At 36.7% G+C, this 72,089-nt stretch overlaps 2 protein-coding genes and 1 non-coding gene across 5 annotated transcripts; 1 reads left to right on the plus strand and 2 right to left on the minus strand.

The window, feature by feature from the left end:
- The first annotated feature begins 5,636 nt into the window (after positions 1-5,636).
- On the plus strand, positions 5,637-27,557 carry LOC147509332 (P-loop containing nucleoside triphosphate hydrolases superfamily protein). 2 transcript variants are annotated; one of them, XM_086601665.1, is made up of 22 exons: positions 5,637-5,901; positions 7,885-8,269; positions 10,435-10,551; positions 10,652-10,734; positions 11,678-11,824; positions 11,917-12,065; positions 12,158-12,288; positions 12,788-12,910; positions 13,124-13,197; positions 14,545-15,123; positions 15,261-15,372; positions 15,570-15,707; positions 15,864-16,184; positions 17,428-17,689; positions 17,851-19,145; positions 19,489-19,891; positions 19,997-20,919; positions 21,026-21,091; positions 21,230-21,355; positions 24,901-25,145; positions 25,251-26,443; positions 27,033-27,557. In XM_086601665.1, the coding sequence occupies exons 1-22, from the start codon at positions 5,777-5,779 to the stop codon at positions 27,113-27,115; spliced, it is 7,080 nt and encodes a 2,359-aa protein (XP_086457791.1). In that variant the 5' UTR covers positions 5,637-5,776; the 3' UTR covers positions 27,116-27,557. The 2 variants fall into 2 exon arrangements, with proteins under 2 accessions (XP_086457791.1, XP_086457792.1); XM_086601666.1 differs by lacking the exons at positions 5,637-5,901; positions 7,885-8,269; positions 10,435-10,551; ... (1 more) ...; positions 11,678-11,824; positions 11,917-12,065 and having other exon boundaries at positions 12,158-12,217.
- Positions 27,558-27,984: 427 nt separating this feature from the next.
- HKT1 (high-affinity K+ transporter 1) lies at positions 27,985-33,762 on the minus strand. 2 transcript variants are annotated; one of them, XM_086601667.1, is made up of 3 exons: positions 32,559-33,761; positions 31,564-31,788; positions 27,985-28,361 (listed from the first exon to the last, which is right to left on the minus strand). In XM_086601667.1, exons 1-3 carry the CDS (start codon positions 33,662-33,664, stop codon positions 28,163-28,165), a joined length of 1,530 nt encoding a protein of 509 aa, XP_086457793.1. In that variant the 5' UTR covers positions 33,665-33,761; the 3' UTR covers positions 27,985-28,162. The 2 variants fall into 2 exon arrangements, with proteins under 2 accessions (XP_086457793.1, XP_086457794.1); XM_086601668.1 differs by lacking the exon at positions 27,985-28,361 and adding an exon at positions 30,481-30,687 and having other exon boundaries at positions 32,559-33,762.
- Positions 33,763-56,180: 22,418 nt separating this feature from the next.
- On the minus strand, positions 56,181-56,284 carry LOC147509334 (small nucleolar RNA R71). The gene has a single exon (XR_015219674.1). It is a non-coding gene; the product is annotated as a small nucleolar RNA R71 (small nucleolar RNA).
- Between the last annotated feature and the right edge of the window lie 15,805 nt (positions 56,285-72,089).

Consider the following 72,089-nt stretch of genomic DNA (forward strand, 5'->3'; position numbering starts at 1 on the left):
CGAATGTGAGTGGATCAAAGCTGTGTGGTTTGCATCCATTGTTTCTCTCAGAGTAGCATATCACATATACAATGACTGTAGGCAATGGATAGAACTCTTTATTAGTTTGATGAAAATTGATTGTGAGGATCTCAATAGAAGGGGACTGTTCTGTCTTTGCTTTCTATATAAGATATGGAAACACAAAAACTATGTGAAATTTGAGAGGGGAGTTTTTAACACGAGAACTATCTGGCACAACTCAAATTCCTCCTGGAACACTAATCTGGAGGCTTTTAGAAGTGATGACGCGACAATTATTACTTATGCTTCCCAGCACAACAATTTATTTACTCATACTTGTCCACATATCTTTTATGATGCTGCTTATGATAGGGTGTCATGTAAAGGAACTGCTGGAGCTTTGTGGAAGGATGAGCAAGGAGCATTATTGGGAGCTAGTTTTACAAAGTTCAAAGCAAATAATGCTATGGAGCTGAGTATATAGCTGCAGAGTTGTTTTGCAAGATGCTGTAACAATTAGTTTTGTCCCCGTAAGCAATTTTCATATATGGAGATAATAAGACTGTTGCAGAAACCTTAGAAAAGGACCTGCCACCTACTGACTGGAAATGTATTCCCATTTTGCAAAACATTAGTGTTTTAAAATCTGAATTTGATTTCCATGTAGTTTTCAAGTGTATTAGTAGAAACTTGAATGGGGAGGCCCACTCGATAGCTAAATGGGCTATGAGTTTTTCAGGAATGGAGCCTCCACCATCTTGTTTGTTATATGAACCTATGTATCTTGAAGTTTAAGTTTATAATAGATCAGTGATTATCAAGAAAAAAAAAAGTTCCTGTCACAGTGCAAATTTGCAAGTTGATGCGGTCGTAGTCTTCCTTTAGAACTATGTTTGGGCTTAATTCTTGAAAAAAAATGGGAATCACACTGGACCTGTACGTGGGCAAACCAAACAGACCGAACCTTAATAAAAAATTCATAAAACAAGCCCGTAGGACAAAATTGCGTTTTAATTTCGTTTCCAGTTTGCTTCCGCAAATAATTAAGGCTCTAAGACAAACCGGGTTGACCACTACTGAAGGACGATATTACCCTTATTTAAGTTTTTATCATTTAAATCAAAATCAAAATGTTGTGGCTATTGGAGAAAACTCCCTCGTGACTTTAGTCTAAAATTATCAGATACATCTCAACTTTTTCTCCCATTGGGTAAGACAATGCAGAGTTTATTTCCGCTAGACGAAGATTTTTTTTTGTGTAATAACCCTTCCCAATTGTTATCTCTATCACTAACCATAATCTCAAAAAATCCTATGAAGGAAAAACCTCTTCTTTTCCACATCTTCTCCTAACCTTTTTTATATAAGGAACAAGTGACAATCTTGGTGATTTACGTTTCTTGAGTGATTGAGGCAACATACATCTTATTACAGGAACCTTCGTCTATTTTACTTTTAATCTTTATTGTTTTCTAGGCTAACTCCTTAAATTTATAACTTTCAAGTAACTATGTTGTCAAACTTATTTTTTGCATTTTCACTTGTGTTTTAAGTATAAGCCAGTTGGAGTTAGAAAGATAGGGCTACAGGTAAAGTAATATAAAGATTATTATAAAATTGAGGCAAAAATGAAAGTAGAAAATGGGCAAACAAGTGTATACCTTGACAATCTTATATATCTCATCCATAACGAGATACAATCCTGCTCCGCCTACAGGAAACACATGACGATGACGATGTACTAGTCCTCCATTTTTTTTTGCTTAATCTCAAAATAAATAAAAATAAAATAACGGGATTTATTAAAGTCTAATGAAGGAAGGTGAGATATTGCCCTGGCTAATAATAAGAGTATGGACTCAAGCCCAAAAATCTAATAATTTTGACACAAATTTAGGCCCAAAACACCTAAATTGACCAATTTCAGTTTTAGGACATTTTTAAGCTAACGTTTATTTTTGTTTAATACCAATTATGATTTTCTTCTCCATATAGTAAAAAAAAAAAACTCCAACTTGTAAAATACTTTTGAGATTTAGTTGTTTCCATATTTGAGCTATCTGATTTGTGTGGTGTGAACTTGTGATTTGTGATTTAAAATATGAGAAAACATTTATCTTCTTCTCCATCTAAAAAAAAAAAAAAAAAAAAAAACTCTAACTAAAAACTTGTAAATGTTTTTAAGATCTAATTGTTTATATATTTGAGTTAATTGATTTGTGTGTTGTGATTAGTGATTTAAGCTATAAGAAAACATCTTATTCTCTTAATTATGACAAACACTCTTCTCACTTTGTAATATACTTTTTTACTTTTCAATTATAGATTATTGATAATTGAAGAATAATTTGGTCGATTTCGACACTAGTTCAACAATAAATTGAATTTCTTTTTCAAATCCTCAAAATTTATGTTAATCAATTGTGTGATTTATATATCTCGATTTCAATATTGTTGTCGTGGATTATGTTGTTGTCTCCGTTTCATTTCTCTTTCCAAGTGACCATGTAGTAGTCTCTTCAGACTCGTCAATTTTTTTGCCTAATCTAAAAAAAAATAAAAAATAAAATAAGTGTGTGTAAATAACAGGATTTAAGAGAGAAAAAAAAACATGTGAGTAAGGAATAATGAAATGTTTTTACTTATCTTAAAGTCAAATAAAGACGACTGGAGCAACAACAACAACAACTTTGAAGGAAGGTGAGATTGAGAAAATACCTAAATGTTTTGAATGTGCGCTAATAATAAGAGTATAGACTGGGCGAATGGGCCCAAACCCAAAAGTCTAATAATTTTGAAAGTATTAAGTTACCCTTTCTCTTTCTTCAGACGAGAAACAACGAAACCAAGAGAAAGAAAAATAGCGCGAAATACTTCGTTCACTACTTCCCATTCCCACTCCGTCATCGTCCCACCACCATCATTTTCACCTTCACATTCCTACTCCCATAAGATCATCGACGAGAAACCCTAAACCGAATACCTTTACAAGAACAACTACTTCAAAAAATTGTACATTAAACTTAAAAGTGAAATGTAAAGTCGACGAGCATGAACTAGTGGAGGAAGAGGAAACAAACTTGGAGCAAACGAACAAGAAGGACATTCCGCCTATTTTATTCACACCATGTTTGCAGGTGAAAATTTAATCTTAAATTTTATAAAATTAAATTAATTGGTTCAAATTAATAATTAGTTTATTTTTGTTTTAAATGTTCTCAAGATAGTTGTCATGGCTAAAAGCGTTTTTGAAATAATTAAAGATATATGTAAAATGAAGGCATTGTAGTGGACAAATATGTGTAAGGTAACATCTATTTTCCTCGTGCGGGTAAAAAATTGCGAGGTTTAATTCGCTTTACGGAATTGCTTGGCGTTATGAAATGAATAATCCAGGACTTTTGGTTTAGTTGAGATTAATTAGTCGTATAGTTTGTAAGTTGGGTTGTCTCTAACTGCCAAATCTCAGTTTACTATGACTACTAAGTCCCATCGATTTTCATTCTTTAAAGAGTGATGCGTTAAATTCATTTATGTCATTGGAAAATAGGTGTCACATGACATTATTTAGTGTGGCCCCTGACATTTTGATGGCTTAAAACAAGACAATAGAATGTGGCCTTATATGCGTTAATGTTATCATTTTTTTTTTACTTGTGTTATTCAATATAATCCAAGAGAGAGCAAGTGACGTGATTTTGTTATTTAACAAAAGAGTTTTATTTGTTTTTTTAGATATAGATAAACGTTTGAGTTTTTTAATTGTGAGTTGGTTTAATATTTTTTGTTTTTTTAAATTGTTTGTAACGAGTGGAATAAGTATTGCCAATTGAAAGATTAATTGAAATTACGTGTTTATTTTTTCTCTTAAATATGATTGTTTATTTTTTGTCCTAAATAAGTGGGTAACTAACTGAACCCCTCTTTATTATAAAGTTTACTGTTTAATCTGTGCTGATAATAGTGTGGCCCCTATTTTAAACAATCGCTTGGGTCGCATTTTACTGTTTTAATTTGTGTCGATAATAGTGTAGCCCCTATTTTAAACAATCGCTTGGGTCGCTTTGCCTAACGCTAACACTGACATTATTGTATACATGCAGCTCGTGTGTGGCATGGTATGACCACTAGCAAAATGGTTTTTCCATAGACCATAGCTATGTAGCATTGATTTTATTTTATTGGATCATCTTATACAGTATACTAGTTACTAATTAAGAGAACAGGCCTATAGGACAGAATTGGGGATTAATTTAGTTTCTAGTTTGGGTTGACAAATAATAATGGTTTAAGAACAAACCGGGTTGACCACTATAGAAAAACGATATTACCTTTATTTAAGTTTTTATCAGTTAAATCAAAATCAAAATGTTGTGGCTAATACGGAAAACTCCCACGTGACTTTTCAAGCACACTCACATTTTATGTTATGACTAACATGAAAATTTTAATTTATTTCATGTTGTATACATACATAGTGGTGTTTGCATGTTTGTTGAACGCATACATATTGGTGTGTGCATGTGTGGTAGTAATGTTTGCATGTTTATTACAGACATGCATAAATGGTGTGTGCATGTGTGGTATACACATGCATAGTAGTGTTTGCATATTTGTTATGCACATGTATACACATATATAGTGTTTGCATTTGTGTTATACACATGCATAATAATGTTTGTATATGTGTTATACACATGCATAATGATGTATGCATGTTGGTATCACATGCATACATCATTACATGCATAATGATCTGTGCATGTGTGTTGTACACATGCATAGTGGTATTTGCATGTGTATCGGATTACTACTCCAAACTTAAAAATATCATCGACGATAACAATATCGAAATTGAGATAAATCACGCAATTGATTAACGTAAGATTCGAGGATTTGAAAAAATAATTTCAATTGTTGTTCAATTGTTTGTCGAACTGGTACTGAAATCGACCCATTTAATTTTCAATTAACAATAATCTATAATTGAGAAATGAGAAGAGTGTTTGTCATAAGAGAATAAAGTGTTTTCTTATAGCTTAAATCACTAATCACAACACATAAATCAACTAACTCAAAGATGAAAACAACTAGATCTCAAATTTTTTTGCAAGTTTATAGTTGGAGTTTTTTTTTGCTAGATGGAGAAGAAAATAAATGTTTTATCATATCTTAAATCACTAATCACAAGTTCACAACATTCAAATCAACTAGCTCAAAGATGGAAACAATTAGATCTCAAAAATATTTTACAAGTTTATAGTTTGAGTTTTTTCTTGCTAGATGGAGAAGAAAGTCGTATTAATAAAAAATAACTTGATGACGTCAGTCCGAAAATGTCCTTATAGTGAAATTATTAGTGATATATGCTGATGTCAGCACGTTTTTGTCCTAAAACCGTAATTATTGATGAACCATGCCTAAAACCAAAATTAGGTCAATTTGTGGAGAAAATTTTATAGCCAAAAATGACAACTGTTCATTTTTAGCATTAATATTTCCCGCTTCTTCCAACAATCCCATTTTGCAATTTATAGAAATTCAAACTCGTAAATAAACCCAACCACCCAAGGTCAAATTCGTCATTGTATATCATTTCATCCCACATATAAAAACTCCGCTCATTCTTTCTTCATTCATTTTGTTCTCTCCTCCAAAAAAGAAAAAAGAAAAAAGAAAAAGGAAAACCCTAAACAATATCATCGCTGTAATAAAATTTTCATGCATGGCCTAAAATCACTTTAAAATAAATTTTTTTCTTCAGTTTTAAATAATGACGAAGAAGATTTGTAGTAGAAGAGAGTTATTAGATCGATGGAGAGGAATTGAAGATGAGGACGATAATGACGATAATGATTCTTTTAAACAGAGACAAATCCGTCATTTGAAAGAAGAATGGTTCGTTCGTGTGTGCCTCTACTAATTTATATTGTCCTTTTTAAAGTGTATTTGAGGTTATTGATAGTTTGAATTTGATGTCAATTTTGTAGTTGGTTTTTAATCATGTGTTTAAATTGGATGATTGAAGTGGGTTGCGTTTTATGTAGTTCGTGAGTGATTCATTTCAGTTATTTATAAATCAAGAAATGAAGAAATGAAACAATTTATAATTTTATATTATAATAATGATGATTAAGTAATAGAGGGACAATGCTTTGTTGGGAAATAATTTAGTGCTTTTTGATAGTAATTTAGTTCTAGGATTAAGGAAGGAAGTTGTCTACTCAAAATATGACAATGTAGTATGTAATTGTGACCTCAGATCAGATTTAAGTAGTGGCCTTAGCTTCTGATTCACATAATTTTTTGTGTTGGAGTTACGAGAAGCTTTGTAGCTGATACTGGACCATAAATCTTTGATGTTTAACCAATTATTGGAAGAGCAGACTATATTGTCGCCAATCCACTATGCTTGGTACTTTAGATAAGATTGGTAATGTGGTGGGGATGGATAAATAGTAACAGATATGGGGCGAGGATGGAATCTTTTTGTTGAATCCTCTATCATCACTTGACTTCACATACTTCAATCACGATTTTATTTTCTATTTTTTGATCATTGAAGTGAACATTTTCATTCAAATAAATAGTAGGTTGAGATAACCTACGAGTTGCGTCAGTAAATTACAGTACGTTAGAATCACCTCCATTGCTCTTCAACTTAATGAGAGTCAAGTGTTTGAAGGGAAGCCACCATGGCTGCTAAGATGGGAGGCTCTCCCTATGAAGTCTTCTTAAGATTTGCTTGATTGTCATGTTGGAATTAGACTATCACTTTAGGTGATGTTCTTGTGTCCATTTACCTTTGAACTGAACAGGCATGCATGTTTGACCTGTTCACACAACTTTTGTAACTCTTCGTAAATTTTAATATACTATTCCTCTTACCAAGCAAAAAAAAAAAAAAGAAAAAAAAAGAGATAACCTACAAGTAGAAGAAAAAAAGGAAAAACAAATTTACAAGAACATCATTAATGACACATGACATCAAGGATCTTATACATAATCTCCCCATCTTTACTATTGGAGTAATGTGTTGTGGATTTTTGAAGTTTTCATTTTGAGTCTTTTGTTGTGAGATGGGGGGATGTTAGTCCCGATCTTCTAACAAGTGATAACATATGAAGGCAGTGGGACATGGGTATTTAGTATTTATCTAGAATACAAATGTTGTTTACTTGTATGAATTGTTATAAAAGTATTGTTCCCAACCTACTTTTTAACAGTTGACGGTGGCAGCAGACTTGTTATTATACTTAGTTGCTGTCCTTGTGATTGCTACTTTACTGCTACTTGGAGTAACGAGTCCAACTTGGCATCCTATGGCCTTTGTTAATAGATGGGCATACTATGTTATACCAGAGAAAGCCCTGTTCTTAATCAAGATCAGGATACGATTGGACCAAGATGTTCAAATAGTCATTAGTTTGCCACTTTAATTTCTTTAGTTGAGGGGCTAGTGTGATTCATGGATTTTGGAAGAGAGCCTCAGTGCACTTGTTTCATGGGCCGTTGCAGTTGTGTATGACTGAACAGGAATTAATTTGATATGCCCAAGTAATTGATTTGGCATACAAAACACAGTGCATCAAATAAATCATCTATTTATTATGAATGGACTAGAGGCTTCTAATGTGTAGTCCTGTTTGGAAAAATTTCAATATTAGCATCTAAGATTTGTCATATCTTAAAATCATGTATAAGTTAACCCTACGACTTTTCATAAGTTTTTTCTCTTTGGTTCTGATTTCATTTGGAATTCTTTCTAGAGTACTTATTTGCGTTTCATCTTGGAATTTTGCGCTCTTATTCTTGAATTTGTACTGTATTATTAGAAAGGGAATGGATTTAGTTGATGATATATTTGAATTTGGGGTGCAGGTTTTCAGATACCTTCAATTTTTTGATTTGTTTGCAAAAGGACACACATATCTGGTGTCGCTCATGGGATTTGATGGGACCTCTTTTAGAAACCTTTTACAATTATTTCAAGGATGAGCGCGATGATTCTCCTCTCAAAATTCTGTGGAGGAGAATCTCTCAGGAAATGCGGCACTGCACTCAATGCATTTGCCAATACCATCAAGCTCAGGAAATGTACAATGTGGAATATGAGTCTAGCTGTGTTGGTCCCCTTCTTACTGTATTACGAAGTCTTGACGAGGAAAGGGTGTCTCAACACCTTAGAGAAATAAATGCAAAGATCACTCACGGAGAAATGGATTCTGAACTTTACAATGCTGAAGTTGTTAGTGTCATGTTCGAGGTACGGTATTCCTGTGTATCTGGCTTCTTTATGTCTGGCTGCAACTCTATTTATCTTATTATCTTGTCCTGACTGTTTGTATCTCCTGCAATTGCTGGTAACATGGAATATTTTTTTAGATGATTTTTTATGAAGTAGGCCTAAGGCGAGAATAATGGTCAACTTGGAATATGTGCCTCTTGTGTTACCTTTTATGTACCCCCATTCTTTCCTATTTTTAGTATTCGTTTGGAGTCCTTTTTATCCTTTTATGGGCCTTTTCCTTTTTTTTTTTTTTTTTTTTTTTTTTGCATTTCATATTTGGAGTTCTTTTTATATTCTTATTGATAATGATTGGAGCTCAAATCTTATATCACTGTATACATGAGAGATAAATTAGATTTCTCACTGTACTTCCCATTTTATTTTTCTTGTTGATAATTGTAATATAGTTTAAAGACAGGATATTTGGACTAGCATCTATATGACTGAAGATTTTTTTTTAGGTTGGGACCCCTTAGGCCCTTTTCATGTGCTTCCTCTCCCGAGAATTGTTGGTGGGTCTTAAAGCCTCACTTGAAAAGAACAAGGCAAAAAGACAATCAAGTAGCACAAACAGCCCTTGGAATCTACTAGTCTTTTTATTAAAATGGGAAATTTCAGTAGCACAAACGTTCCTTGGAAGCCAAACAGATGCCCACCACAATAGCTGGTTGTCCTCTGAATATAATAATTTCATTATGAGCCTTTTAAATAGTTCATTATACCTCAGAACGTATTTTGTCCATATAGCCGCACCAACATACTCTGTGGAGATGCATCAGGCTATTCTCTGAACCAGTCAACCGTTGGATGACACTTGATAAAAACGTTTGGAGGATAAAGACAGTTTATGGATGAGAATTAATGGTAGAGGGCTATAGAAAAGATGTTGAGGTTTTACAATTATAGCGTGATCATGGATTGTGTGTATGGATTTTTTTCTCCATGACCGAATTAAATTAAGTATTGTTGGCAAATAGCTACCTGGAATGCAACTTATCTCTACTAACAACAAATGTGTTTTAAAAAAACACGAACACACACAGACGCATATCTCTCTCTGTCCTTAAAAAAACACACACACAACTGCTTCCATCTTGATGTTGCTTTATTCCAGTCCTTACGAGATTTTTTAAGTCTCTTTAGTTTCTGTATCACAAGCCTGATTGGATCTCAGTCCCCATGGTATCTTCTGTCTCTCTCGAAAGCAGCAATTTGACTGCGATAGAGTCAGTTTGAATCCACAGTTGTACCCCTCCCTGTTGTGCTGCAGTTTCAGCTGCAAGCACCATGGGTAGTAATAATGTTGGTCTTGATTGACAATGTAGAAACAGTTACTTTTTTATGCTTATAGCGAGTTTGTTTGGATGAGATTCTCAAAGAGAAGAGAATTACCAATATAGATTCTTCTTTATTTTAACTATTTTCTACCTGATTAGTATTTCAACCAGTCAGGCTTTCTCTTAAACGGACATGTTTGTGGGACAGCTTTTATATTGTCTTGAACAGGTTTTTAATTTACGCTTATTAACTTGTTCGTGGGCAGCTTATATACGACACTATATGAGCTGTGCAAGACACTAAATAAGCTGCTCAAGACACTATATAACATGTCCATTAACGGACAGTCCGTTTAAGAGAAAGCCTGTTCAATCAGTTAGAATAAGTCAAAGTTTTTCCAACTTTTGGTCAGTGATCATGGCGCCTTTAATATATACACCGTAGTTTTCTCCATGTGCTCCTTTCAACTAGCGTTATATATCAACTTAACCTATATGGGAGCTACATGCTTAACAAATGCAGCTCTTTTCACCATTCTAATCTTTAATTTGAATTTGAGTTGAATACCTACTCATATCTGATGATACCATTTTGTAAGCCTGCCTTTTGTGTCCAAACACTCAAGATTTTGTATTCATTTTGATGTGTCGTAATAACCCTCCCTCCTTAAACTCTTAAAAATATCAAAATTCAGCAGTCTTTGTTACAATGTACTGGTCATATTGAATCCCTGCTGCTCTACATGTTAGTGGCTTTCTCGTTAGGTGTGCTTCACTTGTTTGGATCGATTGGTATGGACTTCGACATGTTCTTGTGTGTGCGTGTGCATTTATGAGCTAAGCATCCATGTATTTGAATCGCAGGTGTTAATGTTCCCTGTTTTGTTAGATGACCAGTCTTTGCTCACTGAATTCCAAATCTTTATTGAAGCAATTGATGATTCCTATGAACTTACACTGGCTGGACATCAACAATATCCGGTAAATGTCATCTTGAATTGAGTTCACTGGAGGTTTTGTGTTTCACATAATTTCTTATTAATTTTATATCCACCATTTTGTGATCTGTCTGTACCTTCAGGGTGTTTATGCACTTCTTTTTCTTAAGAGTAGAAGAGTTCGTTCTATTGGTCTTCGCCTAGCTGGATGCAATGGAAAATTGAGGTACCACTTGCATTAATCTTGCAATGCTGAAATAGTTTAGTGTTCTTTATTAGATTTACTATAAGAAAATTTGTCAAAATGAGATTGTACGGAAGGGATCAGAACATGTTTTGGTTGCACTTATGAACAATCGAAGCTACATGCTACATCCTAGTCGAATGATTTGCAATGGGTGGAGGTGTGACACCAAATGCTTGCCTAGATGCTAAAAGTAACTTCCTCGCAGAAAAGAACAGTCTGGCATGATTGCACATTACCCTTGAATGATTGCCACTTTGTCGGAAAGATCTTTCCTTCTTCTTTCCCACATTCCACAGGGCATAAGTGAGATTGCTCATATTTGGCTGGGTTGGTGGCAGTCGGTGATTTGCATCTTGGCCTATTGAAGACTCCTAAAAATCAAAACTAAGTACAGTTTTTGTCATCATCGTTATTAATGTAGATTTTGTTGGCATCTCAATTGTAATGCTGTCTATGGTGTTGGTTCTGTGCTATATGGAAAAGAGAATATCATAAAAACAAATGGCTAGTAAACAGTTGATTAGTTATTCCTATGTAGATTTTATGCTTACAGCATGTATTGGGTCCCGGAGAATGTACTTTTTATTGAATTGGAAGTGGTCCTCTTATGCTGTTTTAGCTTCCCATCTTTATGGTTCTATAAATGTATCAGGTAACCAAAAGCTGCGGTAGTGAAACTAGGTCTGGTAGACTTGAAACGTGCTACAGATTAGAATAACACGGTTAATGCACAAAACAGAGACGAGGAACCACTTCTTATGTTATTAGCTTGTTTTGCATCTTATATCTGTTTATTTCTCCTTTGTGTTGGCTTCAAACTACAATATATGTTCTTTTTTGAAAATTCTATTTCTAGTTGCTAAGTTATTTATTAATATTATTTTTTTTGATTTGGTGTGAATTTGTTTTCAAATTGCTTCAGGATAGCGGCAGACTTGGAGCCCTTGCAGCCTTTGCTTAAGAAATGCATAAGTTATCTGGAGACTGAATCCTTAACATCGACTTTGGAGACTTCAAGGCCAAGAGTGCAGCTTGAACGCGCAAACGTCTGGCTTGGAATTAAAGCTTTGTAAGAATAGTTCCGCTTCAAGACTCAATTACTTGAGGTTGCTATTTATTTGGCTGTCTATGACTCTCCTAATAGTGATGTCATTGTCTTAGGCTTGGGTTCTTAGAGCCTCCAGCATTTGAAGAGGGGATATTGGAGCGATATCCTAGTTTCCTCAGTATTGTTCTCAACCATGTCAGTGATGATTCACTTGAATTTACTTATGCTGTTAATTGCCTGAGGCTACTCTTTGAAATGCTTGGTGGGTTTCCCTTTGTCCTCCACTTGTCAACGATTATATTCTGCTGAATGCACTCAATCATTAAGTATTTTCTCTCTTGACCTTGTTCTCAGGATGCAAGCTTTGGCTGCGAACCACGTTATCTCCAAGTGTGATGCGAAACACACTATTGGGTCAGTGTTTTCATACTCGAAACGAGAAAAGCCATAAAGAAATTTTCGATCTTTTCCAGCCATTTTTGCAGGCATGTTAGAATCATTCTGGTCTTTTGATGCATACTTATGTATCATTGATTCATGCACTAATTTATGAAAATTATAATCGAGATAGTTATGTTCTCAATTCGAAGGTTTTCACCTTACACCTTTTTGAAGATGGGTATAACCGTATAACATGAAGTGTTAAATCACCAAACCCAAATTTCAAGGTGGCTCAATGGCATCTTGAATATATCTCGTGGATCAGGTGGTCTGTACATGGAACTTATGAGCATGATAATGTCATTGTAAGCTAATTTATGAAAATGATAAACAAGATAAGTCTCTTTTAAATTCTAGGGTTTTCACCTTACATTGTTCTGAAGATGAAGATGGGTTTAAAGTGAGTGTGAAATCACCAAACTTAAATTTCAAGGCGGCTCGATGGTATTTTAGCGTTATCTCGTGAATCGAGTTTCTGATTCCTTGTGTTATGTCTGTGAGACTGTAACTTGTGACGTTTTGATTCATCAATTCTCTATATAGTCACTTGAGGCTTTGCAAGATGGGGAATATGAAAAGCAGCGCAGGCATTTTCTGTACTTTCTCCTTCATCAAGTAAAGATGAGTAGCAACTTTAGCGCTTTAATGGGAAAAAAGGCTTGCCAGGTTAGCATTTTTCTTCCTCTGAATGTTTATTGTACCTATGTTTACTTACTGAGATTACTGCTTGGAATATTGCAATTTAAAATGACGACTCCTATTTCCTTGGGAAATCAATGCTTTGTGTATTCTCTTATTAGATTTTTTTTTTGTTTCCAGATTCATTTGACTTAGTTTCTTCCAATCTGGCTCATCTCTCTTGCAATTCTTTTATTTCAGATAGCTCTTCTTATCATACATCGAGGTTATAAGATGAATCCTCCGTGTCCACCTTTCGAGTGCGCACACATGTGGTATGCAAATTTCAGTCTTCTGTTTGTGTACTTATTCTTTTTAATTATCATTTCATAATAAATATGTGAGCCACCAACTTACTCTCTGCTTGTTATGTTCTTTTGTCTATTATTCATGGTGACTGACTCACTGGTTCAAAGTCAAATCTAACTTACCAATTCTTTCTCGACGGAATTCCTTACATTTTAAACAGTATGACTTTGAAAGAATTATTTCAAAATGTATGTACTAGGGGCCCTTTTTAGTGTGTGTGTGTGAGAGAGAGAGAGAGAGAGAGAGAGAGAGAGAGAGAGGTCTTGGACTAGAACATAGACGAGGGAGGCAGATGGGGTGAGGTGCGTCTACTTATATGATATATGATGTAGTGCATGTGTATGTTGGGGGGATGCAGGATGACTGAGGCGGATGGTTCGAATTGCGTAAATTTATAGGATGTTCTAGATGTAGCGTATGGGTGGGGGTGGGTGTGTGTGTTGGGGGTGGGGGGTGTTTAGTGAAGTACAGTGTTATTGTTTTCTAAGTCGGAGAGAGATTCTTGCGGACTTTCACATTTTTTGAATTGTTCTTGATTCATTTTTGTCTATTATCTCATTCTGAAAATGAGACAATGGCGTTTAACCCAAAATCGATTATGAGGTTTGTTACTGATTGTTGGTCACAGATGAATTACTGAAGTACCCATAGATTTTCAAGAGACATGTTAAATAGTACTCTATATAATTGTATGCATATTTTACTTGATATATTGGGCGTGCTGCAGTCATTTTGGGGGAGGGGAGTTAGGGATGCAGGATGACTGATGCAGATGGGTTGAAGTGCCTAAATTTGTTTGACTATACTAGTGCACTAGTTGTAGTGTTGGTTGTGTCTGTTGGGGAGAGTCCAGTGAAGTGCTGCAGTCTTCTAACTCAGAATGAGAGAGCCTTGCTGATTTCACACTCGTTAAATAAGGTTTGTGGGGTGTTCAGTCCAGTGAAGTGTTTCTAACTAAGAGTGAGAGAGTCTCGCGGATTTCACATTCTTTAAATAAGTTTTGCTGCCGTTTTCTGTGAGTTATATCATTCCAAAAGTGAGACTGCTTCTAAAATATTGCTAAGCAAACAACTATCTCCTTTACCTAAAATCCAGTATGAGGTTCTTTATTGACTATTGGTCACAGATGGATTTTTATGACTGTTACCAAACGGCTCCTTGATTTCCAAGAGACATGTTGAATAGGAAGTCTTATTGAGTGTGCAAAACTTTACAGCCCTTTCTGTGTAGCTTCAGATGCATACAAAAGTTTGGATTATACAGGTAAGAATATTTTAAGACTCTAAATGTGGTGATATATTTTTCCTTCCCAGGGGCCCTTCCTTGATCTGCTCGTTGAGAGATCCATCTCTTCACGCTTCTCTGCGGCAACCAGCTTTTGATCTTGTTCACACTATTATAGTGTCTGATGCTGCGGCTTTGATAAGTTTGATGTTGAGGTGTCACACACATCAAGGTGTTGATAGTAGCGTGTCTGCGGAGTCCAATGAAGATGAAGATGAGCTTCCATTTTTTCATGATGTCGAGGAGAAGGATAGTAGTTGTTGGAGTGAATTTAGTATCCAGAGCAAACTTACTGCTCGGGAATGTAGAGGATGGATGTGCATTCCCATGCTATGGTTTGATGTGTTAGTTGAAACTAATCTTTCAATCTTCCCCATATCATTCTCCAAAGCTGTTCTGTGGGCTTTATCACGTTTTTCAATGGTGGAACTTGACAGTGGTTTGGAAATGGAACTTTCAGTTAGATCTTGGCTATCATCCTATGCTGGAAAAATCTCTTTCACGTGGGAAGTTCCAACTGGTGCTGATGATGGAGGAGATGGAATGGTGTGCAAAAACTCCATTGAAGCATCTTCAATGTGTATCCTTCTAGCCAAAACGTTTAAGAGGTTTGCACAATTTTCTACGACTTTTGATATTCATGTCATGCAATAGAATTTGAATGAATGGTTCTAAATTTCTTTTTATGTACGTTTAGATGGATAGTGTGACCTATTTATTGTTGTTCCTGGGAGGTAAATTTCAGGTTAACTGCTCACTTTGTCATTCAAATGGAGCACGGAGAGCTTTGGAAGCAGTGGACATGGGAACCAAGGATGGCTGAGAGTTTGATTCTCTTACTTGTGGACCCCAATGATGTAAGTTGTGATTTTTGCTTTACATATTAGAAGGAATCAATATGTAATAATTTTTAGATTTCTGATAATATTGTCCAGAACTATCTAATAGACTACTATAGCCAAGTTTCGCTTTAAGGCCATATTTTGTTTTCTGGCATGTTCACTGATCCACCTCCTGTCATGTGTTAGCCCTAAATTTTTTCTGCTTGGTGCAGAATGTGAGGCAAGTTGATAGGCTTATTTTGGAACATGTTTCGAGCACGCGAGGGCTTGCTCCTGGACTGCAGTTCCTTTGCTCCAGTGGCTCTTCTCTTTCTGCCATTTATTTAGGCTTGAGACACACACTGAAACTGGTGAGTTGTATTTTTATTGTTCAATTTCTTGGCTTGAAAATTTTGTATTGTTTAGAACAAGGAAATTATAATGTCACACTGTTTGAAATTATGTATTATGTAAGAATGACATTATGACTTAAACACAGTATCAACTTTTATGTTTACTTTTTTCAGGTTCAACTGGATTTTGTTCTGTCAAATTTTCACAAGTTACACCATTTCTTCTTTGTTCTACGCAAACTTTTAAATGAAATGGTGACTTTTTCTCAAAAAGCACCAGGTAATCGAGTTGATAGCTCAAGCTTTTCATCACAAGGGGGATTTTTGCGGCAGCCAGTTTTCACTGCTTCAGCTGTCGATCTTACTGGTCCTCCAAATGATGTGGACTCAAAATCATGGGACAGATTCAGTCACTCACTCTCAGAACTTTTGTGGCCTTCTTTAAGTAAATGCTTGGTAGGAGGGAAGGGATTTATTAATAATAAAAGCTCCCAGGTACCTGGATAAAACCCATTCATTATTCTGTTGGTTCATTTTAACTTTTAACTAAAAGGCCCTGTAACTTACTGTTTGAAATCAACAATAGTGTCTCTGAGTTTAACCAAGCCTATGCCACCTGTGGCCGAGCTGTTCTTCCCTTTTGGACTTTTGGACTTTTGGACTAGTTAGATAGTTAAGCATGAATTTTAGATAATTTTACTGTTTTGCATTGAGCAACACACCCTAGAACTTTGAGGGAGTTGGGGCATCTTTGGAGGTCATTATGTTCATAAAAGGCCTGTTGTTTTTCCGGTCTAAGGTGCATGAGGAGACACAAGACATCCCGTTTGAGCATTTCGGGTGTAGGTGGGAATCTTTCATGTTCTTAGTTGGAGATGTTTTGTGGAGTGATCTTTCGTTTTGTTGTCTTTTTAGTTTGTTATGTGCCGGGAGTAGGTTTGGAGGCGTGTCTTTCATGGAACGCTCCTTTATGTCTTTTAGTTTTTTGTATTTGTAGGATATCTCATCCTTCGTGCAATAGTTTTTCTATATTAATATAAATTCTCATTTTACCGATAAAAAAAAAACACACACCCTAGAACTTGAGACACATTTCTTTGTAAGTGCTAGTTCATTTTGGTGCTTGAGACATGTAGCATATTAACTACTAGTAATGTTCTGAGGGGGGGGTAAAACATGTCATTTGTTGACATTTCATTGTAAGTTTTGCTATTTATCGACATTTGTTTTTGCTAAATCTGTTGTTTTGACAGTTCTGTCTTCATTTCCTAAACCCGTAATACCCCCTTTCTTCCCCTGAAGGTGGGATTTGATCCCAGACCTTTGTGCGGACCTCTCAAGGCTTGACCAGTACGCCCCTGGGATTTGATAGATATGTTACACTCAGAATAATAAAAATTGAAGTATAAATCGTTATAGATAGTGGCGACTGGTGGCCCTCTTCTTGTGTTGGAAAGAGTTAAAACTTGAGTAATTAAGAACTTAACTTTCAACTTACACCTTAATGGATTATTTTTTGGTGGAAAAAGGGTTAGAGCTTATATAATTATTAGAGAGGCCGCCCACTTATTCAAAGTCAAAATATACTATCTTTTGTTAGGGGTGCTGATGCAGGGCATCAAGTTTGTCCTGTATACCCTCTCTCACGACATTTTCTTATTCTTTCGCATATGTGGTATCTGATTTTCTGTTTTTGGTTTTATTGTTACTAGACATTAGTTCCTTTCATTATTTTCAGATGTCATGTATCCGTTTACTTGAGATACTCCCAGTTGTTTTCGAGAGGCTCTGCTCATCTCTTCATAAGCTGTCTCGGACTGAAATCAGTTATATTGACTTAAGATGGGTTCAGGATTTAGTGGATTGGGGTAGATCGTCACAGGCTATTTTGGCCAGATACTGGAAGCAAGCATTGACTACATTGATAGATATATTACGTAATTTATGCCATCATGATTCTGCAAGTACTTTCAGGGCCATTGAAGCGCTTATGTCCTGCGGTGAGTCTTTTGTGAATGTTCTTATTTTTGTTTGGTGGTATGGCACATTCGTTTTAGCCACTCTTTAGGTGCATATAACGATACAATTTGTAGTTTTATTCTAGAAAGTTTAGGTGATATATCATTATTTATTTATTTTTGTATTTTTTCCTTTTTTCCAGATGACATTACAGTAGATAAATTAAAGGAACATTTCGCACACCTATCTGTCTCAATATCAAGTGAAGTTGGGATTTCTACTCCTAAGGTGGAACAGTCAAACTTTGGAAGTTTGCCATTTGATAAAAATTGTTCAGCTTTAAATGCAGGACCTTCATCTTTTAAGGACGTAGAGGTGCAGGTACTAGACTCACCTGCACTCGATAAGAACAAGAGTAAGGATACAGTAATTGTTCTTTCAGATGATGAGTCAGAAGAAAACTCATCCTTCAGGTCGGCTGTTTTGACTAGTACTGATAGAAGTCGTCTTCGCTCGAATGAAAACACACTAGTTCTTTGTGCTGATGAAAGCATTTTACATGGGGATCATGTAAGGACGTCTGTTTCTTCCAGCAGCCCTAAGACCTTGCCAGATGTGATCCAGTTTGAAGAGAATGTTGGGTTTGTTTCTCAGAAGCATGGGTCTGATGCATCAAAAAACTTACCTTATCCTGCTCAATCAAAAGTTGTAGATGATACAAATAAAGGAATGTTGTCTAGCCGTAATTTGAAAGATGTTCTCCTACGACACGATAAAGATCATCCTATTCAGAAGAGCTTTTCTGAGAAAACTGTGTGCTCAAAAAGTTTAAATCAGGCAAATTCTGATGCGAGGATAGGAGCTAATGTGGATCTTGAAACAAGGGACAACATCCTACAAGAATTAGTGCATGACATTGAAAATGATCCGTGGGAGATTGCACTTAAATCTGCAAGACGTCATCAGTCATTGCCAACAAAGCCAGGACCTTCAGCTCCTAAACGGCAAGTGATTCAACTTAATATGCCTGGAGAAAATAAATCTGGTTATCTTCGTAGGTTAGGTGCTGGAGAAAAAAGGTTGAAGCCTCCAAGGTTAGATGACTGGTATAGACCAATTTTGGAATTGGATTATTTTTCAGCTGTACGAATTTCATCTGCCAATGAAGATGAAAATGCAGAGACAATCAAATTAAAGGAGGTACCAGTATCATTTAACTCACCTGACGATTATGTAGACATTTTTCGTCCTTTGGTTCTGGAAGAGTTCAAAGCTCAACTGCACAGCTCTTTCATAGATGCATCTTCATCAGAAGAGATGTGCTGCGGAAGTGTGTCTGTGCTTTCAGTGGAAAGGGTTGATGATTTTCATCTTATTCGTTGCGTCTCTACTGATAATGAATTTGCAGCGTCTAAAGGCTGTTCAGAAAATGACTTGGTTTTGCTAACCAAAAATCCTCTGCAAAACTCTTCTCATGATGTGCACATGGTTGGAAAGGTATGTATAGTTTTCTCATGATTGGGTGTTGCTTGACCAATCAAGTTGATGATCCTTCTTTCATGACAAATAAGCGTAATGATTGGAATTATAGAGGCCTAGTGGATTTGTAACCGCACATCATATTATCAACTTTGCAAAGGGTGGAGGGAAGCATTGATCACCTCCTTGTGAATTAGAGAGAGAGAGAGAGAGAGAGAGAGAGAGAGAGAGAGAGAGAGAGAGAGAGAGATCATCCATTGGTTGGAATTTAGATTATTTTACCTGTACTTCTTGGATACCATAACTGATTACTACTTGTATTGGAAGATTATTAATTTTTTCTAATTGTCCTTGCTGTCAGGTGGAAAGGCGTGAGAAAGACAACAAAAGAAGGCCAAATATTTTAGTTGTAAGATTCTATCTCCAAAATGGTTCATCACGTTTGAATAAAGCTAAACGGTTCCTTATGGAACGAAGCAAATGGTTTATAAACCGGATCATGAGCATTACACCTCAACTTCGAGAGTTTCAAGCACTCTCATCATTGAAGGATATCCCTATACTTCCAGTTATCTTGAAACCCACCTGTCGTCCTCTTGGTGATTATGAAACTAGTAAAGTTGAATTGAGTAAACTACCAGAACCGTTGCAGCGTGCATTCAAGTCGTCATTTAATGACAGTCAACTCCAGGCTATCAGTATCGTGATTGGAGCTTATGGTTCAAGAAGAGATTTTGATTTGTCTCTTATTCAGGGTCCTCCAGGTTTCCAAAACTTCACTACTCATCTTGCCACTTTATATAAGAAAAGAAATTTTGGGTAAGGAATATACTTCATGTCCTCATGTTTTTAATTGCTTGAACTTGTAGGTACAGGGAAGACTCGAACAATTCTTGCTATTGTCAGTGGATTGCTTGCTTTACCGTCCCAGTGGAAGAATGACACACATAATCAACAGTACTGCAGTATGACACCAAGAAACACTTCATTCACTAATTCAAGATCACAGATTAACCAATCTGCTGCAATTGCTAGAGCTTGGCAGGATGCTGCAGTAGCTAGACAGCTCAATGAAGGAGATAACAATTACAAAGTGATCGATAACTCTACGAGAGTAAGGGTGCTACTTTGTGCGCAATCAAATGCAGCTGTGGATGAACTTGTATCAAGAATATCAAATGAAGGGCTTTATGACAAAAATGGGGAAATGTACAAACCTTATTTGGTAAGAGTTGGAAATGCGAGAACTGTTCATCCATCTTCTTTACCATTCTTTATTGATACACTGGTGGATCAACGGTTGTCAGAAGAAAAGGTGAAAGACTGTGAAGCAAAGAATGATTTGAGGGGGGATAATTCAACCATCCTACGTTCTAATTTGGAAAAGTTAGTGGACCGTATAAGGTTCTATGAAGCTAAGCGTGCTAATTTAAGGGACGGAAATCCCAACTCAAAAAGCTTGTCAGAAGATGGGGCATCTAACGAAGATGACGTGGAAGAAATAGCTGCAGTAGGGGCAGAGTTAAAAAAGCTGTATGATCAGAAACGAGAAATATGCAAAGATCTGGCTGTTGCTCAGGTCCAGGAAAAGAAAACTTCTGAAGAAATAAGAGCACTTAAAAATAAATTACGCAATACTATATTAAGGGAAGCTGAAATAGTGGTGACTACTTTGAGTGGTTGTGGTGGCGATCTGTATCGGGTCTGTTCTGAATCTTTATCAATATATAAATTTGGGAGTTCCTCCGAACATACTTTATTTGATGCTGTTGTGATTGATGAAGCTGCTCAAGTACGCACTTTCTCTTCATTCCCATGCTTTGTTACATTAACTGGCAATACTTCTGCATAAAAGATTTCTGTTTAATTCTATTTGTTTATTCTGCGTTTTACCATAGGCTTTGGAACCAGCTACCTTGATTCCTTTTCAGCTTCTGAAATCACATCAAACTAAATGCATTATGGTGAGCAATGAATGATTTATGTTATTTATTATATTATTATTATTTTCTTAAATATTTGAGGAACTCAACCTACCGAAAGAATAGTAGTGAGGGATATTGAAGTATGAGGATCAATTGATTTGGTTTTTCTTCTTGAAGGTTGGAGATCCCAAACAACTTCCTGCAACAGTTCTATCTCATGTGGCGAGCAAGTTTTCGTATGAGTGCAGCATGTTTGAACGTCTACAAAGGGCTGGTCACCCAGTTGTTATGCTGGCCAAACAGGTATATCTGATACTTCTGTTTATAATGTTACGATATATGCAATTTTGTTTTGTTAAGATACATGGAATTTTGTTGTTTTGATCTGTTGAATTTGCTTTCTGCTCACCTTTTCTCAACGGAGATTTGTTGAACTCCAATTGAATGATGGATTTGCTAATGTATGCAAAGGAAACCAGTATAACTATTGTGTTGGTACCTTTTTTTGTTTCAAGTTTCATTTGCTGGAATCCAAGCAACATATGCTCTGTGTTCAAACTAGATGGATCCTATTCCTATTATTATCCATTTTAGCAAGTCTTTTATGTTGTTCTCAACGTCTATTAATCAAAGATATGTTAAAACTAATTTGAAACGCTACTTGATTCCATCTGTGACCCATTATCGGGACGAAGAATATTTCCTAGTCTCTGTCTTCTCTTTTTTGGGCAGAAATTGTCTGCATCAGCTTGTTCATTGTATCCGGCACAAGGTTCCACAAGTTTGTGTGTCAAGGAAAGACTAGACAGATAAGAAAAGACACTTTCTAGGATTTGTTCCTGTTCTGTTAGGCTTGAAGATTTAATTGTGAGCTTCAAATAAGAAACACTTGATTATTAGTTGATTTTCCAATTGTTTTGGAGGACCTTTTGATTTTCAATTAAGTACTGGTTTGGAATCACTAGTTGATTGAATTCGGAAAGCAATGGGGAGTAAAGGTGGGAACAAGTAGGGGCAAAATTCAGGCTATGCTGGATGCCAGAAGGGAAAAAGTGCATCAGGAACAGTAACAGCAGGCAAGGGCAGGGGAAACAGTCCGAGGAAGAAGACTTCAATGACTTATTCGATTCCAAGGACGAGATGCTGGATTTGGAAATGTCAGATGAATACTATGGTAGGGAAGTGGATGGAGAAGACGCGGAGGGGGAAATGGAAACAGCGGGGGAGGAAGACGAAGCTTAGGTTGGAGTGAACTTGTGGTGGTGGAACACGAGAACCGTGAGGGGTTTAGGTTTTTGTAATTGGTTACCTGTTATTGTTACTTTTTTGTTTATTGGGAGTTCTTTTTGGGTGTTTTTGGCTCTCCTTTCTTAGCTTTAAGGGTGTAATAGCGGTGTTGGGGTGGGAATTTGGCCTTGAAGAATTTGAGCTTCTGGTTAATAATGCAGGTGTTGATGTAATCCTTTGATTATGTCAACATATTTAATTTTATATTCATTACAGACGTTGAATGATCTTAATCTTTTTCTTGTGCTAATTATAGGATAGTGGAAGAGTAGTTTTGTGTAAGCTAATTTACATTTGAGTCCAATGATTAGCTTTGCCCTATGCTGAAGAGGATGATTTATTGGATTATGAAGTGCTTAATGAGGAAAAAACATACGGGATGAGGGTTACTTGTTGTAAATGGAGCCGAAAATTCTATCTTGGATTCCGAGGTGGTTGGGGAGTGGGAAAAAGATGGGTGAGGAGGAGATGGAGAGCTTGGATTGTGTGGATACAAGAAACTAAGGGGGAGGAAGTAATTTTGTGGAAGGAAAAACAACTTTAGGGTAGTGGAGAAGTTGCGTTTAACTATGTGGCTGCAATGGTAGGCTGGGTGGTTAACTCACTATATGTGATATTGAGTGTGTGGAAGTGGGGAGATCTTGATTGGTACCTTTTTGATATTTGTCTGGTTCTGTTTAATGCTAAGGAGTGTTGTATAGTTGAAAAGGAGGAGGGGGGGTGGGGGGGGAAGGTGAATTGAACACACTTTTCTTCTGGAAGTAGTAATGTGCACTAAAAGTCTAGGGAAATGGGGGTGAAAGGAGAAAAAATATAAATTATTCCCTAAGGTAGCCAATGCAAGATGTCCTAACTATACACTTGCTTTGATGGTCATTGGCTTGTGCTTGTTGAAGAGCATGAAGCCATTGCTATACATGCGGTTCACTTTTATGAGGAGCCGCACAAATGGGGGCCAAGGTTGGATGCTGTATATCTTGATAGAATTTCCGGGGAAGAGAATGAAATGTTCAAGACTAGAACACTAGCACAAACTGTTTTCCTTGGTTTTATTGGTAGAGACACACTCAACTTAAACAGTAAAACCCAATCACTACAGAAAAACTTTGTATTATATTTGATTCTTCATTCCTTACTACATTTCATGTTCTTGTGACCACGGAATGTATAATACTCAGTTGACAAAACCTGTAAATAGACCACATGATTAACATATTAGATATACTACTTGTATTCTATCGTATTAATGAAGAACTGAAGAGTCCTACACTTCTGTTATTTTAACTTCATTAGTTTTCTGTTTTTGGGTGTTTATTTGGTTTTTGGTTTTTGGTTTCCCGTCTTTACCTTTCAGTTCCAGGGTGTATCAGGGATGGTGGCGTGTGGTATTGGTCTTGAAGAATTAGTTTCTGGCTAATAATTTAAGTGTTGATGTAATCCTTTTGATTGTGTTAATATATTAATTTTTACGTATAAAAATAGTAGTTTTCTTTCTGTTGTATGTATCTGTGCATCTTTCTTTTCCCATAGACAAATCCTCTGTTGATGGACATCCTTTAAATCCCAGAGATTAAAGAACTAAGATAGTAATTTAGCTTTTGACTTGTAAGTATCACATTTATAGGCCTCTGTAGAATCAAATACTTTTAATTAGAGTTGGAGGGCTTGAACCAGTTCAAAGACCAAATTATAATAGATCATATCACATCTCAAAATGCAAGAAATGGTAACCGAGTTCCTTGAATCTGGGCACATGATTGATGGGAAAGGATGTACTGTAATTATTTTAAGCTTTAAACGTGATACACCTGTTACTTACCCTTTCATCAGACATTCATTAAAGAAGACCTGCAGCTTATGAACCAGTTTTAATGAGAGGGACAAGACCACCAGAGTTTGTTTCTCAGGGTTGCAGATGTTGCTGATGGGGGCAGGATATCACATTCCATACTTGTCATCATAACATCCCACTGGTGGACCATTTATACCTGCTTGAATCCCCTTTCAAGTGGTGATATGTATTATGAAATAATCAGATGTGGTGCTAGGGCTGTGCACGGCTCGCTTCAGATGGGTTTAGCTGAAACTGGCAACCAAACCGAGGTCCTCGGATTTAGAAACTTACAAACTGAAATACTATGGAAACGGGATGGAAGCCGAAAAGATTTTACTGTTTGTCAATTTCTCGGTTTTGAAAAGAACTGATGGATCTTGGTAGCACCTTATGCCTTTCCACCTATTAATTTGCAAGATTTGCTTCAAACAGTTGATTTACAGAAATGAGAGGGAGGGATTAGATGAATCCATGAACTGAACTGTAGTCTTTCGGTTCTCAATTTTGGAATTGTGAACTGGACAGGGGTTGCTAAAACATCTGATAAGGATAGGTTTTTGATTATTATGTTGATAATGAGAGTTAGCTTTGTTCTGTGCCTATATCAAATCTCATAGTACAAAGTCTTCAGCATTATATCTAACTTTATTATTCCACTAATTGTACGACAAATTACGTTTAATTAACTTCGATAATGATTTGGCATTTTTATTTTTTTGTTTTGCAGTATAGGATGCACCCAGAGATTTGCAAATTTCCTTCCTTGCATTTTTATGATAACAAACTACTAAATGGCGATCAAATGACCAGCAAAGTGGCGCCATTTCATGAAAATAAGTATCTTGGGCCGTATATATTTTTTGATGTCAGTGATGGTCAAGAATCTCATGGGAAGAATTCTGGTGCGATGTCACTCTGTAATGAGTCAGAAGCTGCTGCTGCTGTTGAACTGCTAAGGTTTTTCAGTAAGCGGTATGTCCTGACCTTTGCCTATTTCACTATTTGCAGGACTGTGATACTGGCATTTTGTATTTCAACATGATTCTCAGTGAACTTATGCTTTAATTTTTGGAAAAGGTACCCGTCAGAGTTTGTGGGTGGTCGTATTGGCATAATCTCTCCCTACAAGAGCCAAGTTTCACTTTTGCGCTCAAGGTTTTCTAGTGCATTTGGACCTAGTGTTACTGCTGATGTGGAATTCAACACCGTTGATGGTTTTCAAGGCCGTGAAGTGGATATATTGATACTTTCTACAGTGAGAGCTTCTGATCTGAGTTCAAGCACTGGGGTCAACTCAAGCATTATTGGATTTGTTGCTGATGTAAGAAGAATGAATGTTGCTTTGACAAGGGCCAAACTGTCCCTGTGGATTCTTGGAAATGCAAAGACATTGCGAACAAACCAAAACTGGTCTGCTTTAATTAAGAATGCTATGGAAAGAAGTTTAATAAAAACAATGGTTAGACCATACGAGTCCATGTTTAAGAAGTCTTCCTCAGCTTCCAGAAGAAAGGAAGAAAGCATCAGTGGATCTGATTCTAAACCTTCGAATCTTGGTGAGATGGTCAAAGATACTTCAAAATATCGTGGCCAAACTGGGGAATTGGCCAAGGGAACGGTGGAAAGGAAGACCAAAAATTTGAAGAATGATGTTGGAAAGGATAAAATCAAACTTAAAGCTGATGGAAGGGACAATAAATCCATTAGCAGTGACGTTCTTCATGATGAACCATTGAAAGAAAATGAACCATCAAAAGATTTGGGTCCTTCCATGACAACAGGGAATGTCCTAAATGGACAAGGTAAACGGAAAGAGGTCGATGCAAAGCGTGTCAAAATGTCCAGTGCGGTGCCAGCTGCGAAGGGGAAAGTTGTAAGCGAGAAGTCAGGAACTGATACTACGCCGGTCCATATACAACTGGAGATAGATGTCAGTACAAAAACCATAAATCCCAATAGGTCGGAGGGAGCAGCAGAATCTTCTGAGCAGGATATGGAGAAACACAAGTCAGCAATTTCACTCTCTTGTACAGAGAGTAACCATGATGAGGAGGTGAATAATGGATTCCAAACAACTAATATTATGGATACATCCGAAGATTTGATTATGACAAGGAAGCGACAACGTGATGCTGTGGATGCGCTTTTACCTTCGGCATTCATATCTACAAAGAAGCAAGAAAATTTATCAAAATCTAAGTCCGTGAAAAGGCCCCTTTCCCCCAAAATGGCTCCAACAGTTGGTACTAAACCACCGAAGCCAAGAAACGGCAAGTTTCTTATCCACGTATAAATTTATTGAAAGCAAAATATTTTAAGGTTTCTTAAGGATTGCAGCTCATTGTGATTGCTCGTGTAGTCATGTTTAATATTAAGTATATGTCAATCTTTTTAAGTCATAACTAAGAGTCATGGGTCTTACCTCCTTTGCAAATTGCCCCTGTATTTACCAGTATGTTGTTTTTAGCTGCTGCATCCTTTTAATTTCCTAATGGCACCTTTAGTTCTTTCTGTATTTGAGGTTTCTGTTCAGTTCATTATTTCATTTGCTTTGTTTTGGATTGTAATTGACATGGGACATATGTAACTTAAACAATCTTAGCTTTCTGAGGTTTGTTTTGCATGGCATGTTTTTGAATGAGCTTTCTGAGGTCTGTTACAATGATGGTTAGAGAATTGTGAACTTTTGTCACTATTTTTTGTAATTGATCAATTGCAATAGCTTGCATTGAGAAGTTTTTTTTTTGGACTCAACTGTCGATCTTACCTGCTATGACTGTTGTCTGTTAAAATTTTGTTTTGACTTCTGCTTTTATACTTTAAGTTTTCCTAACATGGTCATCTGCATATTTTTGACAGATCAATCAGCAACAGCAGTTAGTCAGCAGGCATTTCAGCCAAAAATGTTGAGGCCGGTCTCTAAGCACCCGAGACTTGGTTAAGGAAAGTAACCATGCGGAACTTGTACAAGATTTGTAAGAATCTTATCCACTGTTTATAGCTCAACAAAAGTGTTAAAAATGGGATAGCATACTGTTAGAAATTTTTGGTAATTGTCTTAATTCCTGCCCCTCCAAGTTAAAATACCTCACAACCAGTAACCTTGAGTACACGAGTTTCCTTTGGATCATCCTCTTTCAGTGTCATCCATATGCTTACCAGTTTAGGTATTGTTCAGTCATTCCATTCTTAGGAAAGGCTGGGGACTAGTCTGTTAGGAAGGCATGCGATCTGTAAATTGGTTGCAACTGTCCCTCATCTATAGTGTTTTTTTAATCTGATCTCAATATGTATGGTCCTGTTGTAATTACAAAATGTTATTTTCCTTTTTTGGGTAGAACGAGTTGAAGTTCACTTTCATGAATGTATAATTTTTTTGGGTGATTGAGCTCTTTAGATATGGAAGTCTAATTGAGTGCTCTACTGACCTACTATCTACACGTCAATAGTGCATTTGCCGGGGACAGAATCTAGGAACAGCTTTATGGTGAGGATTGTTCTCTAGTCTTCATTGATTCTGCTTGTCTAGCGTGCTATTTGTACAGATACTCAGCTCACGTTCTACCCATAAAATTCAATAACGAGAATGTCATTGCTGCTAATATCTTTATTTATGTCTATTTCTGTTATAATTGGATCACTTCAGTGAACTTCTTTTCACTTTTAAGTTGGATTGAGGCAAGGCGTTGGCCGTATGGCCTGACCGGTGCCAAAGGCGTTGGACCTATGGCCTGATCGGTGCCAACTTTGTTAGGATGTCATCTTAGGTAATGTAGCTGCCATGTTCTCCCTCTTATTTTATTGTCTCATATTACCTGAATATCTGTGTACTGCTCCTTTTTATTGCATTAATATGACTGGTTATCATCATCCAAAATAAGATCAGAAAAGAAAAATCTACCGAAGTGGTGGTGGAATAAATCTAGCCTTGTACTGCGAGTCCACAACATTGAGACTGTTACAGAACATGTACATGCCTACTTGGACATTTACAAGAGTTTCCAAGCTTTTCCTCCTCCCATGTGGAATTTTTTAAGTCTTCCGAAAAACATAACCAAAATTAGGATTAGCTTCCCTTCGTTGCTCCATCTACCAGAGAATCCATACCAGGTATCCTTGCAGTGACCATCAGGGTTTATTTGCCGTTTGCAGCTGTAACCGGTTGTAAACCCTACGTTTCCATATGCACTGCGATTGATTTGCAATCCAAGTTCAAAATTGTATACAAGAAAATGCTGAAATGTTGTCTGGTTAAAGGTTTCAAATGCAGATAACACGGAAATTAGAGGCTTTAGATTCTTTTCAGTTAATTCATGTATATGGGAAAAATGTGTTGACAAAAACAACTTGGGATAAGTTAATGGCGATGAAGGTTTACTTGGCTGGTTGTTACTTGGCTTTTTCTAATTTAGTTTTGAACTTCTTTAAAAATAAATTTCGTTACTCCATTCTTTTTTCATCAAAAAGAATAAATAAATAAAAACCAATTATGGACTTATGACCGCTCAGGCCAGTCTGATCGTATAACATTTGAGAATCTAATATAAACAGGGTCCTATTACTGCCAGACCCATTGGGCGGACTCCTAAAAAAAAAAAAATTATTACAAATATGCTATTGGTTTCAAAAAATCTAAAAAGAAAACAATTATTACAAGTATGTCATTGGTCTTTAAAAAATTTAATTCGAAACCCCAAACTTAAACGATCTGGCTAGGTTGTTTGGACTAATTTCCAAACGACTTGGCCACACCGTTTGGGACTTAGTCCAAACGACCCGGCCACACCGGGTCGTTGCCCAAAAACGTAATTTTTGAATTTTTTCAAAGTTCAAATCCCAAACGACATGGCCACATCGTTTTGAACTAAGTCCAAACAGTGTGACCATATCGTTGAAGACTTAGTCCAAACGGTGTGGCCATATCGTTGGGGATTTTTCTAAGTTCAAACGGTGTGGCTATTTTTTTATAAGTCCAAATCCCAAATGACATGACCACATCGTTTTGGACTCAGTCTAGATAGTGTGACTATGTCGTTTGAGATTTGAACTTTAAAAAAAAATTCAAAGTTCTGTTTTTTGGGCTCTTGATCGGTGTGGCCGGATCGTTTTGACTAAGTCCCAAACGGTGTGGCCAAGTTGTTTGAGACTTAGTTCAAACGACTTGGCTGGGTCGTTTAGGCTAAGTCCCAAACTGTGTGGCCTAGTCGTTTGGGACTTAGTCTAAACGACCTAGCCGGGTCGTTTAAGTTTGGGGTTTCGAATTTAATTTTTTGAGAATCAATAGCATACTTGTAATAATTTTTTTTTTTTTTGAATTTTTTGAAACCAATGACACACTTGTAATAATCGTTTTTTTTTGGAGTCGGCCCAACACAAATTGGGGTCCGGCAGTAACAAATACCTAAACCAATTGATTGACTTATTTATTTTTGCTGGAAAGCCAATTGATTTATTGAAGTGGTCAATTTTGCCCATAAATTTAACCTTTTTGCTGGAGTTTCATGATATTGGCTCGTAAAATTGTTCGCCCTCGTTTAAGGCGTTAAGTAATTGGCTGGTGGACAAGTGTTATGGTCATTGGCAACAGTACTTGTTGCAACACCATACGGTAAGTGGTTGACGTTGTTGTTGTCCTTGGGATGGGTGACACCCTTTTAGTTTTGACTTTGTACTCCAGGCTCAACTCGGATTGTCACGTAACATTACAACACTATCAATGCAACAAGAGTTAAGAGTTGGGAGTTGGGGATTGAGAACGAATTTGTGGACATGCACTAAATACATGTCCACGGGACAGTTGATTGGTCCACCCCGTAATGAACTTAAGCTATTGGCCCAACAACTTAGATTAGCACATCAGTTTTTCTTTTTGTATTTCTTTATTTTTATTAACAGCAAAATAAAAAGATTAATAACTTAATAATAATTGGTACAATTAAGAGAATGAAGATAATGGACTCAAATGGAGTTTAAACGGAAATATAAATTGAACCTGTCACGTCTTTTTTCTCCAGCGATAAAATTATTGTTTTCTGGTCTCCCTCTTCACTAAATTAAGATTGAAGAAAAACTTTTTTTCTTTCTTATAAAAAATTGAGAAACACCAAAATTCAAAATCTAATGTTCAAATTGAAAAAATTATGACGAGATTCAACACATGGGTATAAGTCTTTATGGTATTAATTCCATATTAAAAAAAAATTGAACTTGTGCATTTCACAACATGAGCTCCGACCGCTAGAGAATTTTCGGAGAGATGGAGAAGATGTACAGTGAAGTGTTTAATTATATCTTTATTTCTATTGTAGTTAAAAATATAAACTGAAATAAATAAAAGTGATGGAGTGGTATTAGTTGTTGGTACAATAGCTTGTGTATATGGCATAATATCTTTATTTCTAGGCTAAATCTATGGTGCGCAGGTCGTATGGTATGCTATCAAATCTGGGCCACTCATACCAAGAGGTGCGTGTGTATTGCATGACAAAAGTATTGATCCAAAGGCCCACATCACCTGCGCACTATACATCTTGCACACTGAAGACATGCTCTTATTTCTATTGTAGTTAAAAATATAAACTGAAATAAATAAAAATGATGGAGTGGTATTCGTCGTTGGTACAATAGGTTGTGTACATGACGTGGACCAATAGCTTTTAGCTGTCCCGTGGAGACACTTTTAGTGCGTGTCCACAAATTCGTTCTCGATTAGTATCTTTTTGGTGGAAGAATTTAATACTAAGCACTTCAATCAACAAGTTTAGGCAGAAAAGCAAGTTGGTTGTGGCAGGGCAATAGGGCATGCGGATATTGACAATCAAGTTGCGATAATGGGTTCTATAAAGCGTAACCTATTTAGTTGAAACATTTTTTTAGTCAATCCTAGGCATAATAAAATGGGATAATAATGTAGTGCTCGCGCAACTTTGGTGGCCTCTCTCTCTCACTCCACCACAACCTTGGAAGGTCACGACTTTGTACCTACAAAGCTAGCTTATGCTATTCTCGCTCTCCGTAGTATACATTGGTCCACTTCTTTCATTCCCAAACGCCAGGAAGGAGAAGAAGAAGCAAGTGACGTAAACCTCTCTATGAATTAGCATGAAACAGAGCCCCAATATCACATCCTATCCATGATGCTTTCGTGAGGCCATGAGGGGATTACTATATTACTACTACTAACGTTCAGTCCTCAGCATAGCCAATTTAAAAGCTATAACTCCTTCCTATGAAACTAATTTAAAGCGCATATTGCAACGGATTTTCATTTTATCTTTGCTATCGTTGTCTATTTATCATTATCTACTTACATCGTGCTAGTCTACCGGGATTAGATTAACATGCATACAGTATCATAGTTGTAGAAATGAATGAAAAGAAAAATGCATACCTAATAACTTCGACAACAATGTTCAATAGACTGAAGTTGAGAGGATCATCTTTCATCTTTTTTCTCTCAGTAATGCAAATGAGAATGATAAAGATGATCAAGTAAGATAACTGTGAGAATAAGAGATTCTCCATTAGTTGGCCCCCTTGTTTATTCCTTTTCTCGCAGCTTCTCTCAAACTGGTCATCTTTAATGGGCAAAAAGCAAGTATAAGGAGGGAGATACCTGTAAAAAAAAATGAAAGAAATTATTTGAATTCATTTGATGAAACTAGTAATGGTTAGTATACTTCGATCGAAGATAATTAAAATTTACTGTTACTAATCTAAGCCTTGAGATATAGCAACTTATTATATGTTTATAGTAAAAATAAATTAATCAACATTATTACCTGATGTGCACAATTAATTCTGAAAACTAATAGTAACTACATACAATCCAAATGATTTGGAGACTAGAATATTGAATTTAGTAACCACAGGAAGAAACAGTCGATCTCGATCATTGTGTTTTCTCCGTCTTTTTAACAATGTTAATTAGGACTTAGGAGTATCAATAATTTATTTTTAAAGTTCATTAGTGGTTAAAAGTAGATTTTGCCTGGCTAAGAACTGACAAATAATCAAATATATATAGTCGTCCATATCCACTTTTATGGACGGAACTAAGATTGTTACTTCCATAGTTCCATTGATGCCGCCATACGCTGGAAGTTCCATTATCACCTGACCTGTTATTGGCCCAAAGCTTAATTCTTCCAAACTTTAACATCTGTTAGAGCATCTCCAATGGGGGTGGAAATTGTACAAAGTGTAAAGTTTACACCCCACATATCAAAATAAAACCTCTTTCCAATAGGGACACCATATTCTATATATGTACGCATGCATGTCTTCATGCAGATATGCATATAATGATATAAACTAGGTAAGTATGTACGTTTTGGGTTTATTTATGTGTGTGTCTAAGAAAGATCGAGAAAAGAGAGAGCTAACATGAGCATGACAAACAACACCAATATTGCGGGGGAGATGATCGATAAGTCGACAATGGTTTCCCCTGCATGCCTTGTATTAACGGTTTGAAACAATGTCCCAACAACTTTCTCGAATGAATTCATCCCATCTAAGGACCCTGAACTCCATTCCATGGAGCAAAATAGTATAAATTGCACTAAAATGAAGCCACACCCAGTGAAAACCAATAGTAGAGAATGCAGGAAAGGTAGCAAGTGATCATATCCTATCTCTTTTGTATGCTTCAACATATATTGGAATTCATTCCTCCTTGTTACTTTCCCCAGTAGCCATATAACAAACCTCAAGCACGATGGATACAACGTGTTTCCGAGGAGGATTTGAGGAATAAGAAGTAGAAGCAGACCAGGATTATTCTTGAAGACTATCATGTTTTCATTAGTTGGAACATAACCACAATTCGCAAAAGTGGAGACAACCGTAAAGACCGAGAATGTACTAAGCTTAATGCCTTTGGCCTTAAGTACATTACCTGCACTTGAAACAAGGCTTAGATATACTAGAACCAAGATTGACCCCCCAACAAGAACCAGTAGAAGGTAAGCCAAGACTACATAGGCTAAGTACCTTAATGAATTATACTTCAAACTAGTATCACTGACCATGAAACTATTATCGGTATTCTCTAAGGGACTAGATACCTCATTTTCTAAATTGGTCACAGGTACCAAACCCAGCTCGATGTTCTTAGGATTCCAACTATAGTCATGGACGACACTCGTGCCTTCAGTTTTATTAGTACCGAACTTCCTGAACTTGGACTTCATAAATTGAAGTCCAAACATAGAAGTGAAGACCTCACCGCCAGCTAACATCAAAATGGTCATAAACACAAGTTGGGTATTGGAAAAAACCTCCATTTCTACAGTCGACATGCTGGAAACTGTCGTTGCAGATACGGATGTAAAAAAAATATCCATGTCTTTAGGCCTAAATGAGTTGGTTTTTGGCTTCAAAACCTTTAGAACAATAAAACCCACAAAGGAAACAGAAACAAAATAACATAGCTGAATCCTAAATGGATTTAGGTGTGCGACTAAGAACCGACAAATCGAGGTTATCATTTGCCTAAACACGCTATTTTGAAAGATGAATATCGTAACAAGGAAAGTTGTTCATAGTTACTTGGAGAAGAATACGTTTGCGTTTGTTTTGAACAAGTTCGAGTGGTAGTGGGGGTATATAAAGAAGTCCGAGGAATTAAATTTCTTTTTCGGTCATTGTTTTGGTGACACAGCAACTTATTTTCTCTGACCAAAATAAGCAACTCCCTATCTCAAAATTAATAATCCTCTCAAATAGACTTCTCCCCAACACCAAATTAAAATGGAGGGAGTAGAAGAGAAAGCTTACCTATCCTAGGTGAAATTAGTCGAGTCTCTCAAATCTTTGGATGGCTCAATTAAATGTTTGAGAAAAATTCGATCATTAATTATTGGTAAATTAGTAAATAAAAATACAAAATAGACCAAAGTAATAGCTTTTATTTATGCATTTGCTTCCATTTTAAAATTTTCATAAAAAACTATGAATTAGTGAACAAAATGGATAAAAAAAGTATTGAAATTTTCGTGAAAAGTGGCCTCATCAATTTGAAAACCAAGTTTTGGGTTTAATCTCCCTGGTTCATGAACAACCTACATAAAAACTCCCTCACTACGGACTAACCCATAAAAACTCCCTCTTTTTCTAAAACATCCGAACTAACTAAAATACCCCCACACATAATTGACCCTTCTCACTTCTCGCCGCCTCCTTTCTTCCAAGATAAAACCTACTAGCTCTACTAAGGTGTTCCGCTCTACTACTTTGTTCATATCTTGGAAGACCTACTAGAGCGGTCTTATCGCCCTTGGCGAAAGAAACTCTTTTTAGACACATTTTTTATGGTTTTTGTTGAAGGACATTGGAGAGACTTAGTTGAATGGGGAAGAAGAGGACAATGGAGTGGGAAAGCCTAATTTGATGTACAACTTAAAAGAAGGAAGAAGATACATAAAACATCATTTTGGGATACTAATTTTGTTTGAATTATGGATGTAAATCTTTGATATTTTATGTAATGTCAGCTTGTTTTGGAATTCTGAATGTAACTTTTGGATACTAATTTTGTTTGAATTTTTGATCTTTGAATTCTGGATGTAATGCAAAAAATGAACTTGATGCGTTTGTCAGTTTGTCAGATTTCTATTGCCATGTTAGAAAAAAGTTTATGAAAATTCATATTTGCACATGTAAATTTCGATTTGTATAGACTGTGTCACCTGTCAGATAACAATGACAAAAAAAAAAAAAAACGTTTGTGAAAATTCATGTTAATCTTGAAGAAAAAAAACTTCTACATCTTATGCGGGTTAAAATTTTCATAGGTTAATCATATGTATAATTAAGATTTTCATAGCATACGTCCGATATTAGAATTGTTTTATTTTAGTAATCTACTATGAAAATCTAAATTTTCATATGTAAATACAAATTTGCATAGGTTAAATAACTATGAAAATATAAAATTTGCATACATTTTTTCATCAGGCTTGTTTTGTTTCACAAATCTACTATGTAAACTTAAATTTTCATATGTAAATTCCAATTTGCTTATATCAAACTACTCTGTAAACTTAAATTTTCATATGTAAATTCAAATTTGATATGTCAAATTTGTATTTGCATATAAATTAAATAAACTATGTAAATTTGTATTTGCATATGTGAATTTGCATTTACATATGCCAAGTTACTATGTAAATATATATTTACATATATTTTGTCAAGGCATCAGACAATTTCAACTCTCCAATTTTGTCTTTGCATTTGCTTTGGTTTTTCCTTACCCATTACTTTTGAGTAGATTAAAGTGACCATTCTCTCCCATACAAGATCTCTTACTTGACTAACCTCTTCAAATCACGTAAATCCAACTTATTTTCTACAAATATTTCATCAAACAAATTCCACTCAATCTACTGATCTCTCATCAATTATCGAGTGATAATAACGCCCTGGTTCAAAGCCCCTAAAATGTCTCATTGGCTTATAAATATCATCATGAAGATGTATGTGGTAAAAAATATTTTCACATAAGAATCAAATACCAGTGACTCTCTTCAATGGGAAAGAAACGAAGTTAAAATTAGTGTTTTCGTTGGCTTCTTCATTAGAGCGAACTCAACAAAGAAAAAATATACGATGGTTATTTATTGAGAAGGATAAAAAAAGAAACAGATAAGTGTGGAGATAAAAATTAGAGTGAGATTTGCGTCTATTATAAAAAGTAGGGAGGTTAATTGGTTGGACGTGAATAATAGAGAGATTTTATGGATACATACACAAGGGGTTTATATGTAACTGAACCGAAATGAGGGGGCTGAGGCCCATTTCTTAATTTGAAAACTTACAATTAGAAAGTATAAAGTGTAAGGTTCGAAATGTTTATGTGCCTCCTAAAAACAAAAAAGTTCCCAAATCTTATTCCCTGATTATGGGAATTTTGTTCCTTGAGGATAAGCACTTTTGTGTATCGCTTTCTGAACAATTTATCATGTTTAAAATAAGGGACTAATCTTACTATATAGAAAAATAGGCTCGAACCTAGCCGCCAACTAACTTTAGAAATTATAAAATGTTAATTTGTTGGTATTAAGACTCAAACCTTGGGTGACAATTAAACAAATTAGGATCTCTACCATAACATCTAATAGTAAACTAATAAAGAAACATAATCTGTATAAACTCGAACCTTAGTTTATTGGAAAATGAGATGGCTCTAAAACCACCTGGGTCACTAATGAAGTTGTGAAAATGTATGTAGTAAGTGAATTATATAATATTTTCAACTTAAGTATTGATCCACTAGTTATAGGGTCAGTGTCCAGGCTGGGGCTAGGACTGGGTCTGATAACTATGCTATATCCGGTCCCAATCTAACAAACAAACCAAAAAAAACCATACACCCTTCGCCTACAGATTTATTCCCTTTCTATGGGTTCCAATAATATATAAAAAAATAGATTTGGTATGGGTCCCTTAAAAAAAAACGTGGTTTGGCCACCTGCAAAGAGGCTAGTACTTCAGGAAAGAAAGGATGTGATAGTGTGACAGTGCTCAGTGACCTATAAAAATGGTATCATTTCTAAGCATTTGAACAGCCTGTGTGGCATCCAGGCGTTATCTGGATTCTATGGATATATGCCAGTACTTTTTCTGGATTCTATGGATATATGCCAGTATTATTATTATTATTTTTTAGGACATCTCTACATAGATGGCACTAGAATTTCATGTACACGCCCAATTATATTCTCTTGTATTCATCTAAAAATACACACTGGATACTTTCCAATTGGAGAAACCAGAATGTGTATTCTAAAACACAGACATTAATCTTAGGGGCTATTTGTTTTTTTGGGTTAAGTTATAAGAGGGTCTTATAAGATGGTCTTATAAAGTGGTTTATTTTTCATTTTAAGTTCCTCTTATAAACACTTGTAAAAATAGAAAAAACAAATACATAACATCTTATAGATGGTTATTTGACAAATATAACCCTACTTTACATCACATTTAACATGAATAGATTAATTTGAAACAAAAATATAGTTTGATTTTCGATTTCAAATCAATTTTGATAATTAGAATATCAATTTTAGGAAACTACTTTAGTTGGCAGTGGTGGTAGTGGTCTTAATAGCACGGTGGTGGTGGTAGTGGAAGTGATGATATTGGTCTTAATAACACGGTGGTGGTAGTGGTAGTAGTAGTAGTAGAAGTGGTGAATATCTTAATAGCACGGTGATGGTGGTGGTGATAGTCTTAATAGTACGGTGGTAGTGGTGGTGATGGTAGTGGTAGTGAAGGTGATGATATTGGTCTTAATAGCACGGTGGTAGTGATAGTGGTGGTGGTTTTAATAGCACGGTGGTGATGGTGGTGATAGTCTTAATAGTATGATGATAGTGGTGGTGGAGGTGATGATGGTGGTGGTAGTGGTGGTGGTGATGATGATGGTAGTAGTGGCGGCAATGGTGGTGGTGGTGATGATGGTGGTGGTAGTGGTGGTGAATTGGTGATGATGGTGGTGGTGGTAGTGGCGGCAGTGGTGGTGGTGGTAGCTGGTGGTGGCTAGGGCAATGGAATTATTTTGAGAAGAAGATAATGAAAAGGAAAGAAGAGATAAATGAGATTAGGGGTATATGGACGGGGGTGTTTGAGTCATTTTTCAAGTTATAAGACTTGTAGAATTGAAGTAGATCCAATTTTGGTACTTATAGAATTGGAGCCTCTTATAAGACATTTATAGTAGAATGTTTCTTATAAGAAGCAAAAAACAAACCAAAAAAATGTCAAAAATCACTGGGCCATATCTTATAAGAGGTTATAAGACCTTAAGGTCTTATAAGAGGTCTTATAAGAGGCAAAAACAAATGACCACTTAGTGACGTCCTACTTTTATGAGAAGAGGCACATTTGTTCAAGTCACGTTTCATTGAAAAAGAAAAAAACAAATAGAGAGAGACGCCCTCTCTCTTCTTCTTCAACTCCATTCTATACCATTTCTTCTCTTCCCCTACTGTAGTACTGTTTCACTGAATGTATGTGGTGATGGTTAGAAGAAATTTGATTTGGAGTGATCGAAATCAATTTCTTCCATGCCGCCTCCATCTGGTACAATTATTACAGGAATAATTACTGATTTATTTGTTAAGGTCATCTGATGTTGATTAATAGAGTACCATGTTAAGAAATCGAATTATACAATTTGTAATTTTGGTGTGAGATCATCTGATTATGTGGGTTTGGAGTATTGGTTTTTGGGTATAATAGGTTTCGATATGATCTACAAACATTTATCTCTTGGCTTTGGGCATCGATTTTGTGCGCCTCTGGTTTTCAGGCATTATCGTTATAATGTAAATCTATAATAAACATTAATTTCCTCGTTCAATCTGTGTTGTATGTTCAGATAAAACGTTCTCTTTTAGGGACGGTGAGGAAACACTTTGATGCTGGTTTAATAATTTTCAATCATGCAATTCTCAATTTTGAGACAAAGACTACGTCAATCACCAAGACCTATTTCTTCATTCCCCTCAAAATCCATTTCGAACCCAATCCCATTTCCGAACCCAATAAAATTCAGCAACCCCATAACAAATTTTCCACTCATTCACCTCAAATCCAAAACCCTATTTCATAAACAGTCAAAGTTTGAGAAAATTTAGTGGAGAATCAAACCCTTGCCGTCCCAGAAAGTTATTATATATCGATGGTTTCGATGATATAGAAGAAGATATGTTGGAAGAATTAGTATTGAAGTTGAAGCAAGTGGCGTCAAGAGAGAAAGAAATGCTGCTATTCTTTGCATATATCTCTATTTCTGAGTTTGGATCGTGTGTGGTTGAAACGTCACTAGTGACGTTTGAAATATATTTTATTTGGACGTGTGTTTGAATGTCACCCGAGCTATTTATCAACTAATAGCGAGATGGGGAATTCCCCACTCTTTCTATCAACTAATAGTCTATTACCTATGGTATATCACCCCCATTGAGAATGATTTTTTGACAATTTGAAGTGTAAACTTTACACTATATACAGTTTACACTCCCATTGGAGATGCTCTTATCAGTTTTTTTTTATTACTTTCTCAAAATGGTGTGTTTGGATATAAAGTTGTGGTTTTGCTCACTTTTGTTTCATTTTATGAATTATGTAGTCTATTTCAATTTGAAAAGAAGAAAGTGAAAAGTAAGAAACACCTATTTTAAAACTTACTGAAAAATGTATTTTTTTCTTTTCAAAAGTGATTTTTTGTGTACTCATCCAAACGTACTTTTTCACTTTCACACTTTTATAAGTGAAAAAGTCACTTTTACTCTTGTGATCCAAAATTCCAAACAACCACTTTGTTTGGTGGCTTTAAACCTCAAGTGCTGGAACCGGCTCATCACAATATAATTAACCGCATGAGACCTCTACACGGCTAAATTCGCCAAAATAACTTCTCATTAAGTTACCCACAAGCTATAACAATGATAGGAAAAACACCCAAGTAGGGTAACGAACTAGCCCTAAAATTTCAAATGAGGCAATTAACTTGTTTTTTTTGTCAATAAGGATAACCAACTTATAAGATTGGTAAATAAGGGTAATCCCCATCAACCTGCCGATCCAAATTTGTCGTTATCTATTATTAATCCAAAAAAATAAAATAAAAATCAATAAAATAAATATTTATCCAAAAAATAATCAATAATTTATCTAAAAAAAATATTCTTTCAAAAAAATATATTAAAAAATAATAATAAAATAAAAATTTATCCAAAAACAAATAAAATAAATGATTTATGTGCTAAATTTGTCAATGTGGAGTCACTATTTCTTTCTCTTTTTTTAAAGAAATATATTTTTTGGTTTTGGATAAATATTTATTTTATTGATTTTTTAAAGAATATTTTTTAATTGTTTTTTGATAAATATAATTTTATTGATTTTAAGAAAATATTTTTTTTAAAGAACATTTTTTTTGAAGAGTAAATTTTTGTAAAGAATATTTTATTTATTTATTTGTATTTTTTGGATAAATATTTATTTTATTGATTTATTATTATTAATAATAGATAACGTCGAATTTAGAACGACAAGTTGATGAAAAAAAGTTTGTTGCCTCAAGTGAAATTTAGGGTTAGTTCGTTACCCTATTTGGATAGCATTAATTTTCGGTTTGAAAAACACATGATGAAGCATAGAACAATTTATTTGCAAAAATACTTAACTCTTGTAAATAAAGTTTTTTTGAAATATGTGAAGGGGCGAATTGGTGCTGCACAATTTACTTAGGCTATGGTTGCATTTGTTAGTAAGTCAGAATTATGGCATAAAAATTAGTTATATGATAAATGTAATTTCGAACTTTCAATTTTTTTCTTAACCTTGAGAGTAGCCCAACTAGGGCTATCAATGGGTTTCGATAACTCGAGAATCGGTCCGAACCAAACCGATAAAAAAATAGTTTGGGATTTGGAAATTTAGTTTGTCCTCCACCGAACCGAACCGATAAGATATTGGTTTGGTTTTGGATTTGTTCTCTACCGAACCGATAAGATGACATTTTAGTAATATTTATGATTAATTTTGTATAGGTTTTATCAATTGTGTATCTAAAATTAATTGATTTGATTAAGAATTTAATTGATTTTATAGTTTTTGGTTTAGATTGAATCGGTTTTAGTTTGTAATGTATCTTATCAGTTCGGTTCGGTTTCAGATGAAATATAATATTATCGGTATGGTTCAGTTTCGGATACCAATTATCTTATTGGTTCGGTTTCAGATTTTTTAGAATCCGATCTAAACCGATCTATTGACAGGCCCTAAACACAACTGGTTCGGCCATGGGTTTGCTCCCGGCCAATGGTCACCAGTTTGGTTCTCTTAGCACCACTGACGAGGCAGTATCCGGTCAAATTTCCGACTAGGTCCCGGGATTAGTCGAAGTACGTGTAAGCTGCCCAGACATTTAGAAAAAAAAAAAAAAAGGTACCGAGGTAAGTATTTTTCAATCCCTGAATATATATATATTTTTTATGGTAATTCAATCACTGAATCATACTTTGGATTAGAAGTTTGAAATTGGGTTTCAAATATGGCAAAATCTATGGTGCGTGAGATGTATGGTGCGCCATTACATCTCGGCCACTCATACCAAGGGGTGCGTGTGTATTTAATGGCAAAAGTACTTATCCAAAGGCCCATATTACCTGCGCACCATACGACCTGCGCACTGAAGACATACTCTTCAAATATTGGCTTGGAACACGGAATGAGTGAATGATTGCGCTTTTGGCAACCTTCTTTAGACATATCATGATGGGAGTAGATACCTTTTACACCATCTACATAATATTTGTATTGTAGTGGTAAATGGGTCCCAATTCAATTATCCAACAGTTAAGCTACTTCCAGTGAAAGAATAGATTTATCTCCTAGCTGCTGGATAATTTCACCATAGTTTGTGGGGTTATGTCTTAAAAACCCACCAATAATTGTATACTTTATACTTTGCAAGTTTGCAATTGCATGACTTAAAGCATCTCTAGGGGTAGTATCACCTCTAAATTTGCTTCTAAAATTTAGAATTTCGTGAAAAACCAACTCTAGGTAGAAGCAAATTTGATAGTATCACCTGTTTAGCCACATCCGTGAAAGCAAATCTGTGACTTCAGATGCGAATGCAGATGCGGACAACAGTAGTAATGTCGCGCGCCACTACTAATGTCGCCCCAAATTTTTTTTTGACTTTGATCAGCACACTGCGCCATTACTAATGCCGCGCGTCATTCCTACTATATCGCGACACTATCAGTATCGCCTGCTCCAACGGAAAAAATGGGCAAAAAATGATCGGAATTCTACATCTATATATCTACACTTATTTCCTTCTTCATTTTACATACACTCAACCCAAATATTCTAATCAAACAACTCAACAATTTCACATCAATCCTCAACAAACAACACACACACATTGCCAAAAAATGGATCATGAAGTGTATGGGCTTTTCCCCCTTCAATCTTCATCTTCATCTTCATCGTCTTCTTCTTCTTCATCTTCTCCGGCGGAAGACTGGTAGATAGTCTTGATGAGAAATTTGTCAACGCCATTCCCCTTATGAAGCACAGTTTGGTTGTACTTACACAAACAAAAATATATGCTCCGAAGGCACCACATGGTGGTTCAAAGAAGGGTCGAAAAGTGAAACATAGAAACTATACTTTGACTTTGGAAATCTTGAAGGCCAACTACTTCATCGATCGTCTTGTTTTTCCGAAAGAAAATTTCAAACGGTGCTTTCGTATAAAAAAATCTTTATTCCTTCCCATCTTCAACGATATTTAGACTCATTTTAAATATTTTTAGCCTAAATTTAACAATACTGGTAAACCTGGGATAGATCCTTTGATCAAGGTGGCTGCAGCTTTGCGTATTCTTGGTTATGGTACGGTGGCTGATCAAATTGACGATCAATTATACATTTCCGAGCAATCTGAAAACCAGGCGTTGAGGCATTTCTGTGATGCAATTATCAAATTGTATGGTTTAGTCTACTTGTGAAGGCCAAACATTGCAGATACAGAATGCTTGCTTGCACATTCTACCAAATGTGGATAGCCGGGTATGTTGGGAAGCATTAATTGCATGCATTGGGAATGACATAATTGTCCAACTAGATGACAAGGTGCTTACATTGGTCATTCTGGAAAACCATATGTTATTCTCGAAGTTGTTGCAACCGAAGACCTGTAGATATGCCATTCTTTCTTTGTGATGTCAGGGTCACACAATGACATCAACATGTTAGACAATTCGCCGGTATTTGAGCACATGATCAATGGTACTTCCCTACCTGTTTATTTTGATGTAGATCATCATAGCTACAATATGGATTATTATTTAGCTGATGATATCTATCCTGACTATGCGACATTTATACAAACAATTTTTAAACCTAATGCCCTAAAGATGAAGTGGTTCGCAACGATGCAGAAAGCTGCAAGGAAAGATATTGAAAGAGTTTATGGGGTTTTGCAATCTAAATTTGGGATTTTGGTAAAAGTTTGCAAATTATGGCATGTGGAGACAATGGGTACTGTTATTAAAGCATGTACCATATTGATAATTGGAGCTAAGAATAAAAATTATGAAATGAGGAGGTACATTCCTGATCCAGAAGGGCAACCACAGATCCCACATACTTGAGAACACTACATTGAGGGGATTTTATGAGTTCAATCAAAGACTATGCATGATAGACTTAAAATGACCTTGTCGAGCATCTATAGAGCATTAGGGATGTCCGACGTTGATTGTTGTAATTTAATTTAATTTAATTTCTTAGATGCATGTTTCTTCTTAATCATTAATAAACTATGTTAATCAATTTCTATTTTATCATATGTATATATTTTAATTTAAACTAACATATATTTATAGAAAATAAAAGTTCATTAATTCATATTAAAAAAACATATTACGTTACATAGTCATAAAAAATAAAATGATTAACTACTCTTAACCTTTTCCATTACAACACCCAACCACTCACATTTTCAACATACTAAACACTTCAATAGATCAAGACCTTTTCCTTCAAGGTTCGTAAACTTTTTCAGCTCTCTAACACCATCACAACTATTTAGGCATGATATCTGTGCATAGGGGCAATACCTATACCAATGATCATCCTCGCCACAACACGTGCATATCAACAAACTTTCTATATATATATTCCATACTAGGGCATATATCATACATGCATTTCAAAAACCTTACTTCTTCAATTCACCATCTTCGTTACAGCTTCTATATATGAGCATATAACCTTGGCAATGTGGTGCTTTAGGATACCTTGCATTCAGATACTTGCATGATAATGCAAGGTGTTTCCTTGAGGTGCAAATTTGGCACTTCTTTTGATCGAGTGTATCAAAATAACATGATTGTTGAGTTGATTGGCCAACGTCAGTATGTTGGATAGTTTTTTCTAATGATAAAGAAGAAGCCATGGTAAAATAAAATGGGTGTGGATATAGTTTTGGAGTGTGGGGTGAGAATGAAGCAATTTGTGAAATTTGCGTCTTTTTACTTGATAGCACGCGATAGTGGTACTGGCGTGCGACATTACCAATGGCGCGTGTGGTAGACCCTACATACATATTTGCGTCCAATATTTGCAACCACCTAGAGTTGGTCAAAATTTGAGAATACTTTATTTAAATTTCACCCTCAAACTTGCAGGTGATATGATAAGCACAAAAAACAGTAATATTAAACCACGTAGAGATATAACAATTTAGTTAATTATGTGTTTAATAATCATGAAGTAATTATACTTCCGTACTTTTGCAGATTTTCGCAGTTAACATGAAAATAATGGTTAAACCTGCATTAAAGCACGAGAATACTGTATATATATGAAGTCTTCATATTCAGCCCATGTGAAGCTCAACAAAGCCGGACAAAAACTCGGGGACTAACACATGATAGAATCAAGTTAGAACGGGATTACGTGCAGAAAAACATCAAACTTCCGAAGCTCATATCTTTTGAACCTGGACTCCAATTTCGGTGAGTAATCTGCATAGACGATCAGTGTAACAAACTCTACCTCAGGTCAGATTTTGCAGAAATTAACTTGCAGTCCCACCACTGGTCGCAGCACATGGACCCACTTTGCGGGCATACAAGAAAAGATGAGTCATCAATCATGGAGCAAGTCAAGACAAAAGTGCCAAATTATTGGCACAAATTGACACTTTGCATGTGATTAAATGCATTGTTTTGACTTGTATGCTACATAGTGTTTAATTTTGGCATGATTTGATTTGGAGATAAGATTGTAATAAATGTGAGTAAATGGTGGGAGGTGCTTTTACGTGGGAAATGAGATAATGCTCTCATATGTATTGCTTTTGGAATTGGGAGCATTCATTCCATTCTCATGCATGTTTTCATTTTCTAGTTTTAGTTAAGTTCTTGTAATAGTGTTAATGGTGGAAAACTTGTGTTCTTGAAATAAAATCAGTTTTTCTTAAGTAAAATAAGTTCTTTCCTTTTTTCTTTTTCTTCCATTCTTAAATTAGCATAGCATAACTTACATAATCATTTTAATCCCATGATCATGAGCTAAAACCCTCTAAGGTGGAGGGTTAATGATGCTCATGTGAGAATCAGGCTACGTTTTAGAGTTAAAAATCACTACTTAGGTAATTAGCTAGGAGTCATTTTGTAACTTGTCACAAAAATGATAGTGACCGACCAAGTTTGGAGCCTGGAGCTCCAGATCTGGTTGCATGCGCGACCTAGGTGGCGATGGGATGACTCGCGTGCGTGACCTTCTAGTGTATTCATACCCTGAAGTTTGACCGGTTGGAGTAGAATGAATTGAGGAGTTGAGATAATATTTCAGAGATGAAATATCAGTTCAACTCCTCATGCAAGTAAGATGGGCTCAGAGATGAGTATATCTTACTAGGAATCGATCCTCAAGTCCATTTTCGGGTTTGTCTATAAACCCAAAATGGATTAGAGATTGTAGTAATCTGTTTCTAAAAGACTTGTAGCTAGACCTTGCATGAGTAAGATTAAACCTCTACCTTTATCTCTCTCTAGTTTTCTCATTTAAACAACTAAAGTTTCTTTTTTTTTACCTTGTCTTACATGTTAAGTTATCATAGGAAGTTAAAATAAAAAGATCAACACCCTACTCACATAGTTCTCTAAAGTGCTAAATTTTTGGTTGTAACATCATCTTAGTATTAAGGTTGGAACAAAAACCCTTACTCTAACTATACACACGAAGACACGTGAGTAAGGAATATCTTGAAAATTGGTACGTTTAAGGTTTTGAAACATTCACAATCTTAAGACCATCAAAGTGCTAACATCATGATATTACCACTGCCTAGAGATGCTCTTATCTGCTATATAAGTATATATACATTTAGAGTATTCATACACTCAGGTCATCTTTTAAACTGAACATGCATTCGCGCACGCGAACATGTTCTTAAGAAACTTATTTAGTGTATTGGAAAATTTATACAGTATCTCCAAAACTTTTTAATTTACGGCTTATTAACTTGTTTAATGAAGGATACTATATAAGCTATCAAAGAACGTGCCCGTTTAAGAGAATTTATGTTCATACACTTATCCTCAATGTCCAATTTCATGATTGAAGTTAGTTTATTGTGTTTGACTCGTACGTGCCCTCTTAATATAATGTTTCTAATTATATCGTTGATTCCACTTGACTTGGGTTTCTTTACCAAAAAAAAAAACTTGACTTGGTTTTGACCGTTGCAACTTGCAACCGAGTACCGACCTTGTTCGAGCTATCATTAATAAATCCAATTATGTCATCTCTAAGTAAACAATTACGTGACTACTTTTTAATTATGTTAGTACCTAGACCGATGATCAAAGAGAAAAAAGATTACTACTGTTTAGGGCAGGGAATCGGGTCGAATTTGACCCGAATCCGAATAGTTCGGGTTCGGGTCGATTTTCATATCCGTTTATTTATTCGGATTGGGTTTAGATTCGGGTATGTCGGGTTCAGATATAATTTTTTGTTTTTAAATTTTTTTTTTAGTGTTATCCGATCGGGTCGGTCGGGTTCGAATTGAAAATTTAAGTTTGATTCGGATTCGGGTTTGAGTTCGGATATTGTCAAACTGTTCGGGTTCGGATTCGGATATAGCCATATCTGACTTGAACCTGACCCGTTCCCTGCCCTACTACTATCTTAGGAATTTACTTCAACATGCCCATCTCTTGCCTGAGGCGGCACAATTTATTTTGGTTTAGGTTCCTTCAGTTTCAAGCCTGGTAATGGTAAAGTCAGAACAGATGTGTATGATCGTTAATGAATACAAGAACATTTTGCGTAGGGAAAGAAAAATGCAGAAATGGCTTACGAGTGTGAATACTCAAAAATGTTAGTTAGTGACTTAGTGCGCTTGTTGCTATAGGATAGTTTATTTATTTATTTATTTTTTAAGTGAAAATTTTATTGATATAACGAGTTTTTACAAATAATTAGGCCATGCATACAACAAGCTACGCTGCAAGTCTTTTGTTGCACACATGTCCTTCATGAATAGCAAATCCTATTTTTCTAAAACCAAACTCGTTAGAACCAGCTGTCACTATGTTGTTATCTATAACTTTCTGAAGTCTCTTGAGGAGCTCAATACACTGTTGTACCAAAAATCCGAAAGTGTTGAAACTAAATGGAATAAAATAATGCTGGTTAGCCCTACAAGCCTCCTCATGCTTCTCTATCTTCCTTGTTGCTTCTTTCTTAACTACTTCTTCCACCTCAAAGTCACCATTCCCAGCCCTACCAACCAGGCCCGACCCTGAGCAGGTGCCATGTGGGCGACTGCACAGGGCCCCCAATATATAAGGCCTAAAAAAATAGTTTTAGTGGAAAAAGCTTATTCCGCAAATCAAAAGCCCAAACCGATGAAAAACCCAAAAAACCAAAAATTTCACAGTAAACAGTCGATTCTCTCATATTCTCTTTCCCCATTAATTATGTTAATAAAAAAAGAAAATAACAATAAATATATTAGATGAGGAGATCTTCTCAATGACTAGATCTCTCTCTTCCTAATTAATAACGTTTTCTTTTGGAAAATCACTCCAATTAATTGCTTGAGTTGTCCTCAATTACTCAAATACAAAAAGAATTAGTAAAAAAAAAAAAACCCCTCATTCACCTTATAACCATCTAGTATCCTCTCATTCTCAATAATTTCTTTCTTTACAATTGTGGATCCGTATTAATTTTCACTTCGATCAATCTCAATTACTTATTCACCAAAATTTTGATTATTTTTCAAGTAAGTTAGAGATTAAAATCAATTTTTCTTTTTCTTAAATATTATTTCAATAACTCAATTTAATTCCAAAGTAATCTAGTCTAATATTATTCACCTAACTTGATTTCTTGAAATGACATGATTGTTTTCCTAATGCATTCATAACTTATAGAATTTTGTTGATTGTTCCCATTACTGTCGCGTATGCAGAAAGAAGTTTTTTAAAATTAAAATTATTGAAATCATACCTTAGATCGACTATGTCACAAGAAAGTCTAAATGGGCTAGCGTTAATATCTATTGAAAATGAATTTTTAAATAAAATTAACTTTGAAAGCTTCATTGATGATTTTGCAGCAAAAAATGTGATAAGGGAAATATTTCGATGATCCAATTTGTGTTGATGGAAGACTGGAAGAGGGCCACATTTCGCCGTTTGCACATGGCCATTGAAAACTCAGGGACGGCCCTGCTACCAACAGAGAGACTCTAGTTACACCAACACATGCATGTTTTCTCTCATACCACGTAATAGTAAATCAAGACATTCACAAGCCGAAGTGTCGATCTGCCTTCATTTGGATCAGTGAGAAAGTTAACATGAGCCTCTTTCTTCAATTCACTTGCACCCCAGCCCTCCAAAATGCATCACATAAAATGTCTCTAACATGATCATGTCGGTATTTAAAACTGGAAAAATGTCTACAATGTACTGCATGGTCTCCAAAGCCATATAGTCTAGTTCTTTTGCATACAGGGCAAATACCCACCATCAGAGTATAGATGAATCATAAGTCGGTACCGGAGAATGGCATAATACTCCACTTGTGACATACGCAGTCTAAGTCCCTTCATCGAAATAGTAAGTAGAAAATCTTTTGTATGTTCCGACTGCAAGCACCCAATAACTGCTTTCTGGCGAGTAGATAACTCAAACTCTTTCTCAAGACCAGCAACAATCTTACAGTAGAAATCTTCTACCAAAACTTTTTGGAGTTTTGAGGAGACGGTAGTATTCACAGCCAGAGAATTAAGGTCAAAATCGGGTAGAAAGAGAGACAATGCACTGCAGCATCATAAAAAATCTCACCCACAGCCATCAAGCCACAACTCTTAAGAATGTGGTTATGAAGTTCTAAAGTTTGAAAACGGGAGCCAACAAAAGCAAATGTTGAGACATTAGTGACACAATAAATACTTAACCCACTAAGATATGATGGAAGTGTAGCTAAATGCCACTATAAATCACACGGATAAAAAAAAAAAAAAAAAAAAACCAATAATCAACTCTGAAGCCATCAATTGGTTATCCACAAAATTATATGATAGTTTGTTTCAGTCATCTAGATAGTAAAAAGATATAAGTTAATAAAAAATGGACTTTATTAAAGCTCTGTGATTACAAGGCCTAATTTGAAAGATACTTAAAATGTGATAACTGATAGGGTTTCTTCTTGAATCGAACATTAACTTAAAGATTAGGACAACACAACCCGTTGAATGTGGCAGAGATGATTTATTCTACTGCCAGACGTGGCCCCCATTTGCTGATTGTATGAATCACCCCTAATACTCTTCAAGGTATTAATGTTTTGTTTTTTGAAAAAATGATATATCATTATACGAATTTACATATACACCCTTGAACATCTCCTACTCTCTTGTCACATCTCTTCCTACCTAGTACATCAGAAGTTATTTCCTCTATCCTATTCCTACCCAAACAGGACGTCTTTTCTTCTCTCTCAACAACATTCACTCCTGAGTACAGTCACCAATGAAAACTCCCTTTGTTCCTGCCCAAATTCCTTTCCCTTTCTTTTCTCCTACCATATTTACTCAGATATACACCATCTTTCATTCTAGAGTAGTTGTTGAAAAGAAAACGGATATGACGATATTGGGTATGGTATGACAGATTCAGAGGACATCGAATGGTTGAAAGCGATCCTAAGCGCTATGTGCCTGCGAAGCTAAATGAATGATATATGCATAGGTGCCAGAGGATCATTGGAACTGGACTTCTATGAGGAAGATGGTGAAGTAGAGTAAATTGTATTGAAAATGTTTGGGAACTTCCCTAATGTTTTATATCTTAGTTTTGTTGTTGTGAAATGGAGTTCTTGTATAGAAAATGTATGACAGCCTGCTTTTTCGTTTTAATTAATGATATGGTTATGTTAATCTCATTATAAGTATATGGTAGAACAAGGTAGTTTTTATCTGTACAAAAGTATACCCATAAAAAAGAAAGATGTGAATGCGATGGTAAAATATGGTAGTTCTAGTTTTTATGTGTCGTACAAATGTATACCTGGGTAAGAACAAATATGTGTATGCCCAAAACAAAATATCGAAGAAAATATAAATATATCCAGTCGAAAGAGAGAAGTCAAAACATATAGTGGAGTATGATCTTGCCCATATATAAAGTACCAATATACAAACAAATCTAAGAAGCACCACGTGAGCAGCTTCAATAATTAGTATTGGAATGCTATGATGTTGTTTCAAAAATGGTAATATGAGCAGAGGTATCAGAGATTAATTTATTTCCAAAGAAGGTTTATAATGTCTCAATGGTGTTGTATGTTGTCTTAGTCTGGAAAATAGATCACGTGGGAAAGAGAGATCTATATAAACTTTCAATTCGTGGCAAACTCCAATTGACGGCATGTTGCCTTTGTTTAGGTGATGTTAGTAGTGTATGCAAAAGTACTTAATTAAGAATGATTAATCTTAATTAAAGCAATTAAAAACAAAATCCAGTAGCATGCAGTTCAGTTTGTCCATCCAGGGACTCAAGCATTGCATTTTTGTGTTTTTTCACGGTCAACCCCGATTCTACCATTCTGTTCAACCCACAGGCAAGCAGGTTAAGCCACAGACAAGCAAGCCTTTGGGCACCATATTTCTGATCATGACCGCAGTCCGGGTGAAATTGAGATATTGATTTCGTAGTAGCTGATCTGCAAAAGTCAGTACAAAGACCCTGCAATTGTAAGAATCTGTCTGCTTTACACAGTCGGTGTATTTGATATTCCACTTTTTTTGGAGCTTTGATTGTGGTATACAGCCTTTGTCGAGCATTAAGAGGGCATACTGAAGTAGGGTGCAGAGCTTTTCAAGGTGGGGTGTAGGGTCGGCGATAGGCTCCGCCAGCGAATCATATATCCAACAAGTCCAAGTGTGGAAGTTGAAGACCACCAGTATCCAATGCATGTTTGAGATATTGAAGGCCATCATCATGCCCTTAGATCTGGTGACATATGGGATGCGGGTGTTTTGTTGGAGCATATCTCTGAAGGTCATCTTTTGGTTCGATGAAAGGTTGGAAACAAGGACATAAATATTTTGTTCTGTAGTCAGGCTCGGATCGGTAAGGCTCGCTTTAACAGTCGCATACAATGACTCCTAGCTAACCTGCATCAGTTGAAACAAAAGTTATTTGCACAGTCTTAGAAAGCCTAGAAAAGTACGAGAAAAGAAGTAGGTTTCGGTCAAATAATCGGGATCAGTGTATCGGGGATGACAGTGTAGGACTGCAACGAATCATGTTTTTTGAGTACATCAGCAAAGTTGGCAAGTCTGTTATGGGCCCTATCAAGAAGCGCCATGTGGAGCGAAATGACCTTGGCGACAAAAAGAAATAACGAATTTATCAATAGGACGAAACGAGTTGTGAATTAAGTTGGGTAAGTTCAGAGCAGCAGTTGACATACCTCATCATTTAGCCACTGATTAGGGCTAAGAAAGTGGTATGTGCTCATGCTTATGTCCAAACCCCGACCATAAAACCTGAGCTTTACAGAGTTAGACACATCGGACTTTAGGCTACGTTCATGGTACCACCAATACAACTGTGCAAGGTATTGGATCAGTGCATAATGCGGGCTCCAAAGGTATATTTCTCTTGGTAACAATGGAGGAATTCCTCATTATTAATGGGCCACCCACAATCATGTGTTCAAGAAGCTTCTGATCACATAATTTGGCAGCTTGCTCCTCCAGATCACAGAATTTATTCCACCAATTCAATTGACCAACTCCCAGAGCAACTCACAGTGCCATGATCGACAATTTCTTCCTTACCCAGAACTTTCCCATCGGTAACCTAAGAAAAAATCAAAATTGTAAGAGATAGTAAGTATGTTGTCTCGACAGGGGAACATAAAGTGTTACAATAATAACAATATGATATGTGACACTTTAATATATTTTGAAGATCTCCCCACAGTCATTACCAATGCAGTTTTAATCCCACAAGCCACCTGCTTAAATTATGGTTAGAAGTCAGAAGGGAACCATGATGTCTTAGAACTGCCACATAATGTCCTACATAGTGTTTGGTACATATTTAAACAACCTTGTCAGCCTGTTCCACCTCTGCAACAGCAGTTGGTCCAATTTGAACTTCAGATATTTGATCCTTCACATTAGCAGTTTTTTCAACATCATTTTTAAAAGCTAAACCATTGACATCAGTAGTTTTATCTCCTGCAACAAAGTCCAAACCCCGACCACCTTGGCGCCGACAGTACTCTTCCTCAATAATCCCACACTCTAACAAGTCCTTCGTTATTCTTTTCTTGATATATGTTCGCCTTTTCGATGCAAAGACAGGCGGTAAATTTTGGAGTAGGCAGTCTGAAAAGGCAAGTGTGAACGCGCCACAGCTGTTGTTGTCGTCTTGTTTGGTGCATTTTGCAAAATTAAGATTCCACTGACGATCCAATTTGGCCATGTCTATACATCCACTATCCAGGCTCAGAAGTGTGTAAGGAAGCACTGTCAACAACTTGGTTAAATGTGGTGTTGGGTCACCAGGTGGCACATCCTTCGGCTTCTCCAATGAGTTGTAGATTTGAACACCCCACGTGACAAAGTTAACGACGATGAGGATCCAATGCACTCCTTCAGCATTGACCGTCATCATCAACCCACGCCAGTTTCTCAAGTGTGGTCCCGAATTGTCACGCTGAACCAGTCTGATGATATGAGTCTTTCAATTACCTACAATTTGCAGTCTTGCTGCAGAAAGCTTATCTTCTACAGGCATCGATATGCTTGTCTTCTAAAACAGTGGCTAATCCGTTGTACAAATCACACAAATAATGCTGTCATTATAATAATAAAATAATATAAATCATTATACTGAACAAATAAATCATTATAGAATAAATGACTAGAAACATGTGTGAAATTACCGAGAACCACGACTCAGAAACTACGATGTACAAATTCAATTCTCCATTCTACCGGGGTGTGCTACAGTAGTGTACCACCTACTCAGTAAGTACATGTAGGAATCTAGTACCTAGAACCCAAAAAATAAGAATAAATAATCAACAACAAGTTTATGTATAGGAAGTACTTTAATAGACAGAGACATCCATATCATTAAGCCATCCTCCCCCAAATAGTCCATAAAAGCTGCTGATGTCAATTTGAAACTCACTCCTGTATCGTCTAATGATAAGAGCCCAAAACTATAGTTTTAACCCCTTAATAATCATACTGTTAGACCAATTATGTGAATAATAAGTAAGAGTTAATACTGATTAAGTGTTTTTATGCATTTCAGGCTTCAAAGTCCATTATGTGCAGAAATGTGCCACTTTAGCGAGATAAAGGAGCAAAAGTCGCCAGAACTTCCGAATGCCATATCTTTGGACTCAGACCTCGGATTGAGGCCTACCTTATGTCAAAACGACCGACTCGGAAAGAGCTTTGCAATGGTCCAAGCCTTGACCCAATCAGAGGAGCAGAAGTGGACGAAAAGTCTGTGGAAGCCAACTGCAGCTGAAGAGGCCTTTTTGGACTGAAATAATTGGGTTTTGGGCCTGATTCTCTGGCCCAAAATATGGCTCCAAGCCCATGCACGATTTTTGGATCTGAATGTATAAGAACAAAAGCTTAACTCATTGTTAATGGCAGTTAGGTTAGGTAGATAGCTTAGAATAGAAAGTAGCCATTAAAATAGCTTCTAGATCTAGATTTAATTGTTTTATTTAATTAGTTTCAAATCACATTAGATTAAACCTTTGAATCTTGCTCTTCAATTTGATTAGATCAATAAAGTAGTATTCTTTATCAATTTCGATTTTGTCATTTCCATTTCTAGATCTAATTTCAATTCTTGTTCTTATTTCATTTTAGTCATTAAATTAGATTTCATTATTGTTTAAATTAGTAAATTTTAATGCTTATTATTATGTGTAGTTTTAATTTAAATGGAAATGATTATGAATGATTCAAGGCTAACCTCCATTAGAGGGGGTTGAGAAGCCTTGATGAAAGCTTGATTCCGTTTATCGTAGAGTCGCCGTAATTTATATTCCACGCTTAAAATAATTAGTTCACCATGAGAATGAGTTTAATTGTTCACATGCTAGTTATTAATTGGTAGAAATGCCATGTGTAATTAGGGATTAGGAAGAACCGATTGTTCTCGCGTAGCAGATTCAATTCGATTACTTACGACTTCGTCGCTAGTGGATTAAGTTGAGTTAAGGTGGAATCAATCCCCCTCTAACTCCTTAACATCGAATCAACGTAGCATTCCCATAGTTGTCTGATAATCGACTAGTTGCATCTTGTGGGTAGTTGCACCGTAGTTTAGTTGCCCCTTCGTAAAGCTCTCATTGACTTTAAGTAGAGTATTGAGACTAGAAAACAAGCATACGGAAGGACTAAGAGTGGAACGAACTTCCTACTCCACTTTATCTCATAGGATTGAGAGTAGAAGAATTATTGATAATTGAGACTCGTAAAAGTCTAGTTTTAGTTTACTTACGTTGTGAATGCATCGTTCATGTCGTAGGTAAACTATTCATTTCACTCTTATCAAATGTCATAAACTATTCTTGTGGTCATATCACTATTCTATATATTAATTACTAAGATGGCAGAAACTATTCATAGTGAAACAAACAAGGGTGGGTGGGTTTAATGGGACTTAAAAATGACTACTTCTACTATGAAAACAATGCTAAAGTGTAACTAAGATGGCAGCGGCGCCATTTGATAAACGTAAAAAGCAGTTTAGTTTACTTACGTTGTGAATTCATCGTTCATGTCGTAGGTAAACTATTCATTTTACGTTTATCAAATATGGCCGCCATCTTAGTTACACTTTAGCATTGTTTTCATAGTAGAAGTAGTCATTTTAAGTCCCATTAAACCCACCCACCCTTGTTTGTTTCATCTTATGGTTGCCCCATTTCAAAAGTGACAAATTCACGAGAAAATACACGCGGCGCGGCCCCAGCTTCAAGGAGAGCCGACCAGCTAAGTTCTTTGGAATTTTGTTTACCATCGAAGCCAGCCATACCATACCAAGCGCGACCCACGCTCAAACACTGGAACTCGACAACCCACTGAGCGCGACCCGCCCTAAAAACACTGTAATCTAAAATTACTTTCGGGCCTTGGCTTCTATCTGGCGCGACCGCGCCCAGTGTTAAAATTCCCGGATTTCCACAGTTTTGATTCAAACTTTGATCTTTCATATTTTTCAGTGTTCTAATCTCTTATATATATACGAACACGCTGCATACAAAGACGCTATTCATAAGCCGGGCAAGGACGCTTATCGGTATTCCTTTCTTCCATACCTCGCATTTCCAATTAGAGGTTTTCTACTAGTATATTAGAATTATTTGGAGTGTTGCATGTTTAGTTAAGCTCAACTTAGTCTTGCATGAGATTAAGGTCTGGTCGAACAAAAACAACAAACGTAATTACACGGCAACAAACAAGTCTATCTAGTATACCACACCTACACCTCTAACTACTATCACACACACCATACCCCGACATAATGGGTGAAGAAAGAGAGACTCCTCTCTCCGACTTTTACAAAGCCTTGAGCGATAGCCCTAAATCGTGCATCGTTCTAGCGGACCGGTGGGGATTTTTCGAATCCCCCAAACATATTTAATTTGTTACCCGTTTTCATGGGTTAGACCATGAAAAACCTTATCGGCATTACGCGTAGGATTGAACAAGTCCTTACAACATTCCATCATCCTACGGTAGGTGCGGAACAAATTAAACCGAGGGTATTCCCTTTCACATTAGCCGATAAAGCTGCCTTGGTTAACTGCCCAAACGCCTAATTCGTGGACTCGTGGGCTAAACTTGTTCAAATTGTTTATGGAACATTTTTACCCACCCCTAAAGACGGATGAGATGCTTTCCAAGATTCATTTTTTCGCCCGGAATCCTCATGAATCATTTTAAGAGGCATGGAATCGTTTCACCGATCTCCTTATAGAGTGTCCACATCATAACTTAGCTAAAGACACGTTAGTTAGCGGCCTTTTTTCAAAGGTCTTCTACACCACCATAAAGAAGTCCTTGACATAATGAATGGGGGTAGTTTCCTAAGTAAAGGAGCCTCGGAGGATTATAAATTTTTAGAAGACCAAACTAAATGGAATAATAATTGGGGGTAGTGATGATATCCCCGCTCATTAGTATTTCTTCAACAAGTAAAGGCCGGTATGTTTTTGAGAAGAAAACCGATCCGAACTTAAAAATCTAATCGAATCTCTAACTAAAAAGTAGAGGCTATTTACGCTCAACAAAAGCCTATCCCGTCATGAATGTAAACTCCAACCCATGTAATTTCGTTTGAGTCCAGAGCACCGACGGCGATTATTGTCCTCTAGCTTATGAACAACAACCACGAACAAGATAATGTTTACTCTATTAATAACTATCCTATTCCTAACGCCCTTGAGAGACAACATCCCAACTTCAGTTGGAGAAATAATCAACAAGTAACACCTCCGTGGTAATAATAATCAAAATGTTAGGCAAGCAAACAATTATAACCAAGCTCCACCTAGGAAGGACAAGGACAAGGTCAAGGGAATTATAATAATTATAACAACCAAGCTAAACCACGACAAGGTCAAGCACAAGGTCGAATAATTATAATAATTATAATACCAATAGAGGTATCGTTCGGTTAATAATAATAACTATCACAACCCACCCATAAATAATCAACGAGAGATAGTTCGGTCACACCACCCGTGACTACTACACCTACACAACCGATCGTATCGATGCCTTTATACAAGTTACCCAACAACTTTTCCGACAATGACTCAATCAAACCAACCAGATTTTACAATCCATAAATCGGGGCATACAACAGTTAGCCCAAGCGAAAAGCCCAACCAAAAGGCGTGTTTCGGGACAAGCAATACCAAACCCTAAAACAAAAACCACAGCCTTTGAGGTAAACGGTAATTCTAGTACGGAAACTACAATCGTAGGTGACCTAAATGCCATCACCACTCTCCTCGCCTCGGAAGAGTGGTTGATAACAAAGTAACTATGCCTATAGTTACCCCATCAAGATTCTCCTACACCGGATATCGAACTAGATACGAAATAGAAACTGAAGAACCTACCACTTTGTAGAGGTCCCAGTTAAAACCACAACCTAAGAAACAGAAAGCCAAGGTTACACTTCAAGTCGAGCCATACACTAAATATAGAGCGAAACCACCGTTCCCTCAAAAATTAGCCATGCTAACTGTGGATACAAACTTTGAGGAAATTAGGAACGCGTTTTCAAGAATCTAACGATAAACCTTCCTTTTCTCGAAGCTATTAAAAAGCTACCTAACCACGCTAAGTTTCTTAAAGAGTTGTGCACTATTAGGCGTAAGACCAATATACCTAAAAGACGCCTTTTTAACCCAACAATTCTCAACTTTATCCGAAAATAATGGAATTGTTAAGTACAAGGACCACGGTCGTCCCTCTCAGAAAATGCACCTTAGGAGATTCCCACACGACTAATCGCTTTATTAGACACGGGGGCGAGTGTTAACTTACTCCCCGTATTACTTGTATAAACAAATAGGTCTACAGAAATGCAACCTACAAAAATAACGCGTTGCAATTAGCGGACGTGTCAATTAAGTATCCTAAAGGTGTAGTGGAAAACGCGTTTGTTAAGGTTCGATTTCTACTATCCCGCTGATTTTGTTATCCTCGATACGGAAGTCGCTAATGACTCTGTCCGATCATTTTAGGGCGCCCGCTTCTTGTCGTGATGGAAAGATGTCCTTATCTTTTGGCCATCTCATGCAATGAGGTAAATGTTTTAAAATGATGAAACAGCTTACCGATTCGCCCTAGATGGGGAGGTTAGCATGATCGAGAGTTTAGCTCAAGATTATTTTAACAACACGCTTCCTGAAAACAATATGTACAAATTCCTTTCTTTTGGAACTTCGATTTTGTAAATGACTCCTACTTAGAGGAAGTCAACACCATCCCGGAGTCTACACCAATTGTAGACCCGTCGGTTGCTCCATATATCGATTCACGAAGACTTGCTACCTAAGCAAGTCTTCATTCGCGCAAGATAAGGACACTTATGAAACATCAACGGACATTCCGTCCCACACGGTCTTAAACCTCTTCCCCGAGTTAAAATATATTCAATTTGATCCGGATGGTAGTCACCCGATAATTATATCTTCTCTGTTAACTAAGGATGAAGAGACATGTTTAATAAGGGTGATTAGGGGAACATCGGTCTCGCGATTGGTTGGTCCCTAGCCGACATTAAAGGAATTGACCCTAATGTTTGCACTCATCGTATCCATTTGGAGGATAACGCGAAGACTTCTCGAACCTTAACGCCGCTTGAACCCCGCCATGAAAGAGGTGGTTAGGGAAGAAGTCTTTATGATTACTTTCGATCGCGGGTATTATATACCCAATCTCCGATAGCGAATGGGTAAGTCCCATTCATGTAGTTCCTAAGAAATCGGGAGTTACCATGGTACGTAGAACGGAAGGGTGACTATGTTGTCACTCAAGGTCCTATGAAATGGAGAATCAGTATTGATTACTGACGCGTTTAAATGCTATGACACGAAAGGATCACTTTCCCTTACCATTTATAGATCGGATGCTAGAACGTCTAGTCGGTCATGCCTTTTATTGTTTTACGGATGGCTACTCGGCTATTTTCAGATTATTATTGATATTGATGACCAAGAAAAGACAACCTTCACATGTCCCTTCGAACATATGCCTATAAACGAATGCCTTTTGGCCTTTGTAATGCCCCAGTACCTTCCAAATGATGTATGCTTCATATTTTTAGTGACATGGTAGAAATAGCTTTATGGAAGTGTTCATGGATGATTTTTCTATCTATGGAGACTCCTTTACGAATGCTTGTCTAACCCGTCTAAGGTCTTGACACGGTGTGAAGAAAAGAGCCTCGCTTTTAAATTGGGAAAAGTGTCATTTCATGGTCAAAAGGGCATAGTACTAGGTCATATTGTATCTAGTGATGGCATCGAAGTAGATAAAGCCAAACTAGATAAGATAGCGACCCTACCTAAACCACGGATTTGTCCCGTGAGATTAGAGCCTTTCTAGGTCATGCAGGGTTTTATAGGCGTTTCATTAAAGATTTTTCGAAAATAGCTAGGCCTTTAACTAACCTGCTTTTGAAGGATGCAATCTTTGATTTTAATTTTAACTGTAAACAGGCTTTTGAAACCTTAAAAGCCACCCTAACCACTGCACCTATTATACAGCCTCCTGATTGGTCTAAACCTTTCGAACTCATGTGTGATGCTAGTGACTATGCAGTTGGTGCTGTCTTGGGACAGAAACTAGATAATAAGTCCACTGTTATTTATTATGCTAGTAAAACATTAAACGATGCTCAACGGAATTATTCAACTACTGAAAAAGAATTCTTAGCTGTCATTTATGCTTTAGATAAGTTTCGTCCTTATTTGGTTGGTTCTAAAACTTTAGTTTACACGGACCATGCAGCCCTTAGGTACCTTCTTGCAAAGAAGGATGCTAAGCAGAGATTAATCCGATGGATTCTTCTCCTGCAAGAGTTCACATTAGAAATAAAGGACAAAAGAGGGGTCGAAAACGTAGTTGCCGACCACTTATCTAGACTTACAAATGACGATAGTAGTGATTCCGAGTCCATACCGGACTCTTTTCCTGATGAGCATCTGTATGCTATTTTTTCATCACCATGGTATGCGGACATCGTGAAATTATTTAGCGGCTGATGTTATGCCTTATAATTGGACAAGAAATGAACGTAAGAAGTTCTTGGCGAGTCAAGTTATACTACTTTGGGATGAGCCCTACCTTTTAAGTATTGTGCGGATCAGATTATTCGTTGCATTCCCGGTGGGGAATATAATGAAGTTCTATCGTTCTGCCATGACAAAGAGTGTGGTGGCCACTTTAGCGGCTGTTTTAGCGGAATGAAAACAGCCGCTAAAGTTCTTCAATGTGGATTTTATTGGCCTACCCTTTTTAAGGATGCCCAAGTGCATTGCAAGACGTGTATTCGTTGCCAACAACTTGGGCTTAATCACGGCGCAATATGATGCCATTAAATCTAATCTTGATAGTAGAAATTTTTGATGTTTGGGGTATTGATTTCATGGGCCCTTTCCCTGTTTCCCACGGTTATATTTATATTCTAGTTGCCGTGGATTACGTGTCTAAATGGATAGAGGCCCTAGCTTGCCGTAGCAATGACCATAAGACCGTGGTATTTTTTATTAAAGAATATATTTTCTATCGGTTTGGCATTCCTAAAGCCATCATTAGTGATGGTGGAACACATTTTTGCAACAGAGTTGTTGCATCCCTAGTGAAAAAGTATGGAGTTACACACAAAGTAGCAACTCCTTATCATCCACAAACTAGCGGCCAAGTAGAAGTTTCTAATAGGGAAATCAAAAAAGATTTTAGAAACAACAAGATAAACCCCGATAGGAAAGATCGGGTCGGCGTCTATCGGATGCCTTATGGGCGATAGAACTGCTTTCAAAACTCCTATAGGTATGTCTCCCTTTAGACTTGTATTTGGGAAACCATGTCATTTGCCCGTTGAATTAAAGCACCGTGCTCGTGGGCTATAAAAAGCCTTAACTACAATATTGATGAGGCGGTGTCAAACGAAGTTACAATTAAATGAGCTTGAAGAAATCCGTGGCGATTCTTACGATCTCGCTGAAGGATTATAAAGCTAACATGAAACGTGTTCATGATAAGCATATCTTGGCGCCAAAGAGTTTGTGGTCGGACAAAAGGTTTTGCTTTACAACTCCCGCCTACATATTTTCCCGTGGAAACTAAAACCCGTTGGTCCGGTCCTTTTCGTTATCTTGAAGTCACCCCTTACGGGGCAATTACCTTGGTAAATCCCAAGGACAACAAGTACCTTTCAAGTTAACGGTCAACGGTTAAAACATTTTCACTTAACTTCGTCACGATATAGAGGAAGTCCTTTTACAGGACCCTATATATGGGGAATGACCCTTGTCATTGGTGTACTTCCTTTCACTTCCATTTAATGGTAAGTGCACCATTAAGGTAACCGGGCCCTCCCTATGGAGTGTGTGGCTGTAAGTACCGGATCCTAAGTCCACGGTTCACATATTTTACGTTTTCCACTCTTGCATGTTTTCTCGGATTTTGAGTCATGTTTCTCTATGGTGTGAATTATGTCTTTATTTGCTTAATGTTTTTGCTTATTATTCAAAAAAAAAAAAAAAATAAAATAAAAATAATAATAATAATAATTGTTTTCATTTTTAGATATAGATATATATCTAAACCCATAAAACTAGCAATCCAACAAGTCTTGGGAATCGACTTTAAATCGACCCATGTTAAAACAAATTTTGTGTTTAAAAATTTGTTTGGGGGTCAAGCAGATCGATCCTTGCATCCGGATTGCTCGAACCTTCCTTTTGCGTTGCTTAGGTCCATTAGTATAGTTCATTGGGGTTGACGCGTCATCTAATTTAGTGTTCATTTGTTCGCATAACTTACGTCATGCACACACTTCGAGGCGTTTTCCACTATCTTATATGTCACCCACGGTCGGAATAGAGTAGTTTATGGATCATTGGATTGGAAATTCTCTCCTGATCATTTCCATATCTCATTCGCAAAAATCGGACCGATAACGAAGCGGGAAATTTAGTTTGAAGTTGCGCTGAAAATCGACGAAAGTCGAAAAATCGAATTGGGCTTTGGGCCAACTCGCGCTCACCTACAGCGCGCCCGCGCCTCCCTTAACAAAAACCCAATCGCGAGTCATCTTCTCCAACCGCTTGTCACAAATTTAAATTCAAACCCTAGCAACCAAAATAAAAAAAAATAAAAATAAAAATAGAATACATCAAAATAGAAAGACCACCCACGCCCTTTGTGAAACACCAACACAATCTCCAACCGTTTCCACCAAGAAAACACCACCAATTCAAGTTTTCAAACCTGCCACCGTAACCACCACCGCCACCACCATTGTTTCTCGTTGTTTTTTTATCAAACTCGCCTCCCCCACGGCTACAAAACCATTAGTTATCTAAGAAACTCCAATGGCGCTTTGACGAAGAATGTTCTTTGAGCACGCGTTTGAGGCCGACCATTTCACACCATTTTACCTTGATATGATTAAGAGGGATTGGAACAGACTGTGGTATTCGACCGGGATTTCTATCACTATGATTTGGTAGAACAATTTTATAAGAAACGAAATTGGAGGGAAATAGGATTTTCATTAGGATAGCGAGGAACGAGGAGGGAAGTAACGAGACAAATTGTTGGGCGAGCTATTAGGAATCACCGTAACCAACCTAGATACGACCATTCAGAATCCCAATATCGCAGTTCTGTTTTGATGAAAGATACGGTCATAGAGGGTGAATACAATACGATATCTCATTGCGTTCGCCAGACGACCCTGAGAACCAATCAACTGGCTGTAGCTCAGTGGATTGGTAGGAACGTCCTCGGCAAAGACAAAGTCAGCGACATCGGACTTCAGTGTCTGCACGTTCTCTGGATTTTGCAAACGAATGAGTGTAATTTCTGCATCCTCGATGTAATTTTGAATGTGATTAGAGGAGTGGGAAAGAGCATGGCCTCTTCCCCGTATTGATCACTAAGATTATGCTCTCATTTAGAGTCGCCGCTAAATCTGCTCCTATTAAGATCAAATTGCATTCTAATGCAAGTATTTATAAGGAATGCATCCAAGAGACTTGGCCGTTGTCTGCAGAGAAATAAAATTGAGTCGAATAATGAAGCGAAGATATGACATGGTTGGTTGAGGATAATTTCGATAGTCATACTTCTAATTTAGAACGAATGATAATGCCGCAAACCGGTTTTGCGATGCGCTTATCGTGATCTGTGAAGATATCCGACATAGACAAATTGTAATTGAAATAAGCAAACGAACTTTCGACGCGAGAGTTGAAATGCTCGAAAAGGGGTCGGGAAGATATCTTGTCTAACTTGGAGATTATCCACCGTAATCACCAAGCCCAAGATGCAATACTCAAGATCGAGATGGAAGCACGTTGTTGTTCAGATAGAGATGCTACGACGTATGCCACTTTCGTGGATGAGTCCGTCTCACCGAAGTCCGAGAGGCATGAGCGTCGTCGCCGCAGCCGATGGCTCAAGCCATTCTTCACCACGTAACCGGTCTCCATCTCGGGGACCATCTTCTTCACACGCCTAGGTGTTCACCATCGGTTGTGTCATGTTATTTCATTGTTTTATTGTTTTGTTAGTGGAATTTTATTTCAGTAGTTAGATTTAAATATTAAGTTGTTTGTTTTAGATTGCTTGGATTTCATATTATTTTAATATAATTTATTTTGATCATTTTTCGTAAGGTTGTCTTGGAGTCAAAGTTGAAAATTAGGCGAAATCGGCATATCTATGATTTTTGTAGTGGTACCATGATATGTAGGAGAGTTTAGAAGCACCTATTCTAAACCAAGTTTAAAAGATACCGGGTTTGTTAGGAAATCAAAACTATGGTTAGTTTCGTTTTGGGGTTTGGCAGATTTCTATTTCCTGAAATTGCCTTAGAACAATTTGGCAACTTGCCGATTCGCTTTGGAAACCCGTAACCTATTTAAACTTCCATCTTTCTACACTCACAACCCACACTACACCCCACAATCATCTCTCACTTTTTTACTCCAAGCTTTTTCTTCTTGTTTCTCTTGTCAACTCGGTTTAGATTTACGCAACGTCAGCGCTTCCCCAGGCGCTGCCATGTTTTACACTTTTGTCGAAATTTTGTTCGAGCTACCCAGGCAAGCAGAGCGACCAGCGACCAAAAACACTGTAATTCCAAAACACGAGAGCGACTCAAGCTCTATAATGAAGCCAGCGCCCCCTCCTCCGTAAGCCGCGTGAAATTCCAATTTTATGAGGTTTCTTCCGTGTTTTCGCAAATGTTCTACACAGAGTTTTGAGATGACACCTCCTATAGTGATTCCTGAACAGTCATTTGAAGACTTGATGGGAACTGATACCTATGGAGCATCGTTCCGCGAGTGGATCGTGCAGTTAGGATGGCGGCATCTTCTGGTGAGTGATGACAACTCTTTTTCACCTAAGCTAACTGAATTCTTCTATAATAATATTACTTTTTATTGTACCCAAGAAGGGGAACAAAAATTTTCCCTTGCTATTGATGGCACGACTATGAAATTCAGTAAGCAATTGATAGCTTTGGTTTCGGGGTTGCCATTACCTGACCCTATGCACACGTGGGGATATATGACAGATAACTCATACCTATATGAATATGCCTATTTCTATGAGTATTATGGGGGAGGGGTGTTTCGTATCATGGACAAAGACCAATATAACATCGCCTCGAAAGTAGCCTATCGCTGAATGTAGGCACAACCATGTTGTTCATCATGATGAACATTCTAGGGGAAATCGGCTTTACTATCGCCAATAATATCGCTGGTGACGCTTTTCCTTGCTTTAGCCGAGGGGACGCCGTCGGTATGACATTCCCCGAAGTTTTAGTTGCTACTCTGAGCGAGGCCATACCTTGAGGCATAAGTACCTTCTTATGCCTGTCTTGGTTTGCCGCGATTATGCTGGCGCTTGCCTACCCATATTCTCGCCGCGATTACACAGATTGGGAAAGGGAAACCATGAGACCCACCCATCGTGGTGGTAAGATCATTCCGAGCCATGACTTGGTCGGGATGGCGGTGTGCAACCACATTTGGTTGCCCCCTACACCCCATCGGACCAAATAACACTAGAGAGGTTAGCACTAGTTGATGATACACGCGGCGGCAAGTTGTTATGGCATGGTAGGATCGCTGAAAGAACCTCATATATTAGAGGAGGATGACGAGTAGATGCCGGGGTGCGGGTAAGTTTTAGTTAAGTTAGTGTCCGCTATGTCCCAAGCAATTTAATTCTGTTAACCCCATAATGGGTGGAACTCTTAAAGAGTTCGCGTCGGTTTTATATTACTATATTTATATGTTTTAACCTTGGTTTGCGGATGTTCCCTGATTTCACGGCGCTTCAATGGTATTTTTCCTACCCTTTTATTTAAATGCTTTGAGGACAAAGCATGCTTCTTGTTTGGGGGCATAGAAACACGGGTAATTAAGGCATTTGTTAGGATATAGATATGTATAATATGCACTTGTTTTCTAGTTAAAAATTAAAAATTTCAAAAATATAAATAAATAAGTTTATGTTATACACTTAGGAATATTGGTATTGTTTCTTTCTCTATGCTCTTAACAATCTAGAAGTCTCACATAGCTTTTGCATCGTAATAATTGTTAGAAACTTAGGTTAATATGTAGGTAATAATCTTTGCATCTATCTATAAATTTATTACATGAGTATCTATGATTGTTAGCGTAAAGTTTCAAATCTAGGCTAGAGTACTTATTCTACAAATCTCGTGAGAATATAGCCTAAAGCCTTATATATGAGTGAAACATTTGAGAAATGACACAAGGGAGAAGTAAAATCCGGATAGAGAAATCACATGTCCACTTGCTTGATCACTAAACCATATCCTAAGCGAGAATTTAGGCCCTCTTTTGGATCGATATAGCCGAAATTCAAACCTATGGATTATTTTCCCGCTAGTCAGCCCCTCGAGCCTTTCTTTAGCCTTCCATAAACCACAATTCCTTTACCCATACAAAACAAAAATAAAAAAAAATAAAATATATATATATATATATATATATATATATATATATATATATATATATATATATATATCAAACTACCCAATTTAGATAAGTCCGAGAATAGAATGAGGAAGAAAGAAGAAGAGAAAACCCGTGGTAACCAAAAAAAGTTAGTTAATTGCTTTTAAATAAAGAAAAGAAGTTTCCATCCAAAGAAAAGAAAAATAGAAATAGAAATAAAATAAAAACTCCAAAAATAGAATAAAAAGGGAGTCAAAAGCCAAAGAAAAGAAAAAAGAAAAATATGGCTAAGGATGGAAACAAAGTATAGAAGCAAAAGAAAATAACAAGGTTTTCTCTAAGTTACATAATATGAAGACTCTATTATCTCGGACTTGTCCTTTGAATATCCATTTCCTTCCTTCTTAAACCATCTCCTAATCCCCGCAACACCTAATAAAGACCTCTAGCTCAATTAGGAATAGGTTAGTGTGATAGTAAGTGGCGATGTGTTTGATCGACTCGAACTTCTTTGTTGTCATTGAGATTGTAAGGTAAAGTGTGCCCACCTTTGGAATGGAGAGTAGCTAAACTTGAGTGGAAAAATCAGAGTGGTTTTGTCTTGACATTTATGTGAGGACCTACTTAAGGACGCTTATTCCGAAGTTTTCAAACGGACTGCTATTACATTTCATAAGTATTACTCATTGTTATATGTTTATTTTAGATGATTGATTATTATGCATATATTAGCTTAGGGTTCCGACCGGGTTATTCTTATGTATTTGCTAGTGAGATGTATAGATAGTTGAGACATGAATGAGAAAACAATAGTTTTATTTCTTAGTCGTTGTAGATATAGATGAAGTTTGTGAGTACCTTCATCTAAAACTCTCACGAGGCTATAACTCGTCCACTAGGGAATTCCTAGTGGTTTAAGGCCTTGTTGCATATGGTCAATGCAATCGCGACTCAAATAAACGAGAGTAGTAGTTAGAACTCCATTTTGGTCACTTATTCTAATTTCTCATCTTTGCTTGAGGACAAGCAAAATGTTTGTTTGGGGTGGTTTGATAAGAGCCCAAAACTGTAGTTTTAACCCCTTAATAATCATACTGTTAGACCAATTATGTGAATAATAAGTAAGAGTTAATACCGACACGTGTTTTTATGCATTTCGGGCTTCAAAGTCCATTATGTGCGAACTCGCGCCACTTTAGCGAGATAAAGGAGCAAAAGTCGCCAGAACTTCCGAATGCCATATCTTTGGACTCAGACCTCGAATGGGGCCTACCTTATGTCAAAACGACCGCTCGGAAAGAGCTTTCCAATGGTCCAAGCCTTGACCCAATCAGAGGAGCAGAAGTGGACGAAAAGTCTGTGGAAGCCAACTGCAGCTGAAGAGGCCTTTTGGATCGAAAGAATTGGGTTTTGGGCCCGATTCTTCGCCCAAAACATGGCTCCAAGCCCATGCACGATTTTTGGATCTGGATGTATAAAACAAAAGCTTCACTCTTTGTTAATGGTAGCTAGTTAGACCTAAATTAATATATAGAATTCTAGATCTAGTTTTATTAATAGATTAAGTTTTAGTTCCATTTCAATTCCTCGCTTTTAGATTAAATCTTTGAATGATTGTTCTTGATTGATTAGATTAATAAAATAGTTAGTTGTCAATTTCGAATTTTGTCATTTCCATTCTAGATCTAAATTAAATTCTTGTTATCATTCCATTCCAGTCATTAAATTAGATTCATTATTGTTTAATTAAGTAAAATTCAATTTCTTACATTATGTTTAGTTTAGATTTAATGGGAAATGTTAGGTTGATGACTCAAGGCTAAAACCTCCATTAGAGGGGTTGATGAAGCCTTGATGAAAACTTAGTGGTTAGTATAGAATTGGTTGTAGAATCTATTCCACTCTAGAAGGTCGTGTTTCGCCATGAGAATGGGTGGACGACCTCACATGCTAGTTAGTATCCGGTAGAAATGCCATGAACACTAGGGGATTAGAACTCAAATTCGCCCGTAGAACGTGAGAATTGAGATACAACCTTCTACGCTAGGTTGTTAAGTTGGATTCGAGGTGGATTCAATTCCCCTATATTTCTTTATCTGAATTCAAACTATCGTATTTCCATAGCATTCGTAGCTTAAATTAAAATAATCAATTTCATATTGCATCGTAGTATAATCCCCCCCCTCGTAAATCTCTCATTAGATTTAAGACTGATTACTTAGACTTAGAAAACAATCCGTGCTAGGGAACTAGGAGTGGAACGAACTTCCTACTCCACTTTATCTCATAGGATTGATTTAAACGTAAGAACGGTAGGATTACGTATTAGTGTTCTTGTAGCATTAATATTTAGAATTTTAATGTTTTACGAAGTTATCAAATGGCTGCCATCATCTTAATCTCGTTCAAGACAAGAATTCAATTGCTTGAATCCAAGGGCAATCCCCCATTCTCTACCCACCCACCCTTTTAATTTTTCATTCTTGTTTCTTGAATTTTCGAACTGCTTCAATCGCTTCGCATAGGGGGTGCGGATTCACAGAGAAAAACACTGCGGTGAAGGTATTTCTAAATTTTCGAAAATTCTGAAAATTTTCATAAATATTATTTAATGTGTTGTTGATTTACTGGAATATTTTCAGATTTTTCAAAGTTGTTTTACCTTGTGAAAAAAAATACGATCTTTACAGTGCTGCATTTCAGTTTTCACACCGTATGTTCTTGAAAAACAGACGAGTAAGGTTACTTAGGAGTTCTAAAAATTCTATAATTTTTACAGGAGTATCTATCCTAACTAAGGAGTTTGTAGTAAAAATTTGATGAGTTTTTGATTTGTTTTGACCTCCTAAATAGTAGAGTGTTTCCAGTGTGTTTCTGCAGTGTTGCAAACACTTAATATCTGAAACACCAGCCAATAAGGAGAGGTTGTAGAACTCCAATTGCTCTAAATTTTTTACAGGAACAAGTAGGATCTGTCAGGAGTCTCCAGTAAAAATTTGGCAATTTTTGGATTTTTTTTGATGGGTTAACCATTCGGTTGTTTGTATTGTGTCCGAAAACCGTTTCGCAAACTTTGAAGGGCTGTAGAGGGACTTTCACAGCTCCGATTGATCTGAAATTTTACAGGCTACTTGATAGACGTCTTAGCAAATTACTGTAAAAATTTCAGATTTTTTGGAGTAATATAAAAGGCCTAAAACTTGAAAACCCCTGAGCGCGACCCGCGCCAAACCGAAGCGCGACCCAAGCCCAAAACACCGGACATTCGACAAAACAGGGGCACTCGCGCCCAACTCGCGCCCACTCGCGCCCTCAAGGGAAAATTCAGTGTGAACAGCCCAATTTTCACAGAAAAATGCAAATGTTTATTCCTTAAAGTTATTTAGTGTTTCTAACTTGTTAAATACACCGAAATCGCTGCAGATACAAGACGCTTATTCAAACGCTGTAGCAAGGAGGCATTCAGTACTCTTCTTCCACTCCACTCTTCGTCGGAGGAGTTTTAATTCTAGTATAATCAGGCTTGTTTTTCGTAGAAATAAATATAACACGCCTATCTAGAATTTCACACACTACACCGTGATCAATGGCTAAAGAACAAGAGACTCCTCTCTCGATTTTTATAAAGCCCCTAAACGATGGTCCTAAGTCGCATCGCTCTTGCAGTAGACCTAGTGGGGATTTTCTAATCCCCCTAATATATTTAACTTGTTACCGGGTTTTTCATGGTTTAGACCACGAGAAGCCTTACCAAATTACGCGTAGGATAGACCAAGTTCTCACTACATTCCACCATCCTAAATAAAGTCCGTGATCAAGTTAAACTTAGGGTGTTTCCTTTCACCCTAGCCCTAAGGCGGCGCCTTGGTTAACTGCCCAAACGCCAAACTCGCGGGACTCATGGGCTCAACTTGTTCAATTGTTCATGGAACAATTTTACCCACCACTAAAGACAGATGAAAATGCTTCAAAAGATTCATTTCTTCCGCCATAATCCTCATGAATCCTTTTCAGAGGCCCGAATCGCTTTCACCGATCTTCTCATTGAATGCCCACATCATAATCTTGCGAAAGACACGCTTTGTTCGTGGCTTCTTCAAGGGGCTTTACATCGCCATAAGGAGGTTCTAGATATCATGATCGGGGTAGTTTTCTTAGTAAAGGAGCCTTGAGGGCTTTTACATTCTTAGAAGATCAATCTAAGAGGAACAACAATCGGGGAGGTAACGATTCCTCCCGCTTCCTCTCCTTCTTCTTCGAGGTTAAACATGATCCCGAAGCTTAAAACTCTTATCGATGCCCTCACTAAAAAGGTAGATGCCATCTCTGCTCAACAACAACCCACTCCACCATGAACATTAACTCTACTCGTTGTAATGTCTCAAGTAGTCTTTGAGCATTCCGACTTCTATCATTCCTCTTGTCTATGCACAAACACCACCACAACCATCACACTTCAACCAGCTTAACTCAACATCAAGGACAAGGGAACTTAGGTGACCAGAATAGAGCTTTTATACCCATAACCCGTAACTATCAACATCAAGACATGAACGCCAACAAGCTTTAATTCCAATACAACCATCTACCGACAAAGTAGTAGTGACCTTGTTGAGAAAAAAATCAAATTATGCAACAAAACTCCAACTTAATGAAAGATCAAAGATGATCAAAACTCTAATATGATGAAACAAACAATGCAAATGATGCAGTCTTTTGTGCCAAAAGGTTATTGACATGTCTTCTAACCAAAATAATAACCAAACCGGGCGAGTTTCCAAGTCAAGCAATGCCTAATCCTAAGTCAACAAACACCGCTTTCAAATAAAAAGTATTCAGTGTAATGGTAATATAAACCAAGGGGACCTATTGTGCAAATACTACCCTTCGCTCGTATGCAGTAGTTGATAACCAAGTGACTATGCCTAAAGATTACCCAAACTAAAAATGATACCATACCAAATACTATAATAGAAACTCAAGACCCTACAACCGTAAGTACCGCTTAAACCACAACCAAAAGTGGAAAACATTACAAGACCCAATAATAGAAAGTGAAGACCCTACACCTGTAGAGGTTCCAATATGGACACCTAGTTGGAAAACGGCTAGAGATAAAGCAAAGACTAATAAAACTTTTATCCCTTCGCTAAAAATAGCGATAAAGCACCATATCCCCAAAGACTCGTCAGGTTTAAAAAGGACGAGAATTTTGATGAGATTAGGGGAAGTGTTTAAAAATTTGACTATAAACCTACCTTTTCTAGAAGCTATAAAAGTCTACCCGACACGCTTAAGTTTCTAAAAGAGTTGTGCACCAAGAAGAGGAAAACCAACATACCCCACTTAAGCATTCTTAATCAACAATATCCCTCTTTATCCAACATAACGGAATTGTTAAGTACAAGGACCCCGTCGTCCTCATCAGATAATGCACCTTAGGTGATACCTTCATAACAACTGCTTTATTAGACCTGGGGCGAAGTGTTAACTTACTCCCTTTTATTTATATAAAACAACTGGTCTAACAATACTTCAACCAACCAAAATGACTTTGCAGTTAGCCGATCGCTCTATTAAGTATCCCAAGGGTGTAGTTGAAAATATTCTTGTTAAAGTTCAGGATTTTTACTATCCCGCCGACTTTGTTATTCTCGACACGGTTGCTCATGATTCCATTCCCATCATCTTAGGGCCCTTTCTTGGCAACCGCCAATGCCCAAATCAATTGTCTCCGATGGCTCAATGACTCTTTCTTTGGAAATCTTTCTCAGTAGGTTAACATGTTTAGACAAAAACAGGGACAACTAGGTTTGCCTATATGAAGGAGAAGTGAAGTCCATTGAGAGTTTTGTACTCACATTAGTGGGCCGACACTTTAGTCCCCACACTAGTAGATACCCTCTTATGGAAGAAGACAAGGATCACAATTTCTACTCCCTAGACGTAGATAACATCGAGGAAGATTTCCTTCGACTCCTTGAAGTTCTCTCCTATCGACATCCATTCATCTCTTGACGCCATGACGGAAGAAGAATTTTTCGCCTCTATC

This window comes from Coptis chinensis, chromosome 3, assembly GCF_015680905.1.
Source record: "Coptis chinensis isolate HL-2020 chromosome 3, ASM1568090v1, whole genome shotgun sequence".
Lineage (NCBI taxonomy): Eukaryota > Viridiplantae > Streptophyta > Magnoliopsida > Ranunculales > Ranunculaceae > Coptis > Coptis chinensis.

Excerpts from the sequence above, each read along its gene's own strand:
- LOC147509332 (XM_086601665.1), top strand. The coding sequence starts at position 5,777 with ATGACGAAGAAGATTTGTAGTAGAAGAGAGTTATTAGATCGATGGAGA. Across the intron at positions 10,552-10,651 it reads CTGGACATCAACAATATCCG|GGTGTTTATGCACTTCTTTT; the intron begins GTAAATGTCATC and ends CTGTACCTTCAG. Across the intron at positions 25,146-25,250 it reads CTAAGGTTTTTCAGTAAGCG|GTACCCGTCAGAGTTTGTGG; the intron begins GTATGTCCTGAC and ends TTTTTGGAAAAG.
- HKT1 (XM_086601667.1), bottom strand. The coding sequence starts at position 33,664 with ATGATAACCTCGATTTGTCGGTTCTTAGTCGCACACCTAAATCCATTT. Across the intron at positions 31,789-32,558 it reads GTGTTGTTTGTCATGCTCAT|GTATCTCCCTCCTTATACTT; the intron begins GTTAGCTCTCTC and ends TTTTTTTTACAG. Across the intron at positions 28,362-31,563 it reads ATTGTTGTCGAAGTTATTAG|TGCATATGGAAACGTAGGGT; the intron begins GTATGCATTTTT and ends AATCAATCGCAG.